Genomic DNA, 72,089 nt, shown 5'->3' with positions numbered 1-72,089 from the left:
CTATTGCCCCAAGGCAATACAACCGGTGAATTTCATCATAGATTGCAACCGGCTATTTCCCCAAGGCAATGCAGATGGTTCAATCCACCTTGATCAGCAGCCGGCTTTCGCCAAAAAGAACCCCAGCCGGCCCACGCTCCCATATGTAAGGTCAAACCTTGTTGACCTTAGCACCCACCTGGCTATTGCCCAAAGGCAGTACAGGCAGTAATCTATATTTTTGTACGTAACCGGCTTTTGCGAAGAAGCATTACAGCCGGATTTGATTTGAAACACATACGTCCGGCACGAAGCCGCACTGCATGACACCAAAGGCATTGACAGGTACCCAAGTGGTAACTTGCAGCCGGGCGAGCGTGTACCCTGAGTTTATCAATCCTGTTGTATAACGGTCAAGGACCGCCTATTCGTTCATCCGGATGATTATGGACGGTTGCCTGCTTAGAGTTGGTAACTATAAGCAAACAACCATCCAGGGGCAGTCAGAGCCAATGCATCTGGTATATATATAAATTTCGGTATATAGCAAATTTCATTCACAGCAAAATTGCAAGAATTGAAGCAAAAAAGAAGTGATGTGAACAAAGGAAACCGACACAGTCGGCATATATATATATAAATTAAAAATTCAAATGTGGGGTCCGGTGGAAAGTGATACATAAATACACAGCTCGCAGGCCGGATAAAAAGTAGGAGTTGGAAAAAAGTAGTTTGGCTATGTTGCTGCTGCTGCTGTTGTTGTTGTTGCTCCGGCTACTGGCCCTGACCGGCTTTAGGGGCATCCTGGGTCTGCTGGGGTTGGGCTTCCTTTGCCTCACCCGACACTTCTTCCTTTGCCTGCTCATCCCCTATGCCGGCCCACTCCTTGAAGGGCGCCGGCTGCTTAAGCCCGAGTACTTGAGCATCAAATACCTTTGTTGCGTATTTGTACCTCAAGTCGAATAAGGCATAGTTAGTGTCCGGGTTAATCATGGACCATGCCATCTTCATGCGTGCTTCGCAGTCACGCTCATTCTCGGTGACCAGCCGGGTCTGCTCAGCCGACAGCTGGTCCAGAGCTTCCTTCTTGGACTTAACCAGCTTGTCCTTGGTCTTGTCCAGCTCTTCCCTCAACTGGGTGACTTCATCCTTTAACCCAGCACTTTCTTTTTCAGCCTCCTTCAAAGCCTGGATGTCGGTCTTGAGCTAGTCAATTTGGAGCTGCCGGTCGGCAACAGTTTGATTGGCTGTATCAGCCGTTGCCGTAAGATCCCGGATGAGGTCCTCTTGTTTCATCTCCCGGGCTTTAGTTTGGATTTCAAGCATTAGGGAGTTGTATTGACAGACATCAATTAATTCGGCTGCCCATTTCTAGGCATCCCTTACCTCCTCTTGCTTCTTTTGCAAGGGGGTTTTCAACCCATCCACCCTTAGCAACGCCTGCAGAGTCAGCCGGAAAAGAAGTTAGTTTCAATCATAAGTAAACCGAAAATTTTGCACAAAAGTATCCCATCCGGTAAATCAACAAAATTTCATGAAACTACCCCAAACGGTATTTTACCTCAGCCAGCAATGAGGTAATCCGGTCAAGGTTGACCTGGTTGATACCCGGCACCGCCTCCCTCTCGGACCGGGTGAGGGTCCTCAGCATTCTCTTGGCGTAATTTTGCATATCCGGCCAACGAGAAGCAGTATCTGCACCATGAGAGATATCGGTTAAGTGTTGAGCATAAACAGCTCCTATATCCAGCCGGCTGCCGGAAGAATCTCCTTACTAAGAAGCATGAGACTTGACTCGAACTGGCCCAAGCGGCCGGGGGGGGGGGGGGGGTCAAAAGTGAAGTCCATACCTTGGTTATCAGGCTGAGGGGTGCCGCCACCCCCAGCCGCATTTGAGCCGGATGCACCAGCAAGCACCCGGCCAGTAGGAGCCGCAGGCTCCTTCAATCTGGCCTCAACCGACCCTGAGCTTAAACCCAGGCTTTGCAGACTTTTGCCTGCGGTTGTGGGCCTTTCAGGAGCCAGTGTCCTACCGACTGGAGTTGGTGCAGGGCCGCTTGAGACCCTCCGCCTCTGTGAAGCCGGCTGAAGGAGTTCCTCCCCCGGCCTCCTTACCATCTGCCTCAAGGAGAGAGGAACGTTCTGGCTCCCCGTCTGCAAAAAAATAGCAAAGCCGCAAGTTAGAATCAAAACTATTTGCAAGAAATACAGACGATTAAATATCAGCCGGTGCTTACCCCACCGCCTCTGGCCGCAAGTTGGGCCCGTTTTTTGCTCGAGCTACTCCTTCCTTATTTTGGCGGCTGACTTAGCCGACGTTTTTTCTGGAGGAGTCATCTCTAGACCTTTCTATACAAAATAGAAAAGGAAAATGTTAAGAACATTCAAACACCATACAGGCGGCATAAATCGCCGGTTAAGTAGTAAACCTTTGTCCCAAAAGGTGCTGAGACCACGGGCGGAAAGGAACGCCTCGTCTCTGAACCAGTCCGGATGAGGGACCCAGAATTTGGGGACAATGATTTGTGTCCCATCATCCAGTAGCTATGTAGTCTTCTTAAACAGTCCCGGCTCCATAATGGCATTCCAAGCCGCAGCCGGCACTCTTGGGAGGGCGCATTTCTTTCCCGGCAGGACCGGCTTCTTATTGTAACGGCGCATCCGGTGGTTAGCAGCCGTAGATGGGGAAGAGACGAAATAAAACTTGCTCTTCCAGCTAGTCCACTTGGAGGGCTTCTCCAAGGTCATCATATATTACGGATGCGTGGTGAGTGTGTACCACGCATTCCAGCCGCCTGGGGCACGGGTCAAGTAGTGCATATGCGCGAACGCCTCCCAGCTAAGCGTCACGTCCTGCATCTCGCATGAGGCGATATATCCCAAAATATTCACCCAAGAGTTGGGTGTGAGCTGCTAGACACCAAGGTCGTAACCCCGTAGAATGGCTTTAATTGTTCTGTGGAGGGGAAACCGGAGGCCGGCTTTGAATGGCGCCTCATAGCAGCCAAAATAATTGTTGGCATGCTCCAGGTCTTCTTCCCAGACGACGGTTGCGGTAGTAGGCGGGTGATAAGCGCACTTTAGGGCGCGCTTTAGAGCATATAATAGGATGATTTTGGACGTATTTAGGACCGTTTTGGTCGTTTATTGCCTTGTTATGCTTATATCCCTTGTATTACGTGCTTCACGGGTTTCGGGTTGTTTTTGATGTGTTTTCAGGTATAATTGACCGAGTTTAGTCGGGTCCCGAGCCATTGGTACATGATCGAGCCAACCTTGGTCGTATACAAGGAACTAAGGGGTTTTTCAAGAGTTTACACAAGATGCACAAGTAGCACGACCGTGCCACACTTGGCACGCCCGTGCTAAGCAGCCCCAGCAATTCTGACCAGGCAACACGACCGTGCAGAGATGAAGCACGGCCGTGCCATTTTCCATGCATCAGCACGGCCGTGCCAAGTCAGGCCAGTGCCCGTGTCAGCCAATTTCCATGCCCGTGCCAGGCATTAGCACGGCCGTGCCAAAATTGAAGATATTGCGGATCAGCTACTGCCATGTTTGCACGGTCGTGCCACTTCTAGCACGGCCGTGCTGATTCAAGAAGGGTCGCGCATTCAACTTTCCGGATTAGAAGACATATAAAAGGCCCAATTATAAGGGTTGTTTCTAGACGAATTTGGAGATAGATTAGAGACGTATTTTTCAGAGAGACTTTGTAGAGAGATAGAGAGCACTTCCGTAGTTGAGATTCCATAGATTTGATCTAGTTAATCGTAGTTTTCCGGATTGATTCGAAGCAAGATTCATTGGGATTCTTTGTATTATTCATTGACATCGGATATCAAAGTTCCAAACTTTGTCATTGATTCGCATCAATACAATTGGTATTATTCATTCTTGTTTATTAATCAAGCTTTATTATTCCTTAATCAAAATTCATGTTTAGATCTATTATGCTTTTGGAATTCATTATTGCTTTGATTATGAATATGTGTGAGTAGTCTCCTAGCTAGGGTTTCGGGATGAAACCCGGCCTAGGTAATCTATGTAATTGAGGGTTGATTTTGATAAACGGATTGTGATTAATTTGATTATATGCGATTGCATGTTAATTCATTATAATAGGAGTAGCTAACTAGAATCTTGAATTTGATTGCATGATATTCTTGATTTGAACAAGAAATTGTGAATTGAGTATTTCATTGTTGAATGTGGTTTGATTATGTATCGAGTAATGTTAAGTGCATGAGAAATCCAAGCTTAGTATTGCCCGTTGTCTTCCTACCACATGATATTGATCAGACATATAGTCTTTGCATATCCCGTTTGTCTCTGTGATTCCTTGTTGCTTAGTTACCAATGGTTAGGCGGATTCCCGTTCTCCCTAGTGTCTTAGTTTATTGATTATTTTCATCTTATTAGTAGTATTTTAGAACACCATCTTCCATTGATTTCGAACTAGCTTAGGTTTTAGGATTGATTAGCAGTTACTCCCGTTCTTCGTGGACCGAACCTTTATTTGCCATTATACTGGTTATAGGGTGTTCGTATAAGTATTGTTTGATTAAGAGTTAGATTGTAGCGACAGATTTAACGCTTGTCAGCGAGACGCCAACCTCCCAGCCGACCCCTACCGGGCGCTTCTCCAAAAATGCCGGGAGTGTTGCGTTTAACGTCACAACATCCCAGGCGCGCATGTGCGCCTCCATTGGATTAGTTATTGAAGGCCAGTTATATACCTCCTCATCATCTTGAGGGGCATCCGGTGTCATGGTAGACTCAGTAGATCCGGCTTCCTGATCGGTTTCCTCACCGCTTGAGCTCCCGGATTCTTCAAGAATCTCATCACCGGGCGTACTTGGGATGCTCGGTTGGTCAAAAGGAACATCTTCAACCAGAGTTCCGGCTGAATCATCTGATTGGTACTCGGGGTCAACAGCCGTTTTCCTTGTCCAAGCCATTCTGTCCTGCACATAAACAGATACGGTCGGATTCGTAGAAGAGTAAGGGTAGTCCACATACCACCAGACGGCATCCCCAGTCCTAGATTCAGCCGTATCCGGTGACCGGTTGATAACTGTCCTGGCCGTGCTGTGTGTGTATTGGGAGAGTCCATGATTCTCTAACAACCTATACAACCGGTAAGCTCAAAAGGTTACGAGGGGGCAAAGGTGATACCTTGAATTTGTGAAGACGTTTGTAGAAGACTTAGCTGAGATTCCAAAATGTGGCTTGAAGATGCCATAGGCGGAACAGTCCGGTTGCGAATGAAAAGCCGAAGAGCAAAGATAAACAGTCAGGCATTTTGGAGGAAAATCACTCAAAGATACCCGAGACAGTATCAAAGAAGCTTGCTCAAAGATACCCCAGACGGCATCACAAAGGCTTGCTCAAAGATACCCCAGGCGGTATCAATGAAGATTGCTCAAAAGACCCCCAGGCGGTATAAAGACCGGCTGTGGTTCTATAAAGGTTAACTTATGAAGGTTGCTTAGAAATGCCCCAGACGGAACATTTCCGGCAGAGGGCCCATTGAATGGTTTTATTGAAGACTTCTCCAAGGATACCCCAAACGGTATCCGTGAAGAATCGCTCAAAGACCCCCTAGACGGCATAAGGATCGGCTGAGGGTCTTACAAATGCAAGTCAAGAGCGAGTTATGAAGAATGTAGCTCGAGCATACCCCGGACGGTATAAGCCCGGCTGAGGGTATAATGGATGCAAGCTTTGAAGATCATTTGAGAAAAGATACCTCAGACGGTCCATAACCGTCTGTGGGTCTAGCTTTGAAGAACAATTGTTTGAAAATGACTCAGACGACATGTAACCGTCTGTGGGCCTTTGGAATGCATTATTGGAAAGTCCATTGTTTGAAGATACCTCAGACGGTCCATTACCGTCTGAGGGTCTGTTTTTGAAGACCATGGTTTGAAGATACCCCAGACGGTCCAAACCGTCTGTGGGTCTACCAAATGCAAGACATGAAAGAAAGGGCTTAAGGTGCCCCAGACGGAGTAAGACCGTCTGTGGTTCTAATCAAGAGAAAATCAAGAGTCAGACGATACCTAAATGAGTTAATTGAATAAGCACTCAACCGGTATCCGGATGCGTTCAAAAGAAGAAGCTGGTTGCACAATTAAGCAGCCGGTATCAGAGCTCTGAAGAATTTTTTGAAAAGTTTGTAAAGTGAAGAGGAGAGAGGGGGTGTGTCTCTATTTATAGACAAACCCAGAAGGCGAATCGCCACCTTCTGCCTCAAGCATTCGAATTCAAACTTCAAAGAAAAAAGGCGGGAAGCAGACCAACCGTCGCCTCCCCACCGTTTGACACCTGTCACAGGTGACACGTGGCTAAGCCACGTCACACCTGTGAGGGGCAAATGTTTAGGGTAAAAATACCCTATGTCACGTGGCCCAGTAGCAAGATGACACGTGGCAGCCCACCGGAGGCCCAACGAGATCCAATCAGATACTGACACGTGGCATTGCACCCCAAATGGGGGAGCAGATCCTCATCTGCTATAAATAGAGGAAATTCCTCATTTATTACTCATTCAAAAAAATACACACACAAAAACCCGAGCAATATTAATTGCGGAATCTCTTTGAATCAGTGAGAAAAACCCATTTACTTTCCGCCCGTTTACCCATCCGGAATCATACTAACTTGATCGTCGGAGGCGGAACTCCACCCAACTGAAGTTTCGTGGTTTTGCAGGTACAGACGGTCGGGCGCGCATACTCAGGATTGTAACTCTCCCTAGGGACTCTAAGAACCCTCGAAACAAATTCCAATCACCAATTCATCATAAATAATTCATACATCACAAATCATTTACCAACAACAATCATACAACAAATTCCAACCACCACCTATCATGATACTACTTGGAATTAATTTATCAAGCCTAGCATGCTTCTACATATTCAAATAATTATCGAGTACGCGAACGTACTTTGAATACGATCTCAAAATCGCCACGACTAAAATAAATTCACTCACTTGGAAACCTCCTACAAACCAAAATTACGAAGAGGCATTAATACCTATTTCACACAAATTTTCAGCAATATATACACTCTTTAAATCACTCACAAACCCTCTAAACAAGCTAAAATTTAATTTAAAACCCTTACTTTTATTCCCAATTAATGGGTAATTAAAAATCCTTTCAAGAAACATAATTATAGCTTATATATAAAAATTCCAGCTTTGTTGAATCATCTAAAATTGCAGTAGTTGTGTTTTAAAACACTTATTTCAATAATTTAAATCACCCATAAACAATTTCCATCAATATACATAAACTTAGAAGCCTAGGGTTTATAATTTGAGGCTTTTTAATTCAAAACCAAATCTGAAAATTTATATACCAAATACTTATTATCAAACATTATAAAAATCATCACAAAACCCAAAAACAATAATTAGATCAAGGGTGGATTTAATTAAAATAAAAAAGGAAGATTTTTTTTTTTTCGAACACCAACAGCCACGACACAAGGCAGGGCGGCTGCTGCGCCCGCCGGTGGTCGTCGCGGCTGCTGGCGTGCTCGCTGGTGGCTGCGGTGATCGGCCGGGTGGTGGTTGCGGTGGTGGGCGGCTAGCCACCTGTGTGTGTGGGTGGTGATGAAACAAAATAAAAATAAATTAAAGGGGAAGGGGAAAAATTAAGGCGAAAAGAAAATAAGAGGAGAGAGAGTGTGTGTGTGTGTGTTTACCTTTGGGTATTCTCCACCTTGGGCAAAGTTTGATTTTGCTCATATGATGGGTATTTATACTCTCTCTTAAAAACCCTCATACTTAAAATTCCTTTACTACCCTTAATGATCCCTTTCCTATTCAAACTAGTATTTTGACTTTCTTTAAAAACTCGTTGACTTAAAAAAAATTACCTTTTTGTAAAATATTTTCAAGATTGTTAAATAATTAAAAATAAACTTTTAATTAAAATAATACTTTTTAAATTAATGAAACACCATAAATAATTCATTTCGAATTATTTAAATACTTTAAGAAATACTTATTTAAGTTAAAGTACGTATAAAAATACGAGGTATTACAACCACGGTCTCTCCTCGACAAACGATCTAAACAAGTGAAAGCCATATCACCAAACACGCTGAAATAACCCCCCAAATCCATCTCAAAGCCACTATCATTCCATATCATTTTAGCAATAACACAATCTCGCAAACAATGCAATTCCAATTTAGCCATCACGCCACACAAAGAACAAGTAAAAGAGATGCTTGACACCCTTTTATTTAATAATCCCTTAGCAGTAGGTAAAGCCCCACAGCATGCTCGCCAGAAAATTTATTTAATACTGCGAAGGATGTTAGCATGCCATACCTTCTTCCATACACTTGATGGGCTAGATGTCGAGGCCACCTAGTCATCAGTCTCACCAACAATAGCACCGTAAGTAGAACGAACTGAGTATTCTCCATTCTTTTCAATCTTTTTTGTAACAGTAAACTACGAGGGAGGGTCCCAACCCTATCACAGGAATGAGGGCTGCGAGGAATCGAACCCCAATCACTTGGGGGGGGGGTGGAGGGACTAACCATCCCTCCATCACCTCAATCCTCCTCCGTTCTTTTCAATATCCCAACACAAAGAATCCTCTGGAAGCGCTCATTTATGAGGGGCACATCCACTAAGCAACTGTGAGGTGAATATATCACAAACTCTCAAGTCTTCCGAGGCATTACCTCTCAGGGAAATAATCTTCCTCGATTGTGTGCTAAGGTGGGAGATGGTCTTAACATTTCTGTTTATGAGTATTATTATTATAATTATATACTCCCTCCATTTTTAAATACTTGCTCCATTTCTTCATGCACGGAGTTTTAGAAGAAATTGAAGAAAGTAACAAAATATGGAGGCAATGGGGTAGATGGAAGAATAAAAAATTGTACAAAGCAAAAGTAATTGAGAGAATTGGAGGAGAGAGAACATGAAATTAATAAAATATTATAAAAGCTTTCCAAATAAGGAAATAGAGCAAGGATTTAAAAACGGCCGGAAATGAAAAGTGGAGCAAGTATTTAAAATTGGAGGAGTATTCATTATTACACAAACTTTTATATGTGGCTGGGACTACTTCATCGGTGTTAAAGAGGTTATTCGGCCAGTGTTAATGTGTTATAGGGTTACTCGGCGATATTATAGAAATTACTTGGTCAGTGTTATAAGAGTTACTTGGTCAGTGTTATAGGAGTTACTTTATTATTATATAAGCGGTTACTGATGTGGTCAGTCGCACACAAGTTTTTTTTTTTAACGATACAAAATGTGGTGTTATTATTTACAACAATTTCATGAAATGCCACCGAGTACTTCAAAAATTCACAAATGCCATCGCGTTTTTCAAAATTCACCAAATGCCACTGAGGTTTAGGACAATATCACCATATGACATTTTCGTTAGTTGACTGTCAGTACCCGTTAGTTGACTGTTAGTTGATCCCACCACTTGCCACGTGTCAACTTCTGATTGGTCTGTTTTAAAAAAAAAAATAATTAAACAAAAATTAAAAAAAAAAACCAAAAATATTTAAAAAAACAATAATAAAAATAACAAAAAAAAACAATAAAAAATTAAAAAATTTTAAAAAAAACAACAAAAAAATTAAAAAAAGAAAAAGAAAGGAACTCAGAGGTGGCCAGCCACCACCTCCTCCCTGCCGTCGAGCCCCCTACCCACCCTAAAACCCTAGCCACCACCACCCCCTGCCGTCGGGGCTAGCACCGGAAGGCGCGCCGGCAGCCGACGACCCCTCCCCTTCCCCTTCCCCTCCCCTATCCCGTCGCGACCACCTAACCCGCGAAACCCCACCCCCCTTCCTCCACCACCCAGAAACCCCACCACCTTTCCTCTCCCTCTCCCTCTCCTTCTCCGAATTTCGACCACCCTACCCAAAACCCCTTTCAACATCCCTTTTTGAAAACTTGGTGCAGGTTCCTCTATGCCTCAAGTGCGTGTATCTATCCTGAATTCCGACCTTCCTCCCTTCCCCCCCACAAGCTGTTGATTAGGGAATTTTACTCCCACCAATCGGAATGCGCCACGTGGGCCAATCAGGTCCTGCCAAGTATCCCCCAGTTGGACCTCTCAAGGCTTGCCACGTGGCACACGCTTATTCGTCCACCCTGGACTTATTATGTCATGACACGTGGCATACTCCATGCCTAATGGAGAAGCCGGTCACCTAGGCCCAACTTCCGAGGGAAGCCCAATCAGCCCAAGGTTAACCTAAACCTAGATTGGCACGTTTCCCGAGGTTATAAATACCTCCCTTAATCCTCATTAAGGGAGATTACGCAGATTACACACATTAAACACTCTCACCTAGAGAGACCCAATCACTTTAATTTCCGCATTAATTAATCCTTAATCAAGTACTAACTTGACCGTCGGAGGCGGATCTCCAATCATCCGGAGCATCCGTTTGTTTTGCAGGTGCAGGCGTCCGGTTCCAGTCTCGGAATTGTAACTCTCCCGCAGGACATCAGAAAACCCCGAAACATTTTGGCGCCGTCTGTGGGGAGAGTACTTCTGAGATGGCACCCACGTTTGTACCGGCTCCTGAAGAGAGACGTCCCCTGGACGATCCTCTAGTTCAGTCGGACCACGATACTGAGAATGAATTTGAAGTTGAATCTCACACAGCTTCAGACGGGACCCTAAGGGCCCGACGTACCCGTCATACCGAAAGAAGGGAACGGGAACATCTTCTAACAGGAAGCGAGCCAGCAGGCGCACCGCCTGTTCGGCAGCAGCCGACTGATGGGTCTGCTCCCATCACAAGGAACGAACTCATGACCTTCATGAGGGACTTCAAGGGAGAAATTCAAGAGTTGATCAACAAGAAGCCGCCTGCTCTGGACAAGGAGCAGTCGGCTAAGAAACCCTCCACTTCACGGAAGAGGAAGTCAGTTCAAGGGCGAGAGGCGACCCCTCATCCTAAATCTAGGAAGTGGGAGCCACCTGCCCTTGATTTCACAAAATACCGTTTTCCTACTCCAGGAAATAGGAAACCTATTCGTCATATTCAGGCGGACGGGTCGAGGAAAACATACACAGACGCTCGGCTACTGCTAGAGTAGAAGAAGAGTGACCGATTGTCAGAGTCGGCCTCTACTTCAAACTTCCAAGACAGTCTGCGAAATACCTCGATGAGGCATACTCAGTCGTATCATGAGGGTCAGTCAGGCGGCACCTCCCGTCAGTCCGGCTTTCATAGCGACCAGGCGGTACCAAACTTACCGTTTGTACCGCAACAACAGTATTTTTTACAGCCACCACCGTTTGGTGGACATGCAGCAAAAAATGCCCAACCTATGGACTGACAGCTACGGTTGCTTAGACTTGGTGAACAGCCGTCGGCCTTCTCCAAGGAAATTACTGAAGCCGCTCAGCCGGCCAAAGTGAAAAATGTATTAGTAGGCGCCTATGACGGCACTACTAACCCAGAAGACCATCTGATGGCATTCACCAACCTGATGTACCTTCAAGGGTTGGATGATCCCACTTGGTGCAAGTGTTTCCCAGCGACTCTCAAAGGAATCGCACAACAATGGTTCGGCAACCTGCCGACTTGTTGTGTAAATAACTTCAAGACGCTTGCTTACTTATTCACCTCCAACTTCGCCATGAACATCCCTGCGAAGAAGACGACCCTTGATTTAGGAACAATTCAGCAGGGCGAGAAGGAGGGGCTTCGTGCTTACATCAGGCGATTTAACCTGATGAGAATACATATTCTAGGGTTACCGGATGAAGTAGCCTATACTGACTTTTTCAGAGGTCTCAAAGACGGGTCGACCTTCAAATTTGATTTGGTCCGAAAGAGGGTGGCGACTCTTCAAGAGGCCTTGATTGAAGCGGAAGCCTATATACATGCGACTGATCTTTGTAGTACGGTAAAACAGTCAGACGGGAAAAGGTCCGACAAAAGAGAAGGACGACAGAAGCAGTCGTCAAACAAAGACGAGAAGAGAAAAGAGGTCTGGGCAACTGATTCCTCTAAACAGCCGTCCCAGAAGAAGAAAAAAGAATTCAAACCATACTCCCCAAAGTATGTGTTTAACAAGGATAGCCAATTTATCGTAAAGGAAATCAAGGGACAGATCTCAATTGAGAAGCCGGTCCCCATGAAGGGTTCTGCAAACAATCGGAACCAAGAAAAATTCTGTGATTATCATGAAGATGTTGGTCATCACACCAATGAATGCATCAGTCTCATGCGGTATCTGGACCGCCTGGCTGAGCAAGGTGACCTTGACACTTATGTCAAGAAATCTACGGGGAACACTTCCTCGAAAAAGCAGTCGACAAAAAAGAATCAACAGGCCGACAACTCTGATACAGATGATGCAGTCGTCTACACCATTGCAAGCGGCTTCTCAGGAGGCGGCCCCACTATTAGGGGCAACAAAGACAATATCAGACGGTTAGATGTAAATTCCGTTCACCAAGAACGACCCTCCAAATATTCATTTCCTGAGATTGTCATCACTAAAGAAGATTTAGGAGGGGTAAGAGGGCCGCATGACGACCCTATCGTTATTGAATGTAAAGTGGCCAACCAGAGAGTTGGCCGAATCCTCATAGATACCGGAAGCTCCTCAGATCTCATCAGTAGCAAATGTCTGTCGAAACTAAAATATCAGACTGATTGCATACATCCGGCATCCCACCCTTTAGTAGGGTTTGGAGGAGGAGTCGTCCACCCAGTGGGACGAGTGGATTTACCCATCTGCCTGGGCGAAAAAGGGGAAGGACGACACATGGTAGTCCGGTTCCTGGTAGTAGAAGAACTCTCGGCCTACAACATGATTCTGGGACGACCAACCCTGAATAATTCCAAGGCTGTTATAATCCCATCTCTTATGTTGCTCAAGTTTGAGAGGGATAATGGAACAGTCGGGTCCCTAAGGGGAGATCAGAGGATGGCCCGAGAGTGCTATCTCTCGGATGTCAAGCCCACTGTTATGGCCACTGGGTCGAGCGGTGGAAAAATAGACCTTTGACAATGTCAAGGAGAGTGCGCCTGTTCAAGAAGCAGGCGACAAGAAGAGAAAGGCATCCCAGACAGGGGCCGCAAGAAAAGACAGAAAATAGCAATCATTGGCAGAGGAGCGGTCGGATGAATTCCGCCCTCAGCCGGCTGGTGAGCATACGGACCTGATCTTAGACGACTCGCGTCCTGACCGAACAGTCAAAGTTGGGACGACTGCTCTGAGAATCCTGGGTGACGACTTTCACAAACTATTGAAAGAATACAAGGACATCTTTGCATTCGAAGTCCACGAAATGCCAGGCATTAGTCCTGACCTGGCGGTACATAAACTGGCTGTGGATCCGAAAATAGACGCTTGTTCCGATTCACAATTGATAGTGAGTCAGTACAATGGCGAATACGAAGCAACCCATCCGGCCATGATCAAGTATTTACAGGCGGTCCGACAAGCAGTCGGCACCCTTGAGGGTTTCCATCTGACCCAAGTGCCGAGATCAGAAAACAACCAGGCGGATGCACTTTCAAAATTAGCATCATCTGCCTCATGTGATACTCCTCGAACTGTTTTTTGGGAAGTAATGGAGAGGAGAAGCATTTAGGAAGACCCTATTGGAATCTTAGACAGAAGCTCAACCTGGATTGATCCAATCAGGGCATATCTGACAAATGGTACCCTGCCGGATGATCATCAACAGGCGGCAGCACTGAAAAAACGAGCAACCAGTTTTGAAATAATAAAGGGAGAACTTCACAAAAGGGGGTACCTTCAACCCTTCTTAAAGTGTGTTACTCCAGAAAAGGGGCGAGAGATACTAGATGATCTTCACTCTGGTTACTGTGCTTCCCATATAGGCGGTAGGACGCTTGCTCAACGGGCAACGCGGCAGGGCTACTTTTGGCCTACTTTAGAAGCAAATGCGATGGAGATGGTGAAAAAATGTGACAAGTGCCAAAGGTTTGGCAAGCTAATTCACCGTCCGGCTACTGACCTCATTGCCATTCATAGCCCACTACCGTTTGCTAAGTGGGGCATGGATAATCTGGGTCCATATACGCCTGCTACAGGCGGAAGGAGGTACATACTTGTTGTCGTCGACTACTTCACTAAATGGGTAGAGGCGGAGGCTGTAAAGGGAATCAAGACGAAGGATGTAATTTCATTCATTTGGAAAAATGTCATCACTCGGTTCGGGGTTCCCATGTCTATGGTTTTTGATAATGGTCCCCAATTTGAGACGTCTGTTCTCAAAAGCTGGTTGGGTGACCAAGGAATTGCACACTACTTTGCATTTGTCGGCCGTCCACAAGCAAACGTCCAGGTAGAAGCCTTTAATAAAATCATCTCAGATGGTCTCAAGAAAAAGATTGAACGAGCAGGCGGCCTATGGGCGGATGAATTACCACATGTTTTCTGGGCCATTAGGACGACTAAAAAAGGGGCGACTGGAGAAACTCCATTCCTCCTAACTTATGGTGCGGAAGCTGTTCTTCCAATAGAACACTACGAGCCGACTCTTCGAGTAATGCTATATGACGAAGAGGCAAACTGGGAAGCCATGCGCCTGGCATTAGACTCACTTCCTGAAAGGAGGGGCAATGCTGTCTTGCGCCATGAAATTTACCGCCTGAGAATGACTAGATCATATAACAAAAAAGTACACAGGCGTCCACTCAAAGTGGGGGACTTTGTACTTAGAAAAATGGAAGCAGTTGGAAGGGCTAATGAGTCTGGCAAACTAACTCCCAACTGGGAAGGACCCTACCGAATCTGTGAAGAGGTCAGGGACGGTACCTACCGTCTGGAAACATCAGACGGCCAACCGTTGCCTCGAACTTGGAATGTAGATAATGTTAAGAAATATTTTTTTTGAATGATATAAATAGTCAAGGGCTACTTAATAAAAGTTTGCATACTTAATATTCAATTTTGTACTAAGAAGGGCACGCCTACTAACAAACAGTCGGCTACTCTCCATACTCAGTTTTCATTCTTACTTAAGAGGGGCATGCCTACTAACAAACAGTCGACTACTCTCCATGTTTAATTTTTATTCTTACTTAAGAGGGGCAGGCCGCCTATACATTTACAGTCGCCTACTCTCCATTGAGTATTTCACTTTATCATCAGAGGGGCATGCCGTCTGTACCTTTACAGTCGGCTACTCTCCATTGAGTATTTTACTCTATCTTCAGAGGGGCATGCCGTCTGTACCTTTACAGTCGGCTACTCTCCATTGAGTATTTTACTCTATCTTCAGAGGGGCATGCCGCCTGTACCTTTACAGTCGGCTACTCTCCATTGAATATTTTACTCTATCACCATAGGGGCATGCCGTCTGGACATACAGTCGGTTCCAAAACAGACAGCCACCCCCCCTATACTTAGCTAAAAAATGATCAGGGTCTGGCCGACCCTGTGCCTAAACAGGCGGCTACCCTCCTCTTACTTAGCACCTACGTCCACCAAAGGACTAACCAAGGCCACAGGCTGAATGATCAGACCAGGCGCCATGCCAACTGATCCAATCTTCAAAACTAATACGACCTGTCCCAACATCATAGCAGGCGTCCGGCGGCATCCCTCCGGATGAAATTCGTCGCAGAGAGCAGCTCCCTTTTGGGTGGAACATTGCTCTATAAACTAATTACACGGCACCTATACGACTGTCCCCAAGGGCAACCACGTAGCCGTTTTTGAGACAAGGATAACTCTATCACTAACCAAACCAGTGGTAGCAATTGACATCTGAGTCAGATGACCGCCTGTATTACTTGGGATAAATGCAGGGGGTACCTCTTGAGTTAATAGCCAACAAACATTGGCGAATCAAAAGGTTCAGCCGGCCTCCGCCGCCTGGTACCTTTACTACTCAAGCAGGAGTGACGGCGACTGAGTAACACCAAAGTTAACTCATAGTCACTCTCTCAAACTTAGTATGGAGCCTAAAAGGTATGAGTCGTCCGCCTATTTTTAGCAAACAGGGGCTCTCAACCACTACTCCTGCTAGGTTAACAACCTATGAGTTAAAAGCCAACAAACATTGGCGAATAAAGGGGAACAACCGGTACCCACCGCTTGATACCTCTACTACTCAGTTACTTGGCGACTAGGTAACAATCATGTTTACTTGGTCACTCCTTAAAAATTTAGTATGAAACTAAAAAGGTGTTCATACAGCACCTGTTCACACTAGATTAAATATGGTGGGGAACAGTCGGCCTAGACGGCCTAAAGTCTCTAGCCTAAAAACATGACAAGTAGGAAACCACTTTCTTACTTGGTTAATTTTACAAATGACAGGACCGCCTGCCTAAAGGGGATCCAGTCTTTAAAATGGTTCGAATACCGATTGGATAAATGGCCGACTGATCGTCTAGCCTGGAAATAGACAACCAGTCGTCCAGGGGCATAGGCGGCGTGACTAACTATCCGTACCTGTCTGCAACTATCGGCCATGTAAAACAGTCGGTATAGTGTACAATTGGATGTCAGAATATTCAATACTTAAACAAATTTGAAGCAAAACAAAAATATTCATTAAAAGGAAGCCGGTCATTAAAGACCGGCAAAATATTCAGAGCCCCGGCCCCCTGGCCGGGTAAATACAAACAAACGGCACGCAGGCCGGGGAAAGAAGACATAAAGCTTATGAAGGGGGCAGATCTTCAATATTAGCAGCTGCCGCCTGGTCAGCACTCTTTTTGCTGGACTCGGCTTCAGCTGCATCCTTCTTCGATGCATTACCCCCAAGCGGCACAAGCGCCACTACCGGCTGCTCCTCCTCCTCCAACACCTCTTCCTCAGCAGCCGCCAGGATCTCTTGATTATATCTATCAGAACACTGGCGGTACGTTTTTTCCCAGGAGGCAAAGTCGACATTGGGGAAGAGGCGGCCCCAAGTCATGCGCTGGATTTGAGCAAAGTCTTCCATCATCTCCCGGACCAGCTCTTTCTTTTCTTGCTCGGCCTTTTCCGAGAGCTCCTAAGTAAGACTCTTCTCCTGGGTCACCAGGCGTTCCTTTACGCTCGCCAAGGATTTCTCCAAGGTTTCGTATGAGGACATCTTTTGGCGAAGAGGTCTCAGCTCGGTCTTTAGGTTGTTGATGGTCGCCTCCAGCTCGCTATTCCTCTTCTGGGCTGCCTCTAACTGAGCCCGGATAGCGGCGGTAGCCTGCGCCTGATAATAAAGAATATCAATTGTCAGAACTTCATTTTGGGCAATTTGAAACATTGCCTTATCACAGTCAGAGGCGGCCATAGCTTTTGCAGCCTTTACCTCTTTGTTCTTCCGGTCAAGCGGCTTGCAAAGGCCGTTCACTCGGAGCAGGGCCTAAGTAAAAAGGGGAACAGGCGTCAGTTTCCAAACAAAAAAGAAAACAGGCGTCCTGGAATTCAAATACTCAAAAATATGCTAAGTATACCTCAGCAAGGACCCCTGCAATCCCATCTAGGTCAAGGGTGCCGACACCCCTGACCGCCTCCCTTTCAGCTGGAGGTACGGCCTTGATCATAGACTTGGCCACTTCGACCAAGTCAGGCTCCTGAGGGCCGGCTGCATCAAGCATAAACAAACGGATTAGACCTAGTAAAGGAGGGAGCAAGTCTAAAATTTACAAGGACAATTTCATACTTCTAGGTGGCCCAGCTGGAGTTTTAGAAGAAGTGGCCGGCTGTTTCTCAGCCGCCGCATGTTTCCTGGCAGAACCAGGAGAGCTCGCAACAGTCGTCCTCCGGGCCTTGGGGTCCGGCTGTTGGGAAGAAGAAGCTCTTGGAGCTCCCGTTTAAAAAAGAAGAAAAGAGTCAGTATATGCATAAACACAACTCCAAAAAGAGGGTGAAAGGTTCGAAGCCCACAAAGGGTGCCCCCTTGTTGGGGGAGTCGGTTGAATACTGTTGCATGATGGAGGCCCGGAACATGGTCGCCGCAGTCTTGGAGGCGGTAATTTTGCTCATGGCGTCCGCTGCAAAAACAAATAGCAAAGTTAATAAAAGTCATAACAAGAAATGCACGGAACAACAGAGTATTCGACAGGCCGGCTACCTCTTGAGCACCGACTGCTGAGGCCACAGGCGGCCAAAAAGTACTCGTCGTAGAGCCATTTGTAGCTCGGGACGCAGTGCAGGGGTACTTTCTCTCGTACCCCTGAAGTAGAGTTCACCTTCGACTCTACTTTGAAGAGTCCTTTATCTAGGATCTCTTTCTTAGCCTTGGGGGGAACAGGCGGCATGCTGCGGCCGCCTGCAAGAAGGGGCGGATTCCTGTTCCACCTGTTGAAGCGCTTGTTCAGCTCTGTGTCTGAACTCTCAATGATAAGGAAGGTGCTCCGCCAGTCCTTCCATTTGTTTGCTTTACCTCTCGTCATGAGGTAGCCCCTGTGGCTCGTCAATTGATACCAGCCGGTACCGCCTGCCTTAGGGGTCTGGCTGAGGTAGTTCATGTGGGCGAAAGCCTCGAAGTTCGGCTCCACCCCGTGCAGTTCGCACCCGGCCACATAGCCGAGTACGTTGACCCAGGAGTTCGGGGCTAACTGTCATAACCCCAACTCATACCCATCCAAGATCCGCTGAACAGCCGGATGTAGTGGGAAGCGCAGCCCAGCCTTGATGGCCGCCTCGTAGCAGCCAAAGCAGGCGCCATCATAACTGGTACCAGTCGGCCAGGCGACTGTGTCTTCTGGATCCGGCACGAACACTAAAAAGCCGGGGCCCATTGTGTGGTTTGCGATAAAGCTCCCCACTTTCTCTTGCATGGCCGTGATCCGGCCCCGAGGTACCGTGCAGTAGTAGGGGGTATTTTTCTCTCGGTGAGAGGCGGATGGCTCCGCCCAATCGTCCCCCTTCTCAACTGCGTGAGAAAGCCTCGCCTCTTGTAGGCGACTGTTTTTCTCTTCTGTGTCAAGAGAAGCATGGCCAGAAGAGCTAGAGTTGGATTCGTCCTCTGACGAGTCCGAAGAGGACGACTCCTCCCCTCTCCCGGAGGGGCCCGCCTCCTCTCCTTTAAAAGGAGCAGGAGAGAATGTAGAATTGTCAACTGTAAAATGGGAAGGGGTCACTTTGACTCCTCCCTCAGAACTGCCGGCTTTCAAGCCGCTTTGTTTCACTTCCACATCTGGCGCCTGGTCAGATGTTTCACTAATCGGCACCCTGTGGGAGGAGCCGTCTGAGTTTGAGATCCTGGCAGTCTTTTTTGTTCTGGCCATCATGCTCTGCATAGACACAGATACAGTCGGACTTTGTATAAAGGGCAAAGATGGGTCCAGAAAAGGGCAGGCGGCACTCCTAGTCCTAGATTCAGCCGTCTCCGGTGACCGGCTGATCACTAACCTAGGTCGTGTCGTGTGCTTCCGTGGTGCCATTTCAAAAAAGAATAAAGTAAAGAGAAAATTAAGAGTAAGAGAACCGACGGTTACCTGAACGAGTGACGATTGATGAAGTTCTGAAAATCCTTTGCAGTCGGCTTGTCAGAGCTGGCGGTAGGCAGAAAGGGTCCAAAATGTCAGAGCAAGTTCAGGGGTCCGAATGTTCTCTCACAAAGTTTTCAAGTGTGAAAATGACCGAAGTCAACACTCCTTTATATAGGCGAAGTGAGAAGGCGAAGGGTCACTTCCAGAATTCAAAATTTTGGCGGGAGAATCTCTCGGCCTCTCGCCGAGTGACACCTGTAGCAGGTCGTCGCCTGTTACAGGGCGACACCTGTCACAGGTAACACGTGACCAGTCACGTGCCACCTGTGAGGGGCAAATGATTAGGGGATTTTGCTCCCACCAATCGGAATGCGCCACGTGGGCCAATCAGGTCCTGCCAAGTGTCTCCCAGTTGGACCTCTCAGGGCTTGCCACGTGGCACACGCTTATTCGTCCACCCTGGACTTATTATGTCATGACACATGGCATACTCCATGCCTAATGGAGAAGCCGGTCACCTAGGCCCAACTTCCGAGGGAAGCCCAATCAGCCCAAGGTTAACCTAAACCTAGATTGGCACGTTTCCCGAGGTTATAAATACCTTCCTTAATCCTCATTAAGGGAGATTACGCAGATTACACACATTAAACACTCTCACCTAGAGAGACCCAATCACTTTAATTTCCGCATTAATTAATCCTTAATCAAGTACTAACTTGACCGTTGGAGGCGGATCTCCAATCATCCGGAGCATCCGTTTGTTTTGCAGGTGCAGGCGTCCGGTTCCAGTCTCGAAATTGTAACTCTCCCGCAGGACATCAGAAAACCCCGAAACAGCTGTCTTATTCAAATTGATCAATTAAGCAGTTAAACCAAACTCCAGAGTCTTTCGTTTCTTTAATTGTCTAACAAGGATTGATCTGATTGTAGTTTTAAGCATATCGGTCAAGAAATAATGGCAAGGTCATAGACATACGAAAACGACCTCCATCTTGAAGCAACTGAGCTTAGGTTATGATTACCAGGGAGTAAAGAGCAAGAAATTAAAATTCAATCTAACTCTAATAATGGTGGATTGGTGGTTAGGGGGTGGCGGTTGCGGGGATGGAGATCTGATTAGGGGTTGTTACGGGGGTGGGGGGAGGGAGCCGAGGAGGCCGATTTCGGCGATGGGGCAGGGGAGAGTGGTGGTTTTGGGGGTGGGTATAGGAAGGAGGTGTTGTCGGTGGTTGTGGGCTGGTGGTTTGAATTTTTTTTTTCCTTTTTTCTATTGGTTTTTTTTTTTTAAATTTTTGTTTAATTATTTTTATTTTTAAAAACAGACCAATCAGAATTTGACACGTGGCAAGTGGTGGGGTCAATTAATGGGCACTGACGGTCAACTAACGAAAATGGCATATGGTGATATTGTACTAAACCTCGGTGACATTTGGTGAATTTTAAAAAATACGATGACATTTGGTGAATTTTTTAAATACTCAGTGACATTTCATGAAATTGCCGTATTATTTATCTATTTAAGACTAAGAAATCACCCTTTTTAAATTGTTTTTTTTTGAGACAGACAGCCTTTTTGATTTGTCAAATAAAGTAGTGTATTAAAAAAAGAAAAAGTTACCCACCAAAAACCTAGATCTGTCCTGTTTTTTTCTCACTCACTCAGTTTCACTTGAAGTGCACTCAACTCAACGTTCTCCATTGAAGCGATTTCTATCTTCCATTGAAGCAGCTTCTGAGGTAAGATGTTGTTTTGCTTTTGTAATTATCGTATATCAAGCTCACAATGTAGGTTTTTATCATTAATTTAATTCTCAGTATACTCAATTTAGGGTTCTAATTCTAAACTCGATTTTTGAACTATTTGAGTCATAATTACTAAACTAGAGTATAATTATGAGGTTAATTTGATGTTTGATTCTAATAATTTGCCTTTATTTTTTAGGATGTAGCTATGAATTTGTACCTTTTCTACTAAATTTATGAGCTTTGTTTGATAGTTGAATCAAATTTTTGTTGCTAATGTGTTGCAGAAGCCTTTGATGAAACTGGGGCATTTTTCCGTGGGCCCGAGGCGATTGCCCGGGCTCAGAGACGGACCGGTTCAGCTCGACGAGGATGTGGAACAGTGGCCGCATTTGCATGAACATGTGCAATGCTACAAAGCTGATTGGATTAAAGATGAAAATAAGTATGGGCATTATGAGAGCATTGGTGCTACTAGTTTTCGAAATCAGATATATGAAGGGCCTGATACTGACATTGAAACAGGTGAATACAATTGGCATCGAATTGAACAAACACATTGTTTAATGCAATAATAAAAACCACATTAATGTTTTTAGTTTTTTTCTTTTAGAGATGCATCTAGCTGAGGCCAGGCAAATTGAAAATGAAGATGCTGCTGATGAAGAATCACCAAGCACATCCGGAAGACCGTTTGGAGAGGTGTCGTATCAATGTATATCGTGTGCTAATTAATGCTTTGTCATTATTTAATGTGAATTTTCTGGTGTTTGTTTAGCATCTTGGTTTGTCGCCGTTGAGTGCATATGAACCAGCATTTGATTGGGAGAATGAGAGGTCTATGGTATTTGGTCAAAGACTTCCAGAAACTCAAGTACAATATGGAAGGTTTGACGAGTTTTACTTTCCTTGATTGTTTTTGTTATTTACTCACTGTTATAGCATCACCTTTCTGTCTAGTGTGATTGTGATTGATCTGTTATGTTGTGCTCTCCAGTGGATTGAAGATCTCTGTCAAAGTTCAGTCCCTTATGTTTCAAGCTGGATTAGTTGGTGAGTGATGACTCATTATATTGGTTTAATGTATTCTTTAGGGTAGAATACAACTTTTTGTTTCTCAGAAACAGCGACTTTATTTTCCAATTTGTTTGACTGCCCAACTTCAATACATGTTTTTAAAACTCAATTGGCATGTATCAAACTTATTAAGCTTGATATGGTTAACATAAGAATCATTAATGTTTTCACTCCTAGTGCTCAACTTTTGTATTTCATATTAGAAAATTGTAAATACTATGTTACTCCCTCCATCCTTAAATAATTGGTATAGTTATTGCAACACGCTCATGTGCTCAACCCATATGATATGGGCTGAAGCAGAACTTAGTTTTGAAGAAATAATAGTTATTGCAACATGCTCATGTGCTCAACCTATATGATATGGGCTGAAGCAGAACTTAGGTTATGAAGAAATAGTAGTTATTGCAACACGCTCATGTGCTTGACCCATATGATATGGACTGAAGCAGAACTTAGGTCATGAGGACATATTACCTCCCCTTTTATGACCAAAGAAATAATACAAAGCCAAAACATCTAACTCTATATTAACCTGTCATATTCTTTAATCAATCAAACAAAACGATACCTGAAAATTATAATATAAAGTTTCCTTACATGTCTTTAAAATGTAATTCAAACTCCACACAAAATTATGAACACTTGAACATACTCATGTTTACCTATGTAAAGAAAGAAATATTTTATTTTTATATTATTTTGGGCTAGACGTTGCTGTCCTCAGACAATCCTTGATTATCATACTCAAGTACTTGTCAAACAAGTCATCTGCCTTCAACCCCACACAAAAGGTAAACAGGAGATGCACTTAGTTGATTTACAGCACTCAAATCTAAAATACATCATAACAAGGTTTGATTTTATTCATATTACGTATTTAAATTTTAAATTCATGTACAGCAAACACATTTTTTGATGTATTTTTTCATAACACACTAGTACTTAATTCCTTTTCATAATAGGATTACTCTTTCAAAGCCTTTATCCAAATTATTTTATGCATAAACACTTAAACTAAAATTGCTACCATGATGAAGTACAATGTTTCCAATTTGTCATTTCATGGTGGTGTAATGTAAGCACAGTAAGTTGCTGCTTTCGCCATTCCCCACTGAGTGATATCTTATTCTTCACTAATATCCTTATTTAGCAATTTGTTATTCTGTTTACTTATTTAGCTTCTTGGAATAGTCGATGTCTTATTATCTTAGTGCTATACTCAACTATGAAATTCCTCTTTTAATTTGAATTTCTTTCCTTATTTTCTGTTTCTTTTGTTCCTTTGGTGAAATCTATTGGCAGGGGTCGAAAGTTTGGTTTTGAAGGAGTCTCTGGCTGAACTACATTCATTGTTCTCATTTATGTTTTATTATGTCTCTAATGTATAGAATGTCCTTAGCTCAAATGTTCGGAGGGATCAATCAAATCCTTAATTCAATCAATGAAAGACGTTAATTGATTCGTGTTTTTTTTTTCTTTTCATTTTATGTATATATTATGTATCTAATCTGTAGAATGCTCTTAGCTCAAAAGTCTCAGAAAAGAATTAATGAAAATGTTCCTGAAGTTCATTACTTCATTGACTCAGTTTTTCAAATGTGGCAAAGTTTAGAATTGCGGGTTTTGGGTGACACTATTTTACATTCAATCCGTTATTGCATTGCTAGATTTTTTTTTTTTTTTTTTTTTTGGGTAGGAACCTTGGCTTTGGTTGTTTGTATGTCACTCTACACTGCAGTGAAGAGTCTTTTATCTGAAAAAGTTATTCTTAACTTAAAAATAAGGCTAACTCTACTTTAGTAGTACTAGACCCACTATACTTTAATCTATGCACAGCTAACTTCTGCTAACATGAAGCCTATTTCTATCAAAATTTAACTAAGACAAGAGTTCAATGGGGCTACTTTTGGCTCTCTTTCCCTACCTTTTTTGTAGTATGGTTAGGCGCAGGGGAAGAAACAAGGAACCAAAAAAACTCACAATCTCACATTTCCATTCAAAAAGAGGGGTTCCCTGAACTTTTCATCGAACAAATATGGGAAAGAATATGTTGAAAACCTCTTAAAGCAAGCTCTTGCTTGAAAAACCATGTAATTTAGTTGACAGACCTGCCTGGTGTGAGCCTCCTGAATTAAACTTCGTCCTACCTAGTCTAGGATAACTAGTTTCTCTCACTTGCTATCAGAGTGCGGCCATTGGCCTTTGTAGCCCTGCTGTTATACATGGAAATGCTACCCATGATTAGCTCAAGAATTACAATTTCTTAACCCCAGGAACATTTCATACATGGCCACTGGTCCCACACTTAACCTAGAAATCTTTGGTTGTGTGTCCATTATTCTTTCATAAAACAATTTCATTGAAATGAAGAAAAAAAGAAACAATTGAGAAATTATCTGGAATTTGAATTGCACTATTAAGGTGACAGTATGGAAATTTATGTAGTGTAGAAGTCAACTAAGAGGAGTAATGAAGAAAATGTATAACTTTCTTGGAACCATCTGTATTTTGTTTTTTCCATGCATCGTTTATCAAAAATATCTAGCAAAGATCGTTTATAATTTTCTTGTGTACTACAAACTATATTATTACTGTTATGTCTTTTTAAATTTTTGATTTGATCTTTGCAGAACCATTCTATGGAACTATTTGCCTATATAACAAAGAGAAAAGAGAGAAGTTGTCAGAGGATTTCATTTTCCAGGTGCTCCCTACAGAAATGGAAAATGTAAGCTGTGGAAGAGCAGTATTGCATTTCAAGCCATGATCAGCATCTTGACACATTGTCATTTTGAATTCTAAAAGTGGAAAGCAAAAGAAATTTTACTGTGCATTCCCTTCCAGAATTAAATTCTTTATCCAAGTCTGCATTTCTTGAGTAAGCTATGAAAATCTTCCGGACACTTACTGCCTTCTTATATTCCACCTGTTTGCAGTCTGGTATTTCAAATGACTCTCGAGCAATATTCTACCTAGATGCTCCCTCAGCATCAGTTTGCTTGTTGATCCAGCTGGAGAAGCCTGCCACTGAAGAAGGAGGCATCACTTCGTCTGTCTACTCCCGAAAAGAACCAGTGCGTATCCCATCTATTATAAGCTTTGAATTTCTAGATTTGACTTAGAATAATTTTTTTAATCTTTGTGATGCTTGTGCCTTGAGCACATTATTATGTTAATCTTTAATCTTTGACTTAAAATAATGCTTTACTTATTTTCAGATACAGCTTAGTGAGAGAGAGAGGCAAAGATTGCAGGTTTGGTCTCGAGTAATGCCTTACAGAGAGTCATTTGCGTGGGCTATGGTACCATTATTTGACAATACCATCGCTGGAACCTCTGGTGGAACTGCTTCTCCCAGTAGCCCTCTGGCACCGAGTGTATCTGGTTCTAGTTTCCACGAGGGTGAATCAGAGTCTACTACAAAAATCACATTAGATGGAAAGTTGGGTTATTTGAGTGGGAGTTCAATCATTGTTGAAATATCAAATTTGAATAAAGTCAAGGAGAGCTATACAGAGGATTCTCTGCAGGTCTGTTGTGTTTATCATCATTTCTCCTTCTTATCATCTGATATGCTTGATAGCTACGGAGTTCTGGGTGATAACTTTGTGCTGCGTAGCCTTGGATAGGCTGAAAAACTTTGATGTGCTTTTCCATTTGTATAGTGCCTCTTGTTGTTGCTTGTAGTTTATATTAGAATACAAACTTTCTGTTACCTTCATTCTGTTTTCTTTGATTTGTGTGGTTTTTTGAAAGTTCATTATTTTCTTCTAGGATCCTAAAAGAAAGATCCATAAGCCTGTTAGAGGTATGTTGAGACTGGAGATTGAGAAGCTACACGCTGGGCATCTCAACTTTGAAAATGGCTCAGAGAGTGGCAGTATGACTAATGAATCCTTTGATATGGGAGAGAGTATTCATGATATATCACAGGAACCAAGTAACAATGTGGAAAGGTTTCAGAGCACCAGATCAAAAAATTGTTTTGCAGATGGAAAAGAATCTGCTCGAAATGGTTTAAAGGCTTATGAGAACCATGATTCCCAATCGGAGGTAGTAAGTTTGCTATAATTATCAATGTGGTATTTGTTTTAATTTCTCTGCTGATGCTGTTGCTGATTGCTGAGATCAATCTGGTTTGCCATTAGATTGCCTTTTTTCTTTTGTATAAAACAGGCTTTGGTGGGAAACTGGGAATTTATCTTGTGGAGCTATTTTCTTATAATAAATCGCATAGAGTATTGGCTTTGCTAATGGAAAATGGCAAAATCCAAAATTTGTAACACTGGTACACCATGTACTCAACAAAAAACTATATTCCCTTGTATAAATACTTCAAAATACCGAGTAAACATTACAAAGTAGAACATGGGGATGTATAAAGCAAATGTAGGAAGATTATAGATTATAGAGACATTTGTATTACTATATAGTATAAGTGGACCATGTGTTGTTATGGAAGGGTTAAAGTAAGAATTTTCCTTTGCCATTGAAGATATAAAGCAAATGTAGGAAGATATAGAATACCCTTAACTGGAAAGTAGGATGATTATAGAATACCCTTAGCTGGAAAGCAGGAAGATTTAGAATACCCTTAACTGGAAAGTAGGAAGATTATAGTATTACTCATTTTGATTGTTTGTAACTAAATAAACCTAACCTCTCCTCTGCCCCTCTCTCTCTCTACTATTTTTGTTGATGTTCCTTTTTGTTCTTACCCTGGTACTTCGTCTGTAAATTCTGAAAAAAGAAACATCATTGATACCTAAAATAGATGTCGGGAGTGTAAAGCTAAGATAATTAGTAATTACTCATTGAATGCAAATTGCAGTTCCATGCCTTTGACTTCCGTGCAACTACAAGGAATGAACCTTTCTTGCAACTTTTCCACTGTCTCTATGTGTATCCATTGACTGTCAGTTTGAGTCGAAAAAGGAATCTGTTCATACGAATAGAGCTTCGAAAAGATGACACAGATATTCGACGACAGCCTCTGGAGGTTAGTAACTATAGTTTGATCATACTGTTAATTGTCTCATGGAAGTTTCTTCCCTAAGTTTACTTGTCATTTATTCTAGGCAACATACCCCAGGGAGCCTGGTGCATCACTAGAGAAGTGGGCTCATACACAAGTTGCAGTTGGTGCAAGGGTTGGTTGCTATCATGATGAAATCAAAGTCTCCTTGCCACCTATGTGGACCCCACTGCATCACCTTTTGTTCACTTTCCTTCATGTTGACCTTCAAACTAAATTGGAAGCTCCGAAACCGGTAAGCTCTTAGTTGCTATGTATATTCTGTATATTATCCTAAAAACAACAAAACTTCTGAGGTTGCGACTGTTTTCTTGATGTCCACGTTTCTCCTACTTTCATCATGCCTGAATGGTACTATCTAATATTCTGTTGTAGGTGGTGATTGGCTATGCTGCACTCCCACTGTCTACATATGCTCAGTAAGAACTTGTTCTTTTCATAATTTGATTATTGTCTTATTGTCATTTTCTTAACTTTGACAGTGTCAGAGCTCCTTTATGCTTCTTAATCTTCATAGTTCTTTTATTTAATCAAGTGTAGTCATTATATTAGTATCATAGACCACTTGTGTAGAAGGATTTATGTTATAAGTGGGAGGGGTTTGGAACATACGTGGCAGAATAAAGTAAACAATATATTAGGCAGAAGTTTTTCTTACTGAGAAGATAAGAAATTAGGAAGAGGGAGGACCACCACCAGTTTGCCAAAAATTAATAAAATATACTTCTTCCGTTTTTAATACTTGCAACACACTATGTTTGGAAAGTTTTTATTTTGTTGAAAGTTGTACTATTACCCTTATTTAAAAAGCTCATGGCTCACTAAATTATACTCTTAACAACCTCTCACCCCCAATTTAAGTGTATCTTAATTACTGTGAAAAAGTGTGTGTTGCAAGTATTAAAAAACAGAGAAAGTATATGTAAATATCTTATTACAATCTGAAAGGAGAAATAAGTCTCTTTGAGTATATAATATCTTAAAAAAAATCCTAGAAATTAATACAAGGAAAATAGAAAATAAAATAATTAACAAGAAGTGTATTGCATAAGCCATACCGAAAGTGTAGACGACACTCGAAGACGTGCATTGACGAAGACTAATGAGCAGGTGCAGCGAGTCACACACACACACACACACACATCTTTGTTTGATTCCTGTTTTTTAACTCAGGTCAAGATCTGAAATTTCACTGCCCATCATGAGAGAGCTTGTTCCACATTATCTTCAAGATGCGGGGAAGGTATAACTCCATCGTGTTCCTTAAATTTTTTCCTATAAGTATCATGCATCGTTAACATTTATGGTTATATTTTTAGAAGTTTCATGTGCAAAATTCGTTGTTTTTAATTAAGAAAATAATTTTGAACAGGCATTGCATTATTATTTTATTTAAAAATTTTAAATTTAAATGGTCCTATCAATGTGATCTTGGTTGTATAAGTCCCCTATGAACCATTTGACTTTGATGAGTGTTGCATTAAATCCGTTTTGGACTTGTTTTGTTATGGAAGGGGTGTGTGTGTGTGTGTGTGTGTGTGTGTGTGTGTGAGCCTAAAGTGAGAAGAAAGAACAAATCTGGTAAGATTTAATGTTATTGGTCTTACTGTAAGCGCACGAAACATATACATATCTGTGAGAACCAATTCTAAATAAACTTCTCTTTTTTATTTTCTTTTAATTTTTTGTATTTTGAAAATCTGTTTCATTCTTTTTTATTTTTTATATTTTAAAAATCTGATACACCCATGTACTTACATTGTTATTTAGGAGAGGCTTGACTATTTGGAGGATGGGAAGAATGTCTTCAGATTGCGATTGAGGTTATGTTCCTCGTTGTATCCTACTAATGAACGCATAAGGGATTTCTTTCTTGAGTATGACAGGCACATCCTTCGGACAAGCCCTCCATGGGGATCAGAGCTTCTTGAGGTAATTAGATCTTATTTCTTTTGAGTTGTGATCTATGCTTAAGAGTTAAGACTTTCTTTGCTCAAATTATCTTAAATTGTGTGTAATTGTTATTATCCGTATGGTTTGGTATTTGGATCATGTGTGATTAGTGCTCAAATTATATCTTTATAATACTCCCTTTGTCCCAAAATAAATTTCTTCAAATTTTCATGCCATTAAATGATATTCAACATCGCTCATAAAGTATAAAATACACATATATCGAGATCATCATTAAATATCATTATCATTAAATATCATTATTTACTTCTTCCTATATAAAATTTCCTTAAATTCCAGAACATCATAGACTTTCTCCATTCTCCTTAAATCCTGTAAAATACTAGAACCATGCACTTAATAATGCGTAGGGAGTATAATATAAGTAAATACAACAAATTTCATAATAATTATTTTTGCCCTCTCACATAGTTCTATGCTTCATTCTGGCCACTATTTGATCAACCCAACTTGTTCATGACCCATATTAATGATGACTGAACATGTTCCAACCTATTAACCTAGCGTGTTTATGATCTGCTCAATTACAACTCGACCCGTTCTAATTTGTTACCCGATCAACCCAACTTGTTTACGTCTTGGCTCGATTTTGACCCAATTTGTTCATACCCGCTGCATGATTGTCTCTGATTGTTTAGGACCCGACACGAATTTGATCCGGCCCATTGCTACCCACTACCTGATTAACTCGACTTGTCTAGGACCAGACTTATTTATGACCCGACTTGTTCTTACCCTCTATCCAGATAACCGACTCGATTATTACTCCATCCTGTTATGACCTGATTTGATTTGAGCTGAAACCCGTTCTAATCCGGGTAAACCTGTTTTCAAATTCAAGCCAACCCCATTTCAACCAAATCGAATATGACCTGAACCGAATTGCAACCTGCCCCGTTTAGGACCCGACCCAAATAGAAACTTTTTAAAAAAAAAAACCCAAACCGAACTGATCCACTCTAGCCATTTGAACCCGTTTTAATGCCACTCAACCTGAAATTGAACCATTGACCCAAATTGACACCCCTATGTGGACTTGGTAAGGGCAAGAAGTTGTGGCATTATGCTTTTATAGAAATCTTTTGGTGTGTTGTAAATACCACAATTTTAATGTTATATCTTGAGCTTCCCTTTTAAATGGTCTGGGACAAAGTAGCTTATCTAACATCTTTATGGTGGCAAGGTCCTTAAGAACTATTCAACTGAGGAGGTTCAATGGAACTGGCATAATATGTAATTTACATTCTTGATCAGTGGACAATTTCTGCTCTTTGAGGCACTTTTCAGCTACTAACATATTGCTGCCTCTTTCCTTGAAAAAAAAATGTTTTTAAGGAGGAATTGTAGTCGGTTATTGCTGATTAAAGTTGAATAAAAAATAGAAGGTAGTGGAAATAGTTTATTGTTTTTAGAGGTTGTGAGAGAAAGTATAGTGGTATTAGAGGGATTTTATTTTGGATTGAAAGTGTAAAACCCAAATGAGACATGGGGCTAATATTTAGGGCCAATATTTTTGGGAGAGATGGGACTTTTAGTTAGGGACGGAAAGACTTTGTAGATGTAAAATTTGAGTGGGGCGAATAACATGTTTATCTCAACTACTAGAGTTCAGGTTTAAATTCTTATTTTTTAAGATGGCCTTAGTTTTTAAATCTTCAGTAGTGAGAAATGTGTCATAATTGTCTTAGATGTTAAATTTGAGTGGGGCGAATAACATGTTTATCTCAACTACTAGAGTTCAGGTTTAAATTCTTGTTTTTTAAGCCTGTTAAGATGGCCTTAGTTTTTAAATCTTCAGTTGTGAGAAATGTGTCATAATTATCTTAGATATGGTGGCATAGTCTCTATTTTTCTAGTGGTGATCTCTTCCATCTTATTTATATACAAAATTTTGTTTCTGTCGCAGTTACTGAAAATTTTCATTTCCCTTTTCCATCTTCAGAAATTGTAGTAGACAATTATGAGCTCTGTTTCTACGCCTTTTTTTTATTTTGCCATGATTTACTCTTTGTTACATCTCTATTTTACTTTGTACCATATATATCATAAACCTAATTCAGTAAGTTGCAAAGCCTCATAGTTATTAAAAAAAAATAAAATAAAAAAAAATCCAATTCTATGTATTAGTGGAAAATTGCATTGTTACCGTTACTTGATCCTTATATTTTTACACCTCTTCTTCTGCGCAGGCCATTAATAGTTTCAAGAATGTTGATTCCACTGCCTTGCTTCAATTTCTTCACCCAATACTAAATATGCTTCTCCATCTAATTGGAAATGGTGGTGAAACCCTTCAGGTGCTCTTATTATATTTTCTGCATCTGTTGAATTGACAAAGTGAATTGTGATTTTTTGAAAACACGTCTTGATTAAACACATGCTTGTTGAAATATCTTTTAAAATTTGTGGGTGTTTAATGGTTTAGATGCTACAAACATGTAATCGTGCATTGTACAGATATTTATTGTCATTTGAGATTCAAGGGACAAATTGCTCAATATTTTATTGCTTCTTTTCCTTTGTTTCATTTCTCTTGCATATAAGCTGCCATATTTTCATCCATCCTTGATATATATGGCTTAAGTAATTAAGAAACACAGATGCTGTGATCGTCACTGTTTCCTTATTCTATTCCCTTGTACTGCTCAGTCAACTATTTCATGAGGACTCCTTGTCTTCCTAATGCTTCATAGATGCTTGAAAATAAAACGGGCATTGATCACATTGCTATATAGACATCATCATATTCTGATATCCAACCCTTCTTTAATCTGCATTGTGTGCATTGACCGTCTGTTAGATATCTTGATCCTCCGATCTATTCACATTAAATAGGAAAATCTTCTGGAACACTTCTACTCTTAGATAAGTAAATGTTCTTTAGGTATTTCTTTTGAGTTTGTGTGTTCAAATTATATGCGACGTGTTTGTAGGTCATTATGTATGTTTTGAGATTAGGCAGGAAACAATTTGGGAGATTGTCTTGGCACTCTTTGAGTTTTGTGGTTGTTGAGAAATTATTAAATGTCTGGTAATACAACCTTGAGTGAGTATAGTCATGGCCCGTTATACACAGTTTACTCAAAAGAAGTCCTACCACATTATACAAAGTTTACTGATTGGCATGGGAATCCATAATGCTACTCATGGGACAAAGTAGTGTGCAGGAATTATGGATTCCCATGCCAATCAGTAAACTGTGTATAACGTGGTAGGACCCAATTTTTCTTTAACACCTTGGAAGATTCTTGTTCCTATTTCTCCATTGCAGAACTATTAAGGTATGCTTCCTTGTTCTGTCTTTGGCATCTTATGGATCCATCATTTATAGTATCTGTTCAACTATGATAATTTCTTCAAACTCCTTACTTGGCGTTTTCATAGATCCATCCTTGATTAAAGTTGCTTTCTCTTTTTACTTTAAAATAATTACGAAGTGGTGGTTATATATATTTCTAAAAGGAGTTTAAGCACATAACTCTAAAGTCTCAAGTAATCTATCATAAAATATTCTCTTATCTAATGAACTTTGGGGTGGGCGTAGGGGAACAAATTTTCTTATATAAACAAAGGGCTAATAACAGAAACACCTATTGCGTGCAGAAGATAGTTTGTATAGGACGATTGACATGATTTTGGGTTGTGCATCGTTTGGTCAATGATCATAAAATCACCTACCAGATATTAAATTAAGTAATACCATGCAAAACCTTTGCCCAGATAAATTATGGGTAGTCAAAGGCTGGATTTTGAATGGATTTGTATGAGTGCAGTAGCCAGTAGGGGTTTTAGTGATATATATGATGTTGCCAGCAACCTAATGTCAATAGAGAATTCATTGAATGCTATAGAAGAATCTGATATCACTGAATACCTCTTCTTTTTTAAAATCAAAGTTTATCAGAAATGCCAAAACTGTTGAATAGGGTGTATTACTTACAAAAAATGTTTTTGCTGTTTTTTTTTTTTTCATTCAAGGATTTGTTTCAAAGTGCTATGATTTCATACAGTTTGCTCTTTTTTCTTTCTTTTTTCCTTTTCTTTTTCTTTTTATTTTTTTATTTTAGTTTTGTTTACCTTTGCATGCAGGTTGCTGCATTTAGAGCTATGGTTAATATCTTGACTCGGTATGATCCTCTGTCTTGACTCGGTAGTTCTAGAAGTGTTATTCATGTCATGCAATTTGCTCTATCCGTTTCTATTTGGGCTATCAAAACTTTTGCAAGTGACGTAGTGTGCTAATGGTAGACCTGGAAAACTGACCAAGCCGATTTCCCGACCCAAAATACCTGATTTGTGACCAAACCCGACCCGACCTGACCCAAAGTGGAGTTGACCTGCTTTTGACCAATACCTGAAGTGATCTGACTCAAAAGTTACGCAATACCTGAATTAAACTGCTCGATTTTAACCTGTATTAATTGACCTGAAGGTCCTGAACAGACTCTATTACACGAAATGACCTTAAATGGTTTCAACCAGAAATAATTGACCAGAACAGACTTTAATAAAAAATAACCTGAACTAAACTGACTCGGTTCCTTTTCATTAATCTTGAATTCATTGATTAAGATTAAGCTCTAAACAACCCAGTTTATTAATACTAGATTGAAGGACCTGAATGTTCAAAGGTTAACTCGATCTGAAATGATTTGATTCAAACTTGACCTTAATACTCGACCTGATCCGAATGACCCGATCTGAACTAGACCAGAATTCTTTTGACCCGATCTTAGATTGAGATTTTAGCTAATCCGAAATGACACGACCCAACCATCTAATGACCCGATTATACCCGAAACTCAAATTGACCCAACCCAACCCGAATCAATCCAAACCCGACCCAAAGGCATAGTGGACCCGAAATGACCAAAACGGCATGATTTCTTTGTCTAGCTAATGTAAGTGGAGCTTATCTATGAAAAGTGGGTCCATGCCCTACAAAGCTATTGATTTAAATTTTATCATTGTACGTAAGAGCATGTATAAGAGATGAACGAGCAAAAAGGATAATGTAGAGAAAACATTCACTTAAAACTATATGTTCCTCATGGATTATCTCATAGGAAGCACAGAGAAGTCATAGGCATATTACTTTTTAATATATGAAAAGGATAATAAATACATGCTGTTTCAAAGGTAGGAAGATTGAGTATTATCCAGTTAGACAGGTAGTATGGAGAAATATGTGCCTTAAGTAAAACTATGAGCAGACAAAAAATTCAATTGGGATTAATAATTTTTTTTATTATGTCTACTGATATTGAGTCTTTCCGTCAGATCCTTGGACTAGTGGTGTTAATGCAAAGAGATTGCTTGTAGACAATTTTGCAATGTACTTGACATTCCTTCGTTTGCAATTTGATTGACATTCCTTCTTTCCAGTGACACTTATTTCTGCTGATTGGCATTTGCTGCTTTGCAGTTTACATGACATTCCTTCTTTGCATTGATACTTTTTTCTTGTAGAGGATCTTTGGTCATGTTCCTTGTATGTGCATTTCCCATGAGATTATGTGGAAAATAAATGCAAGAAATTACTAGAAAAGAAAAAATAATACACTAGTTGCTGTCATAACTAACAAGATATAGGGTATATATTCAATTTGCATTTAGCCATTCACATTGATGTATCCTTGTGTGTGTGTGTGTGTTTTTTTTTAGTAATTTATAATTATTATTATATTTAGAGGCTTATGCTATTATGAGCTTCAGATCATTTTAAATCATTATTTGTTTTGACGGATACGGATTTGACTCCTCATCATTTTAGTGAGTAGAAAGACTTCTATTGTTCACAGGGTCCAGCAAGAATCGGTAGATGATGCAGAAAGAAATCGATTTCTTATTAGCTATGTTGATTATGCTTTTGATGACTTTGGTGGCCGCAGTTACCAGTTTATTCTGGTCTTTCCACTGTGTGGGGAAGTTTAGCACGTAGTAAGGTACTATGTCCTTTTAACATTTTTCATGCATGAAATTGGGGGGACAATGTTGAATGCAATTTTATTTTATTTTTTAAATATTTACATAAACTAGCACATGCAATATCCTTCCCAAAAAAAAAAAAAAAAAAAAAAAAACTAGTACATGCTATGAATTAGTAATGTAATTTTGCCAGCTACAGAGGAATGTTAGATGTAATCGTAAATAAAGCTGGCAAATTGGCAGTGCATTTATTAGGTCATAGCTGCTTATTCAAATAAAGAATAGTTGGAGTTCTTTTAATCAATCTATTTATATCTCTCTAAGATGAAGTGCAGATAGTTGTTGAGTGTAAATAATTGGCTTATATCTTACCATGAGAGATTGCCTGTCAGAAATATGTGTTGCAAATGTTGCCTTTAGTATGTTGACTTTGGTATCTAGTTAGATTTAGATGAAGATGCTCTCCATGCATTATGTATGCAAGGATTGTGAATCATTGCATTTATGTTAATTATTTGGTTTTGTAGTGGTTTTTTATTTGGGAAACAAGGGTATGTGTAAAATTCCATTTCTAAGAAAAATGTTCCATGAAAAAAGATTGTATTAATAATTAAAAAAATGTTCTAACAAACCACTTTATATTTATATTTTCTATTTTTCTTGCAATTGAACACAATAGGTCATTACAATTCATGTTAACTAACCGTGAAGATTTATTGTTTTTATGTCTATAGGCAAAAGGTTATCGTGTGGGACCAGTATATGATGATGTCTTGGCAATGTCTTGGTTTTTTCTTGAGCTTATTGTGAAGTCGATGGCTTTGGAACAAATACGACTTTTGTATCATAGCCTTCCATCAGGTATTTTTCAATAGCATTTCATGTGATTCTTTTCATTTTGTCTTGATAGCAATTTTCATGGACATTTTGTAGGTAAGCTTGTTACTAAATTTTGTATGTTGAGCTGGTTTATGTAAAAACCGAAAAGATCAAGGTCACATGACAAAGGTATTTTTGATGATCAATCAAGTAGGATTGAGGACCTAGGTACTTAAAGGAAAAAATATTACTTCTCCGTTTCTATTTAGTTGGCATGTTTCATTTTGGCGCACATATTAAGGAGAAGTGGAAAAAAAAAGTTAAAGACAAAAATACCCTTATACCTATTCCACCCACCCACGGACACACCCTTACCAGTTACACTATTTCTCTCTCATCATCACCATTCACAATCATTCTCTCTTCTTCTCTTCCAACAGTCTTATGCACCTCCATTCTTGACCACTTCTAATTTTTTTTCTTTACATTGCGTTTAGCAACTAAAACAAAAAGGCACAAATTGCTGAAAAATGTCATATACAAGTAGATATCTACAATTGAAGGTTTTATCGGTTTATCCTTTATGGCGTCATGGTCGGCGAGGCGAGGTTGTAGTGGCTGGGCAAGTGGTGTAGAGGTGGTGGTTGGGCAGAGTTATGGGATGCAAGCAAGGAGAAGCTATGGGGTCTTTTAATGGGGTTTTCTTTGGTAAATTGGGTATGTTACAACTTACAAGGAATAGAGGAGAGAGAAGAAGTAGTGGTGGTTGCTGTGATGGTGATGGTCTAAAGATGATGAATTTGATGATGGAGGTGGTGGAGTAGTGGGGAAGATAAAGGAGGTGTGAGAAATTAAATCAGATTCTTAGCTAAAGGGCGGAGAGGAAAGATGAGTTGAGGAAATTGGGGAGGGTAAAATTGACATTTTGATTTATTAAACTTACCTAAAATAGAAACGTTTCAACTAAATAAAAACTTCCTAAAAAGGAATACGTGTTAAGCTGTGAACTAAAAAAATCGGAGGTATTATTTGGTTAGGTCATTTAAATGTCTAGAAGTCCAACTGCTATATATATAAAACTACACTAGTTATATAAGTGTTAATCTAATCAGTAAGATTGGCTAAAGGTTGAGATTATTTGTTGTTAATGGCTTCATTGTATTTATTATAATATTATCAAAGGTCAATCATGACTTAAGTCTTAAAGGGTACAATATGATATTATTGCTTTAATTTTTTATTTTTTGTAGAGTATTATTAGTAATGTTTTTCTTTAACAAAAGTTAACTATCCTTTGATTTTAGAACATTTAAATTAAGATTTATAACATATGTAATACTATTAAGAACATTATAATTATGTTATTAGAACGTGGTCTAAATAACAATAAGAATGTAAAAATTCAAACTAAATAAGTCGAATATTAGAAAATTTCGTTAAGCTTGTGAAGAAATGTATTGAATTAAAAGAACTCTATTGAGTTTGATTGAGCATGGATCTTTGATGGTCTAATAATGGAGAATAGAATCTTTTGATATTAGATGGGTGTTTTAAGAAAAAGAGAATGAAAATTTAATCCATAGATATTGAATTCAACTTAAATAAGCCAGATTGTAGAAATATTAAATAATTATTTTCGTTGTCTTTTCTAGCCTTTATGTTTTATAACAATAAAATCAAGTTTTGGAACATATGTAATATTTCCTTCGTTTCTTTGTAGTTGCAACACTTCTCTACATGCTTTTTGAGGAAGGGATTAGAGAAGATAAATGGACGAATTAATCTATATAACTTTATTCTTATCGGTGTTAAAATTTTATAGATTAAATCATCCGTTTACCTTCTCTAATCCGTTCCTCAAAATACGTGCCGAGAAGGTGTGTTACAACTATATTCAACAGAGTACGTAGTTTTTTTAACATCATACTTTTCATTTACATTCACAAAATTAGAAAGACTAAGACATGAAACTCTTCCCAGAAAGTCAAAATTTAGAAAGTTGATGTCGAATTTCATTAATTTGTCAATAATTATGTCGAACTTAAAGAACTTCATTAAATAAATTTAAGCTTAAAGTTTGAATGAATTGAATTTTGTTTGAGGAGAGAGTGACTATTTTTTAGTAAAGATCGTCTAGAAGAGAAACAAAGTCAAATACCCATTTAATCCAAGGTTGAATAATAGAAAATTATTTAAAGAAATTTGTTTGATTTGTAAAGAAATTTGTTTAATTTAATCTTATTGTTTCAATGGAGTTTATTTTAGGAGAAAGAGTGGATTTTTAGAGTAGAGAAAATGGGTCTTTAATAAAGGAGAAAAAAATCAAAATTGAAGATGTAATTATGAAGAGCTAATAAATGAAGATTGTTTTTCAATTCATGACATTTTTTGTGATAATGATAATAAGAGCGTAAAGCCTTTTCAATTCTCCGATTGGATATTTAAGAGAGAGAAAGGAGATTATTTGGGAAGTTGACTAAGTGTGGTGGGAAAATATCCATAATAATACGATCTATGGTCCATAATTCTTCTTACATAAGGAAGTGTTTTTACATATATGAGGTGTTTCATAAGAGTCATCCCCTAATCACATATTCATATTTCTTTATAAGAAGATTAATCTACAAAAATAAACAAACTCACATAATATGCCTATATTTTCCATTGAATGTGCAAAATTTGATATTAAGCCGTAATATTTTCCTTTTTTTTTTTTAATAAATGGAAAATATACACATTATGTTAGGAAAATATGTATACTCATGACATTGATATTATAGATGGAAGGAAATGGGAAAATACTTGGGTGTAACTCAAAATAGCCATCACTTTATTTGAATGGCCTTTATGATTAAACATGTTCCTTATATTTCCTTGCAAGTCCAAGGAAACTCTAACTATGTAGGGTACTTAATTGTTGTGTGAAGCAATGAAGCTAAGTTTAGGATATCAACGTTGCCCCTTTAAATGATCTAAGGTGAGGGGGGAACAAAATAAAGTACTCCCTCCGAGTTTTCATTTTTTTTATCTTTCCACTTTTTGCTTTGATATGTTCTTTTCTTTTCTTCTTCTTTTTTTTTTTTTTTTTTTTTTTTTTTTTTTTTTTTTTTATCAACTTATTATTGCTTTATTCCTTTTATAGTAAAAAAATACTCACTTATGTACCTCCTTATTCCACCACATGGTCCATAAGTTATTATATAATAATATCAATGTTTCTTAAAAAATTCACTTTTCTACCCGAAAACTCAAATGAAGGGCCCACTTTCCAATTTTCATGTTCCAAATTGCTACAGTATACGGTAAGGAAAAAAAAAAAAAAAGAACGAAGGAAGTATGGATAATATATGGTATCTTGTAAGATTGTATTAAAATCGCAAATGACTAGGGGCTATTCGTAGTTTAATTTGGATTGGGGCCAAATTTAACTCTGATTTGACTGAAAATCCGGTGTTGAAAGTCAAGTCCAAGTTGATTTCAAATTTCCCAAAATCATAACTAATCCACTTGTAATTAGATTTTTGCAATTTGGACCAAATTCAAAATCGGAACTATAATTTGGAATGTCAAGTTGGCTCGTATTGCTCGACTTTATATATTAGTTACTAGTTTTGTGATCGGATATGTGGGGTTGATTAAATTATAGGATAATTTTTTAATTTTAGCCCTAATGTCAAATCTTAACACATATCATTGATATAGATTATATTTTGTAAGAGGCACATAATCCTTGTAGGATATTTTGACATAGATTCATTGATTTTATGTAGGAATAATTTATATACTTTTAAAATATACGTTGTATTTGAAAAACACAAAGTAATATTTGGTATTTTATTAAAATACCTATGTTATTTCAATCTATTAAACATGAATTAATAATCACTTAATAATTATTCGTGTAAAATAAGAAGTATACCACCATCGTTCTTAATAGTTTAGACTATTTTTGGATCCACAAACTATGAAGTAATAACAATCTTATTAGATTTTGAACTTTTTTTATCGATTACATTATATTATATGTGGATCTTGTTTTAAATTACTTTTTAAAACAATTTTATTACTACCTCTGTTTCATATTATTTGCAACGATTTGACATAAAGTAGAGAGGAAAAATGTCTAATCGTTGCAAATAATATGAAACGGAGGTAGTATATAGAAATAACGTAATTATAATATATTTATTGAAAATTATAGGAGGAAGCTCCTCTTTATCGCATTATGATAAAAATATAAAGAAATCTATAAATATTTGGCATTATCGTAATTATATTAACAACTATGGGGGCCATTTTTAATACTTTCTCTGTTTCTTTCTAGTTGCATCACTTTCTTTTTTTATTTAATATACTCTCTATATCTCTCTCCTATCACATGGGTCCATTTTTTTTTTAAATTCTCCTTATCTCTTTTCTATTACATGGGTCCATTTTTTTTAATTCTCTCTATCTCTCACATCTCCAAAAATTGCCTAGGAGTCCGCAATTTGCCAAGTGATGCAACTAAAAAATGGAGGAAGTACAAAGTTGTTGATTTATTTACAATTTTGCCACTTGATAAATTAGACTTTGTTTAACAAAATGATAAACTTGTATTTTATCAAATTATAGTTTATTTAATACATATGAAATATTAGAAGTTTATCAAAAACTAAATTTTAAAATACTTTTTTATCCGGAAAAATAATCTAATTTTTGCTTATTTGGCATCATAGACATCATACTAATGCATAATTGTCGTTGACGTGGCATGAACGACACTTGACGAAAAGTTAGAATGGAAGTTTTGTTGTCTCGTGGCTGGCTACAGGATCTGAGTTTATTTATATGTTGGTATTATGATATGATGTGCTCGAATTTATAATTCAAAAACCTAGGTATTAGTTTAAATTATTCTGTCTTTATTCGAATTAAAATTTTCTCTTTCAAATGCTTCTCTACGGATGGCGGCTTTGGAACCTAACCTTGTGCCTTGCCAAAGGCGTTCTGAGTCACGTCATTTGGGTCTCCTTCATGCCAAGGTGATGAACTCGGTCTCTGACTTGCCCAGCACGCACATTTGGTCTGTGTTTAACTAAGTATGCCTTGTGTGAGGTTTGTCTTGAAAAATCAGATCTCTGTTGCAAAATATGTGTTCTCTCTCTATAGTAATAAATTGTGATAAGATCTCTTATCAAAAGATACGCACAATGAAAATAAATTAATTGTAGGACCTTCATCGTTGTGGAATGCTTGTTACAAACATTTTGAAAGTTACCTAGGTCACTTTCATCACTCACTTCGCATGGTTCAATAATTTATTATCTTTGAACCAAGTGAGCCATAAATGAAGGAGAGGTAAGTTAAGGTGTTTTTCAGAAATATCTTGAATTCATTATTTATCTTTAAATCATATTGAATGGAATCAAATATTTTTTCAAACCAAAATAATTGGAACATTTGGGGTGGTGTAGACAAAATATTTTGAGAGTGATGTGATGACGGGAGAGAAAAATAGAGGCACTCATGTTAGTCATAATATGATCAATTACCAAGCTAATAATTTTGTTTGATTGTACAGGTGAAGATGTCCCGCCAATGCAATTGAAAGAAGGAGTTTTTAGGTGCATTATACAGCTCTATGATTGTCTTATCACTGAAGTACATGAGCGTTGCAAGAAAGGGTTAAGCTTAGCAAAGCGTTTAAATAGTAGCTTGGCCTTCTTTTGTTATGACTTGTTGTCTATTGTTGAGCCTCGGCAAGTTTTCGAGTTGGTATGCTTCTTTCCTCAATATTTACTTAGCCTTGTGCCCATGCTCCATGTTCTTGAATAAAATGTGCACAATAGTATTTTGAAAAACAAAAGAAGTTGTCATCGGGAAAGGGAAAAATTATTAGTATGAATAAGGGCAGTAGTTTCTCTCAATGTGAAGGGTTATAAAAACGATTACAATACCAAATCACCTAGGGAAATTTCCACTTTGGAGCCGCGATGTTGAAGTAATTCTACTTTAGTGCCCTATGTTTTCAGTAATTTCATTTTGGTGCCCTGAATTTTAAACTCTTTTTTTTTTTTTTTTTTTTTTTTTTGTCAATTTTCAATCTCATTATTAAAAATATTTCTAGTGATTATGTTTATAATTATTTTATTATAACAGGGATGACTCTTTATTTAAGCAATTATCCCATGTCTAATTTTTTTCATTTATAAATAAAATGTTTCTAAATTTTAATAAGGGAAGAGTTAAGTTATCCACTCGATGTAATAGCCATGAGCAAAATAAAAAGTGACTTTGTTTTGAGGAACTAGTAATATTATTTCCCTATTAAAATTTGAATAAAATAATTATATGAATAGAATGTGATTTATTTACTTATAAAGGGAAAAAAGGCCATGTGAATTATGTTCAATAGAGAATAGTTGAAGAATAAAATAAATGTGAAGTACATTAAAAAAAAAAAAAATTTCTAAATGGAGAGGCTAGAGGAACTTTTTTCTTTATTTTTTATACAATATGATTGACAAGGTTAACCAGTATAAGTCGAAGGCACCAATGTCAAAAAACAAAAGGGTTTATTTTTTTTTTTATTTATTTTATTACTTAGGTAGTAAGATTATTTTCATTGTAATGAAATAAGATTATAGACGTTAACTCCCTTCGTTTTCTTTTGTTTGTTCCATTTGAAATCTTATAATGCAAATGAAATCTTATAATTTAATTACTTTTTTGATTTTCAGAACATAGTCATGTGGGGTCTTGTTAGATTCGTTTTAATTTTATGTTTCCAAACATATAACTTTAATAATTTTTTGTAGTACAAAACTTGAGATATTTTAGTTACAATATTGAAGCTGTGCAAAAAGTAAATAGGACAATACAAAAATGAGCATAACTATATATTTCAGGGTACCAAAATGAAAAAGGTATAAAACTAAGACATCAATATGGAATTATCAAACTACTGGGCACTACAGTGAAACAAAGTTAAAAAACTCAGGGCTCCAAAGTGGAATTATTGAAACTATAGGGTACCAAAGTGGAATTATGTCAAACCTTAGGTCACCTAAGTGGAAACTTTCCAATCACCAATCATGCTGCGTATCTTTTAAAGGTAATCTCGCTAGAGTCATGGGGCATAAAATATAAGGAGGCAACAACTTCATCACCTCGTAGACAAAACCATCATTACATTAGTAAACCTTATTTAATAGTTGAATTCAGGTAGCTCATGTAATCCTATATTGAATTTACAAGAAGATTAAGAGACACACCTTGTTAAATTTATTGGGGCCTTAAATCACCAAAATTGTTCGTTAATTGTTACATATAAATAGTGCTTAGAGCTAGCGCCTCTATCTGAAGAACTCCTAGCTCTAGAAACCTTTTTACGCATAACTTTTTACTTAAAGTGAAGTCTCTATTGTCTACTTTGTTCAATCTAACTTAATCTAGTAAAATTTAATTATGTTACTTTTGGTTTATCGTCTTGATGGTTATACCATGATACCTCTTAAAAACATTATTCCTTCTACCTAGTATCTGCTAACTAATTAAAGTTTCTAACTTCTAGTATATAAATATTTATAATAGTTAAAAATCAAGTATAACAGCTGATAGGAGAATTTAAATAATCCAACTTGAGCATTAACACTTTTCCTATACTTTTAAAGAAGGTCCTAACTTGGATGGAAGTCAGGCGTCATTGTAGATTTCCCTTCACAAAACTTTTAAATTCTATTATCCATATGATTTAATTTGGAGAGAACGAGATGTTTATAAATTATGTTGTGTATATATTTATTGATTATCTAATCTGTCTCTAAGTAGTGAAAATCCTAAGAAGAGTAGAGGGTATAGAACTATAGATTATTGAAGACACCATCTATTTATCTTTAGGAAGTGACACGCATACATGTTTTATCTTTATAGATACTTTCTTATCTCATTTAGTTCTGATGACAAACTGTTTGATGTTAATTTTGGAGAATTTGAATTTCTATTGTAAATCTTGCAACATAGATTACTCAATTTTCCTTTTTTCATTTCAGGTATCTTTGTATTTGGACAAGTTTTCTGGGTTATGTCAACCTGTTCTTCATGACTGTAAGCTTACCTATTTACAGATCATATGTGATCATGATCTTTTTGTCGAAATGCCAGGAAGAGACCCTTCTGATAGGTAATCCTGATCATCTTTCCTGCTCAGCTCAGCTTTCTTGTTGTAACTTGTTATTTCAGTCGTCAAATCTCATATTTCGGATCGAAGTCTAATGTATTGATCGTTGATAGTCAATTAATTTTTTCTTCATTTAATTATTTTTGTTATACTTTTCAATTTTTTTAATTCCTTGTACCGACAAGATATTATGTAGATGTTTTAGAAACTTGTTGCACACGGGTGTACAGTCCAATAGTCAATGATACATTTAATATTGCTCTCTATTTGGCGGTACGATAATTTTATTTTCAGATTCCCGTCCCGTATATTGTCCTGTAGTCTTTATAAGAAACCTTGAAGATAAAAAGGAAAACAAAATAATTAAATTAAATGAAATAATAAAAAAAAAAAAAAGAAAGATGGTACAGCAGGGATTGACCGTTGAGTTAAAAGAGAGTTATCACTCATGCAACAATAAATTGTATCTTCTTTTTCGTTGATATATATGATTGACAACACGTCTTGCAAGGCATAAGATCTAAGATCTTTACATCCAAAGAGTTGGAAGGATATGTTAGTTATAATTCTGTGACTCTTAGGGAAGGGAATGTCTTTGTTTTGATTTGGGGTCAAAGAACATCTAATTTGTTTCGAAATCTGATTCCATTTGGCATAGAGTTAGAAGCACAAACAAATATCGATGGAATGGAAAGGATGCATGAGTAAGAACTCATGCTGCCTGCGCTAGTCCTTGAAAGCTGTTATGCAGAGACTGATTTGAATATAGAAACAATATTTAATTTTGGTCTTGGTTTCCAAAAGTTTGAGTTTTAATCCAGTGTAGACCTTTGTTTGTGTAATCCAGCACTATATTCTGGTTAGTTTGGTTCCAAATTGACAGTTTTATACTACCTTTGTTTATGCTGCTAGCTCTCAGTTTGGTATGCTGACTACTTTCCCCTCTCTAGGGTGTTTCCTGTTACATCTCTTTCAAACGTGACCTGTGGTTGTGATCATTCTTACTTTCAGTTTTATTTGGGTTTAGTGTTTAATGTTAATATTTTGCTTTATTATCCTGGAAACATCTCTTGAAAATAAGAGCGCGGAATGGTTTACAGGTGTCTTGTGCCTCAGTATTTAATTTTGTTTGTTGCATTAAACTGCTGTGAGCAACTGATTGACTCTTATGTCTTTATTTAGTGTTAACCTTGTGCTTCATAGTAGAGTGTTGTTGTTAATCTGGTTTTGTTAACTTGATTTAAAATGCAGGAACTATCTTGCGTCTGTGCTGATACAAGAGCTTTTCCTCACCTTAGATCATGATGACTTGTCACTAAAGGCTAAAGTAAGCTGACCAATAAACTTCTGTTGTCGTTGCTTCTTCTTTGTTTACTTTGCGTGGAACTGCTTGCTCACATATATTTTCTCCTGGTTGGACTTGTTATTCGTATACTTTAAACATCTAATTAATAATTTAATATGTAGGGAGCTAGAATCTTAGTGGTTCTCATGTGCAAACATGAATTTGATTCTCGTTACCAGAAGCCTGAAGATAAATTATACATCGCACAGCTTTATTTCCCGCTGATAAGCCAGGTACATAACTTGTGCTCTTTTGATGCGATCTTGAACTGTATTCACTACTTTTCAGTATGTAGCATTGGGAAAAATTTCCTTTTCCCTCTCAATTTTTCAGCATTGACTTGGATGTTCTCAAAAAAGTATGAAATGTCTTGATTTCTGCTATAGACTAGGTAATTCGATCTGCTTGAATGTAACAGTAAGATAAAGAATAGAGGAAGGCTCAGATATTTTTTATTGATATTTGTAAATAACGGCTACAAGACTATGGTCTAGCTAAAGCTTGACACTTGAAGAATTCTACAACTACTGCTACTCTACTACTACTTTCTCCAATAACAACCTAAACATTACTATTGCATTGCTTCCTCTTATATACTAAGCTTCCCCTTCTCAATAGCCCCTAACAATTAAAGAACTTGTCATGTACCACACTTCTTAGTGGACCATTAAAACTTTTTGTCTTCTTGTTGCTACCAATTGCTGCTGCTACTGCTCTTGTCTGGTAGTCTTGTGCTTGTGTCTTCTCTCATAGACCCGAAGTGGTTGTTGAATTGGTTGTTGCTGGAGTGGGTCGACCCAATTCATAGCAATTTATTTAATCTTAAGGTGTGTTTCCTTCGCTGATTAGAACTTATTAGCCCTTAATTGAACTTATTGGCCTGGTACTTGACTTATCTACAATTCTTAGATTTTTATTATTGTTGCGCATTGACCTTCAGTAGCCTAGCCTTGAATTTATTTCTTTTGTTAATATGTGCGAATAAGTTGAGGAGAAAATGACCATAGTCAAGAAATTTTGTGACGGCTAAATCAGATTCTCTAAAAGCCTCAGAGCAAACTGGTGAAGGATAATCTTTGTTGGTATTGATGTTTGTAAATAATACATCAGTCTATTACCCTTCTAATAACATATGATAAATTTGGCACACTAGATATTCTGCAATGCTAACTATCAGATTAATTTGCAGATACTTGATGAAATGCCTGTTTTTTACAACCTCGGTGCTGCTGAAAAGCGTGAAATCTTGATTGTTGTTTTGCAAATTGTACGCAATTTGGATGATGCATCATTGATTAAAGCCTGGCAGCAAAGTATTGCAAGAACCAGATTATTTTTCAAAGTTATAGAGGAAAGCTTAATCCTTTTTGAGGTTATTTTTGACTCCTTTATGACATGCATTGTATATCAATTGTGTGTTGCAGTGTTTTACTGATTTTGGCAAATTAATTTTTATTTTACTGGAAGTGGCTATTCTTATCCTCCAACATGAGGTCAAATGGTATTTTTGCAGCATAAAAAACCAGCTGATGGTATGATAATTGGTAACAGTTCTCGTAGTATCGTGGGGGATGGAAATGCATCCCCTAAGTATTCAGACAGGTTGTCTCCAGCCATCAACAACTATCTGTCTGAGGCATCACGGCAAGAGGTAAAGTTCAATACATTTTGGATGTTGTAATTCTGTAGAATTTTACTTTTTCTTCGTGTTTTCAGTGTGCATATAATATGCACTTGGGTCCAGCATATATTTTTAGTTTGATATTCCAATGTTTCTTGTTTTTCTTGAACAACTTTATGATCTTTCTCCTTTCTTTTGGGTGTTGGCTAAATCAATGCAGCCTCATAGAACGCCAGAGAATTATTTGTGGCAGAAAGTAAACTCTCAGTTAAGTTCTCCAAGCCAACCCTATTCCTTGAGAGAAGCTCTAGCTCAAGCACAGTCTTCCAGGATAGGAACTTCTGCCCAAGCACTAAGGGAATCATTGCATCCTTTATTGAGACAGAAGCTGGTGGGTACTCTTGCATTGGTACAACTTTTCCATGACAATATTGTTTCATATTTAATAGATCTTACCAGATGACACAATCCCTTTACCTGGGATCTGTCCTGCATTTTGGTCTCTCTTGTCTTGTCTAGGAATGGTTTTGTAAGGGTAATAATGTTGTTTCTCTTCAGGAACTTTGGGAGGAGAATTTGTGTGCTGCTGTTAGTCTTCAAGTCCTAGAAATTATTGAGAAGTTTTCTAAAACAGCTGCAACACATGGAATTGCAACTGATTATGGGAAACTTGATTGCATTACATCCATATTCACGAGTTTCTTCTCTAGGAATCAGCCACTTGAATTCTGGAAAGCTCTTCTGCTGGTGTTTAACAGTATATTAAGTTCCCATGGATCGACATTAATGTCACGTGAGAATGATCGTTTTCTTAAACAAATTGCTTTTCATCTTCTTCGTCTTGCTGTCTATAGAAATGAAAACATCAGAAAAAGGGCAGTTGTTGGGCTTCAGATTCTTGTAAGGGTATGTTTCTGATTGCTGATGACCATTACATGTATCAAGTGCTGCTTCTTTTTCTGTTCCTTTTATTCTAAGGTTTTTCACTCTTCAAAAACAAGTAATATATTCCTTTTTGCAGAGCTCTTTCTGTCACTTCATGCAAACTACAAGGCTTAGAGTCATGCTGACCATAACATTGTCAGAGCTGATGTCAGATGTACAAACTACTCTGATGAAGCCTGATGGAAGTCTTGAAGAGAGTGGTGAAGAGCAGCGGCTTCGTAAATCTTTGGAGGAAATGGCAGATGAAGTGAAAAGCTCCAGTTTGCTGAGGGATTGTGGTCTTCCTGAGTCTGCACTGATAGCTATTCCAGAAAGGTCTACGGAGAATAGGTGGTCTTGGTCAGAAGTTAAACATCTCTCTGACAATCTAATTCTGGCTCTTGATGCGAGCTTGGAACACGCACTTCTGGTAAGATTTACTCTGACAACTGCTTATATCTGTGATGCTTGGACTCAACCCACCATCCCTTCTGTACCGGTGTCAACACGACACATCGTGCTGGTATTCTTTCATGGCAACGGGATGCTTGTCTTCTTCAATAATTCATTTGACTTCCTCTTTATTTCTCTCACTCATTTAACTTTTTTCAAAATTCTGAACAATAAATGTATTTGGTCACGTCAGTCTATTTTATTTTTTTATGAGAAATGTCAGTTTTGATTACTGAATTATTACTTGTGTGGGTACCATGGGCATTGGAACTAATTTATTTATTTATTTATTTATTTTTTGACCTAACTTCCCGTGATATACAAGCAGTGAAATAAATTTAAGAAACTGAGTTTATGAGCAACTACTCATTAATACTTGTATTTTATAAAATTTGTTCTAATTTTTATTTTATATTTTTATTATTACAGATAATTTGTTAAGTCTTTTTTTATTTTTTTTATGAATTTTCCAAATCTGGATCCATACCCAAGTCTGACACTTGTACCAGTCTGGATCAATACGCAAGTCTCACTCTTGACCTGAGTCCAAGCGTCCTAGGCATATAATGTGGAAAACAAACTGACACCCGAAATTGTTGTACTTTCTGCCTTTGGCTTGGCAGGGCCCTGTGATGAACATTGACAGATATGCTGCTGCAGAAAGCTTTTACAAACTTGCTGTAGCCTTTGCTCCTGTTCCAGATCTTCACATAATGTGGCTACTGCATCTATGTGATGCGCATCAGGAAATGCAATCCTGGGCGGAAGCAGCAGAGTGTGCAGTTGCTGTTGCAGGTGTTGTTATGCAGGTATACATCTTACTTTGATTTAAAAAGCCTCTGTCAAAATTAATAATTACATTCTTCATTTACAATGATGTTTTTAGTGTTTAACCTTCTTCCTATTACATATCCCTTTGATAAATACATTTTTCATTAACAATGATGTTTTTAGTGTCTAACCTTCTTCCTATACGTATCCCTGAATGATATGGCAACTTGAGCATTCTTGTATGCATATTTATCTTTTAGTATGACGGAATCGTGCATGTTGTGATATATTATGTATGTAATTTATTTAGCACATATGTATCAACACCATATCTTATAAAGTCATTGCACAATCCAATCCAGTCCATGCATATTTCAGGTTTTAGCAAGTTTAATGTACGTTACACAGTACATTTGTGGCTTTCCACTGGGCTCGGGGACATTGCACATGTGAACTTCTTGCATATGTAGCCTGTCAAACACTTGTAATTGATATTATTGATATTATATTTCTAATTTATTTGCACCATTTCTTTTTGGCACAATAGATTAGGAGAATAAGTTGGGGCATATGAAGGGTATTGCAAGCAAAGAAGATTACATGACTTAGGGGCATATAGGTGTAATAGGTCATTTTATGTAAAAGCCATAATTAATAAGGAAATGGTGCAACTGTTATGATATTTCCATTTTTAGGGAAATGCTAGAAACGAAGGAAGTACATTTAGATCATTTTGCAACAAACAGGTTGGGATTCATATGTGAAAGAAATGTAGTCCAAGAACCAAATTTTTGGCCTATTAGAATGTTATGAAAACATTGATTGGATTAACGTTTCTTATACAAGTGATAATGCCACATCTTTTGCAGGCTCTAGTAAGTAGAAATGACGGCGTATGGAGCAAAGAGCATGTTGCTGCTCTCCGCAAAATATGTCCTATGGTCAACAATGAGATAAGTTCTGAGACAGCTGCTGCGGAGGTGGAGGGATATGGTGCTTCAAAGCTTACTGTTGATTCAGCTGTGAAATATTTGCAGCTTGCTAACAAACTTTTTTCTCAAGCTGAGCTCTATCACTTTTGTGCTAGCATTCTAGAATTGGTAATACCAGTGTACAAAAGCAGAAGGGCATATGGGCAGCTAGCCAAATGTCACACAATGCTAACCAGTATTTATGAATCTATCCTTGAACAAGAAGCAAGCCCAATTCCCTTTGCTGATGCTACATATTATAGGGTAGGCTTTTATGGTGAGAAATTTGGAAAGCTGGATCAAAAAGAATATGTATACAGGGAGCCCCGTGATGTACGGCTTGGAGACATCATGGAAAAGCTTAGCCATACATATGAATCCAGGATGGATGGTAATCACAGACTTCATATTATTCAAGATTCTAGGCAAGTGAAGGCGGAGGAGTTGCAGCCTGGTGTCTGTTACTTGCAGATTACTGCTGTTGATCCTGTCATGGAAGATGAAGACTTGGGTAGTAGGAGAGAGAGGATATTTTCCCTATCCACTGGAAGTGTACGTGCTCGTGTGTTTGATCGATTTTTATTTGATACCCCCTTTACTAAAAACGGGAAGACTCAAGCTGGATTAGAGGATCAGTGGAAACGGCGTACAGTTCTTCAAACAGAAGGCTCGTTTCCTGCTCTTGTTAACAGGCTTTTGGTGATAAAATCTGAATCTATGGAGTTCTCTCCTGTGGAAAATGCGATTGGAATGATTGAAACTCGGACAGCTGCACTTCGAAATGAACTTGAAGAACCTCGAAGCTCTGAAGGGGACCAGTTACCACGTTTACAGAGCCTGCAGAGAATATTGCAAGGCAGTGTGGCAGTTCAAGTGAGTATTATGAAATCTTTGCCTATTTTAGCCTGTCATATGATGCTCTAATCTTTCTGTCTGTGACCTAGTTGCAACATGTATGTGATAGTAAGTGTTCTGGTTTGTTAATGCCTCAATAGTTTAGATCTTACAGTGAAGTAGTTGCCTCAAGCTTATTGAAAAGTTTGTATGCAGATGTTCTTCATGATGCATCATATTCCTCTTTTCTCACATGTAGTCCTTAGTCTTTGAAGGTCTAACGTAGTCTTGTTTCAATGGAGAGAATGAAGGTTGAGGCCATGTATGGGGATTCTTCCAATTCTCTCCGTGTGTTAGTTCTATCATTTTTCTTATGTGGCTTATAATTGACTGAAGAAACACCTTTTCCACATTAGCAGGTATTTTACTGCTAATCTTTATAGAGCATTTATAATAACCTTATATAGACTGGGAAAATCTCAACAAATAGATGAACGAATTGAGACAATCCCCAAAAATTATGTAACTTGGACTATGATATTTTGTTATTATCTGAAGTAACCGTTACAAATTCTTTACTCAGGCCAAAATTATGTACAAGTTCATAAAAACACGTTGCCTGCTGTATTACTCAAGACTCTTCATTTCACCTCGAGATCATGTGAGATCTTCGATACTTTGACTTGGGTGTGGGCACGTCGTTATGGGCTAAACTCATGGACTTTCTTGAAAAAAAAAAAAAAAAAAAAAAAAAAAAAACACATCTGACAGTTGGGTGTATACCTGTATCCAACACAAATAGCATGTTTGAGTAACATAGAAATATAATGTTCACATGAGTTTCTGAGTCTGAGCGACACCTTTTGGTTTTAAATGTGTAATGTGTGGTAATTTGATGAATCCTGATATTGGAAATTGCTCCTTGCAGGTAAATAGTGGAGTGTTGAGTGTGTGTACTGCTTTTCTATCAGGTGAGCCTGCAACTAGGCTTCGTTCGCAGGAACTGCAGCAACTCATTGCTGCACTTCTTGAATTTATGGCTGTTTGTAAGAGGGCAATTAGAGTACACTTCAGGTTGATTGGAGAGGAAGACCAGGAGTTCCACACTCAGCTCGTAAATGGATTTCAATCACTTACGGCCGAGTTATCTCACTACATTCCCGCCATTCTTTCAGAGCTCTAACAGTCTTGTTCATTGTTTGATGTGTGCATAAGATAATCTATTTTTTTTTCATGCCATCTGTAGATGTTACCCTTTTTCCAATGTATTTAATGTCATCATCTGTAAAATCATTCTCTTCTGATATTAGACATCACAAATACAGTGTATGTATTCCCAAGTTTCAAAATCATTAAGAAGCTTAACGCTTCTCTGTTTTCATTCACGAATTTTGTTGCTTGCATATATTACTCCCTATGTTCTTTCATATTCTAAATAGTGATTACGCAATTTAAGAAAATATTGATGATGAGTTAACATAAATTGAATAAGGTAAGAGAGAACGTAAAAACATGGGTGAGTGAAGAAAAAGAGTGAAAATGTGTAATTATTATAGTGTTAAAGGGTAACATAGTAAAATAAATAGACTTGACATAAAATAAAGCAAAATAACCAAAGCAAATTAACTCTTTTTAAACTCCGTGTGAATACAAGTGATGCATTTAAAAAAAATAAAAAATTAGAAAGAGTAGTTTTAAGGGTACTAATCCGGTACATGAAAACTATTCATTTGAAAATTGCTTTAAAATGGTGTTGCTTCTAATGTAAACCTTTTGAGGATTTTGTGGGGAGGGCGATGAGGATACTCAACATTTGTTCAGATTGTGTGAATTTGCAAGAATACTTGGAGTTGTGGAAGTCTAGGCATCCCGCATCCATTCATAATTCAACGAGGACCTTTCATTGAAGGACCGAGACATCTTCTATATCCATTCATAATAACCAGGTGTTGAGAATTGAGTTAGTGACAGTATACTCCATTCAAGCTATAATTGATCCTGGAATGATGCAGCACCAATTGCTAACATCAGCAATTTGTGATCCTCTTCAAATACTTCACCCACTCGACAATTTTTCCAATTTGCAAATAATTTGAAACGGAGGTAGTAGTTTGAAACAGATGACCATGTACTTAGACATAACAGTCATTTTTATAAATATAAAATTACATGATTGCAATTTTACTTTGAGTCACTAACTACATATATGTCATATTATGCGAAGTATATATTAATTTGAGGTAGGGAACAAATACTATTTCATGAATTTGTAGAGATCATTATGGTATAGTTTGATCCATCCACTCATAATCTCAACTTCTCTTTTTCGTTGGTTAACCAACCATTCTGGATCATCTTTCTTTGCAGAAAATATGTCCAAGCAATGAGATCCTGTTATATAACAACATAATATTCCACAAGTGAAAAACATAACAAATATTTAATTAATTAATTAAAGAGTGAACAAAATTAGTTAATTAAAGAGTGAAAATTTATAATTACTAATATAATTATTAACCTTGTTTTGTATAAATGGCAACGATGCTATCGGACAAGTTGTGCAGCACCCTATAGATCAACGTACGTAAAAGGTAAGAAAAACAAAACCGTATAAAAATAAGATTGCGAGTTATCGTTCGATACTACAAGTGAAATCTATAACTATATACTAAATACTAAAAGAGAATAAAAAAAATGACATGTGTTGAAATCTAGTTAATTCCATTTTTTTTTTTTTTTTGCCAAATGAAATTAGGAAATATTTAATTTCTTCAACAATTAATTAAAAATTTATTCTTTTTATAAAAAGGTATAATGTAGTCCATAGTATTCATTGAAATTTCCTAAATAATAAACTTTAGGTTATACCCGAATGATAGACAAATTTTATATTAATAATTATGAATATTTTTTTTTTAATAATAATATATACTTAAATTTCTATATGTAGATGCAAAAAAATATTGATTTTGGGAGGAAAAATATATAATTACAGTAAAATTAAAATATTGATTTTGGGAGCAAAAGATATAATTTATTTGGAATGATATATAACTTGAATGTAATGGTAAAGTAGGAAGAAAATTATTATATTACATACAAATTATTGTAAGCCTTTATAAAATTTGGTAAAATCGTGCATAATACGAGATTTAAACTAGTACATTATACATGCAAGCTACAAGGGATTGTAGGCCTATAAAGACAACTACCGAGAGATTTTATAGTTTGTAAACGATGTAGTTTGATTATATAACGTGGTATTAGCCAACAAACAATAATACGGATTACTTTATAGTTTATAGTATAGCTTACCACTCGAGTTACTTTAATGCATTGAAACAAAATGAATTTTATTCTCTCTTCGTTTTTGTTCTTACTTTACTTTAAGAAAACATGTTTGGTAGGATGAACAAAAACGAACGGAACAAATAATTAACTGTAGATGTAGTAAGGAACTTGATCAGGAAGAAAATTACCCAGCACTACTGTAAGGATCTTTGAGTCCATTAGAGAAAATAATGTTACTGCCAAATCTTTCCAAGACTAGTTTCATATCCTGGTAATTTTTAAAAAAAAATATTGAAAATTAATAAATAATAAATATAAATTTTATTTTATTTTGTTTTTATTTATTTATTTATTTTTATTTTTTTTTGCAAAAGACTATCAAAAGAAAAAGCTAAAACAATTAATGACGGTGAGCACATCCAACCAACCATGAGCAAGATTAACCCATGATATAAATTAATTAAAAAAAATTGCTAAATTAATTTAGATATATTGAAATTTGACATACATGTCCACCATAGTTAGTTGTAATCCAATGAGGGCGAGGAACAACATTGTATTTCTTCTTCCATTTTTGGATGAATTCTTGTATACTGAATTTTTGAGGAGGAAACATAGACAATTTGCTAGTACCTCGAACAACTGGCATCACCATCTCGCTACATGTCTGCAACACAATACAGACATTAAATTGTAAATAACGATGTTGTAATTATTTTCAAGAATAATTGTAATATAATTACAAAATTAAATTGTAATAACATCCCATCAAAAAAAAAAAATGTAATAACATGAAATATACAATTTTAACTAGATGAGATATAAAATGGATCATTAAATTTTAATTTTAACTAAGGTTTAACGAGGGCAAAAACAAATGAAAATATAACATTAATTACATTGATTTGCGCGTGATTTTTTCATAAATTTCTAAATTAATACTCTATCAAATAAGAAAAGGTATTGAATGCTTATTTATAGTCTAAGGGCTACATATAACATTACCCTTTATATTTTTTATGATAGAGTATAAAACATATTCTTAGGCCTCAACCATCAGCTTAAACTTTTGGTTAAGTTGGTCCTTTAACATTATCGAAGCAAACGTGACAAAAAGGTCAAGAGTTCGAATCTCTAATTGGTCTAAGCTGCACCCTTGTGCAGCTAGAAACCAGCCCACAAACCCAATTTCAAACGCGCCCCATTAAAAAAAGGCCCAAACCAAAACGAGCCCACCCAAAAAACTAAACATATCTTTAAAATGCAGCTCACCCAATTGTCATTTATACAAAACCGTCACTTCCAACAGCTATTTTTTGAAAAATAGCATTTAAAAAAAAAATCATCACTCTCATACTAACATTTCTGAAATTTATTACTCCTCTCTTTGATTTTCTCTCTCTTACAATCAAACACAATTCACTCTCTCTCCTCCAAAACAACCATGGATATTTGAGATGAGATGAAAATCAAACGGATTCTCCCAAAAAAGGTAATTTTATGTAAATTTCACTTAATTTTGTTTGAATTTATATGAATATCACTTAATTTTGTTTGAATATTGTTCGATACTCTGTTGTTCAAAATTTTTATTGGAATTGTTAAAAAATTTAGTGAAATCAAACAGATACCTTATGTTCATAAAATGTTTTGAAATGTTCATAATATTTTTATTTGTTGTTCATGATAAATATTCTTAGTGTTTATAAAATGTTCTCATTTTGTCTTTTTTGTCAGTTTATGCTTGTGTTCATATTTTGAATGCTTATATTCACTTTCTGAAATGCATATGTTCATATTTTTTATGCATATGTTCACTTTCGTTCTTAAATGCTTATATTCAGATTTTGAATCCTTTTGTAAACTTTCTGAAATGCTTATGTAAACTTTCTGAGATACATATGTTCACTTTCTGAAATCCATATATTCATATTTTTTATGTATATGTTTACCTTCTAAAATGCTTAATTATGTTCATACACATTCAAAAAATGAATCAATACATATGTTCATATTTTGAATGCGTATGTTCATTTTCTAAAATGCATATATTCATATTTTTAGTGCACATGTTCATATTTTTAATACTTATAATGCGTATGTTTCATGAGCATTTTATTTTTATATCTTCAATTTTCTTATGTTCATAATTAAAGGCCGTAAATTCAATTCATATGAATTGCATGTTCACAAAACTAATCAAATTGATCAAAATTCATTACAAAATCACCACAAAAAAAAAAAATCGAAATTCATACATAGATCAAATTGATAGAAATTAAACAAAATACAGTTATAGAGGAGAGAGAATATGAAGAACGAAAGAGGAAAAAACAAAGGAGAATAAAATTTTGATGAAAATTATGATCGAAATTTTGATGAAAATTTTGATTAAAATTGTTATAGGAAAGAAAAGTGAAGAGAAAAGTACTACAATCAATTTGTGTTCATCACCTATTACAAATTGGCAAATTACCCAAAAATTATATATGCAATATCAATCACAAATTCAGAAAATATAACCAACTAAACCAAATTACAAATCAATAACATAAATTAACTTATATCAACAATCTCTTCAAGATTCCAATTAAATCCATCACGAATCAATGAAAATACAAAAAATGGAGAAGAGAGAAAATCTTAAAAGAAGAAGATAATGCCAAACACAGTGGAGAGAGAAAATTTCAATCAAAATTAAGAATTAAGTAAAGAATTTGGAAAAAAGAGAAAAAGTTATGTAAAAATTAAGAAATAAGGAAAGAAATAAAATAGGAAGAAGATTGGAGGAAGGAGATGAAGTAATATATACTAGTACTCCAGTAGTACATAGTATATATGTGTGTTTGGTGTATAAAAGGGGGTATTTGATGAGTGGTGCAGCCAGGGTGCATCTAAGAATATGTCTCGAATCTCATCCACCCCCCACTAGCCCAAAGGGCTCTCATGTGAGGGGGCGTAATAGAGTATAAAACATATTCCAAAATATGCAATTTGACTAAACAATTTCTAAGTTGATTAAATTATAAAGAAAAAAAAAATTAATAACAACAATATTAATCAATTACGTACCTGCCAATCATAACCAAGATTAGTTTCAACTGAATAATCATCAAAGTAATTGGTATTAAAACAATTGTGATGAGTTCCATTAAAATAGGCATGAACTCCTGCATAAATACGGCTAAGTATGTCATTTCCCTTCTTTCCTTGATCAATTGCTTTGCAAATTATGGATGGATTATTGTCCGTGTCACTATATTGTGCTACATCATCGTACATGTTCTCCAAGAAGTCCTTCAACGTCCTTGTTTCCTGTAATTGGCTGCATGCACCTCCAAAAGATCAAATCTTTGAATGTCGATCTCAGATCGAGCTTCCGTTTCATATTATCTAATCACTTAACTAAAATTTTAATCAGTAATTATAAGACACACGAGTTATTTGTAAATTTTAAAATATCAATCGAAGCAATTTAAGGAACATTATTCTTTTTTATGACGTTCTCAATTCAGTTGTTTTGAGAGATGACTTAACAAACCCTCGAGTTCTATGTAAGTTTTTAATACCAATTTACATACAATAATAACCAACAACTAAGAATACTCATATTTAAGAGCTAGTTTATTTGTAATAATAATTATAATAATAATACAAACACATACTCCATACTAGGTAAGTATTTTTTTTATTAATTTATACCTCGCACTCTGTATATATATAAAGTGTATTAACATTTTGAAATCGAGGAAATACTACGTACTTACCTACAAGTTTTGAATTTGTTACTAAGGTAGGAGAGACCCTTTGGCGTTGATCCAATTTTGTCGATTTCAGCCCACGAAGATTTGATGGTGTTATAGCAATTCTCACTCGCTTCCTGAATGATTAGTAAGTAAAACTATATGATACAATCCTTAAATTTAATTTTGGAAAGAAATGTGAATGTTATTAATAATTATTCTTAGGTCCTGTTCACTTCACCTTATTTTTGTTGAATTGAAATTATTTTTACTAAATTAAAATTATTTTTGCTAAAATGAAATTTCTTTTATTGAACTTAAATTATTTTTATTGAACTAAAACTATTTTAAGTAATTCATTCTGTTATATATTTTCTTTAATGTTACTGATTTTAACTGATTATCTGTTATATTTCTTCTTTAAAGTTACTGGTTTTTACTGAACTGAAATTATTTTTACCGAATATAATTTTTTTTTAAGGTGAAATGAACAGGGCCATACTCATTAATTTACCTTGAAATCATTGGTTACGACGTAATAGTAACCGTGATTTTGCTCAATCATGTTATCGAAATATAGCACCGGAGCTGAGGCTGCTAGAGCACCAAGAGCAATATGGGGATACTTGAGTCGAAACCATGAAGCAAGCACTGAAAATGAAAGGATAAAGATTATAGTTATGAGGGAAATTGTTTCTACGTTATTCGTAGTTCAGACCAATAATAAACTACTATAGTAGATACATGATATTTACTCCGTAATTATCTAATGCAATTTATGATTAGGGCGTATTTCTAATAATTACCTGGCTATTATATCAATAAAACGATTGAACTTCAATGACAACTCACAGTATTATTTTTAAATTTTTGTTGATTATTGGTTAAACCGAATTTAACACTAAGTAAACCACTAGCTAGTGGCTAGTTTCAAAAAGTGTCGTGTAAAACGGTTCTTTTAGGTGACATAGAAATATAAAATCAATGACCAAGGCATCAATAAATGTCTAATCTCAAATTCTCAATGCAAGTCTTAACCTCGTACGTGTCCTCGATGATGTAGGTAGATATGCTGAATACTTGTATCCACATGATATATAGTTTAGGTTGCACTGATACGGACACGGATATAGGTACGATATGGACACGGAAAAACGACAATTCTAAAATAGGAGACACGGGTATAACAAATAACAAGACAAATAATATATCAAAAAAACAAGATTTTGACAACCTATTCAACAAAACACTAAATAATTAACCTTAAAACAAGTCATTTACCGTAGCTAAATAATATCTCCAAATTCACATAGAATAATGTGCTATGAAATGTGTTTTGAAGACGCTCGTATTATAACTCTTACCTTTTTCTCTCATTTACCTTAACTTTCTAATTAAAAAAGTTAAAAAGATGAGGTGACATATCAAAATGCAAACCGGATCGTATCATACTAGGATACGATTCGTCTCAAAGTGTCTAAATATATTAAAAAACCGCATGCAATTTTTATGTGTGTCCGTCGTGTATCGAACGAGTGTCAGTGTCCGACACGATATCAGACACGGACACAGCTGTTGGACGAGGTGTCTGTGCATCCTAGTATATAGTTATATACTATATTGTTGTACATATAAACATTGGTCTATTTTTTTGTTTTCTTACAAAAATAAACATTAGATATGGATTTTATTCATAAGACAAGACAACAATATAGTCTATTCATTTGAAAGGGAGAAGTGTTATAAGAAAAGTTGAACGCAGTTATTATTTAAAAGTTAATTAAGAAAGTTGGACTCACTTCCACCGTAAGAACCTTCGAAAACAATAACCGGGGAATAAGTTGCATTTAGTCTTTTCTTCAAAAACAAAATAATTTCAGCAGAATCAGCAAGAGCCTGGGCAGAATTGAAATACCCACGAACGGTTGTATTTTTAATGATTTCTTCCATTGACATTCCAAATGGCTTCGACCATCCATAATATCGATGCTTCAAATCACCAAAAAAAATAAAAATAATTATTCATTAGTTAAATATATAACAATACACATAGTATTAGAAAAACTTTATACTTAAGGATTTGTATGATAAGGTCTCACAATGATGTCTTACTCGAGAAAAAATATGTAGGTTTAGACATTGTTTTATTCACCTTAAAAATATATATACAGTAAAACTAATCTAATTTCATCAAAAATAATTTAAGTTTAATAAAATAAAAATATTTTCAATTCAGCAAATAAGGTAAAGAGAACAGGGTCTTAGTTGAATTTTCATTAAGCTTAGTTTAATAATGATACACTCCTCGCTCTTTTCCTCTAATAAGGGTTAGTTCTCTTTGCCTTATTTTCGTCGAATTGAATTTTTGTTTTTTTACCGAGCTTTATTGATTTTTACCGACCTTAGTAAATTATTTTTACTATACTTAAATTATTTTTATTGAAATGAAATTATACTAACTGAATTGATATTATTTATACTGATTCTCTAGTGTATTTGTTCTGAAAAGTTATTGATTTTTAGGATTAAAAATTATTTGTACTGATGAACTAAACTTATTTTGCTAAATTGAGCTTGCTTTTACTATTTTAATTGAATATTATTATTTTAAGATGGAGAGAACAAAGCCTTACAAATATTTTCTTCAACAACATTTAGTATGGCTATATGCCTATAACCCTATATATATTGGTTTTTTTCTAATTAAATACTCCCTCTGTCCCTATTTTTTTGCTCAATGGAGCAAAAAATTGCGTCAAATTTCAAAGAATTTGACCTTAAATTCCTATTGATCAACAAGAGATAATATATTCATGTGGGGTCTTTTTGGATTCATCTTATTATACTTCGTATAATTTTATTAATATCAAGTTTTATAATTTTACACGTATAGAAATAAAGTTATATACATTGCAAGACGCATCTTGGAAACCGTGTAAAGTTTAATGGAGCAAATAAACAAAAAATAATAATAAAAAAAGGGACAGCGGGAGTATTATGTAATATTAATCATTTGGACCCCTTCTCCCCAAACAAACACTCATGTACTTAATTAACATACTTACCTCAATAATTACCACAAGAGCCTTAAATTTTGCAGCATAATCTGGAAGAATTAACCAATTAATTTCATCATTAAACATTGGCTCTTCATCTCCAAAATGCACAAATATAGGATAATTATCCTTTGCTCCTCCCCAGTGTTTGGAATACATCATATACTTTTGTTTAAATGTCACATAACTTTCTTGTTGATAATTGAAGTGATCTAGTGTTTGAGGATAATACAAGACTTTCAAATCTTTGTGTATGGTAGTTTTAGTTGTACTAAAGGTGCTATACATATCTTGTTTGTGCCGGATTTTTCGCCGGACTCCACCAAGCCATGGCCTCGCCGGAGTTGATACAATAGTAGAAAAGAAGAAAAAGAGAAACCATATTGAAAATTTGAACAACTTTTTTAGAGAAATCATTTCTATGTGTTTTATCAAGGTTATACACAAAATGCTTCCTATAATGTGGTATATATATTTGTGAATGTGAACAAAGTATTATTCATGTGGAAATAATGGTTCAACTTTGAGCATCTTACTTTAATTTCAAGAATAAAAAAAATTGACTAATTTCTACCCTTTAATCATACGTTACTAAGTGGATGGACAACTATAAAAATTGATGAAATTTATGCAACAAACTCATGCAGTTTCATTGCTTTTTAATATGGTTATTTGAGTAGTAAGTGGTTTAGTCTTTATAAGGTGATGTACACGTAAAAAGAAGCCATAAAAATGGTCCACTACCATGTTTTCCCATTGAACATGCACTATAATCTTTTCTTTTGCATCTTTTTTTGTGAATTTTGATTGGAAAATGACATTATGCTTTTTACTAAAGTATAATTATTGAAAAAGTTGAAGACTTTTATTGTAATAATGTTCTTTCAAACTAATAACTATTCTGTCTATTCATGGGTTATAAAATGGTGGAACACGAACGTCACATGTTGGCGATATCAGTGACTAGAACTTGGAAGGATGGTCAAATATACAGTGACATAATTACACAAGGCATTAACATATTTATCAAGTCGCTAAGGCTCCCATTAAGTAAGATAGTGTTCTTTTGGTCAAAATTTCATCTGGCTATCTTATAGTACTAACTTATTAGCCCTAAACTTTCGTTATTAAGATTTGAACTTGTCTTATCTGAATGTATAGATATTATTATTATGATTATGATTATGAAAAAGATATTATTATTATGATTATATCTTAAAGGTTATAACTTAAAGTTTAGTGCTTATTAGTCATAAACTTATTTAATGTTCATTAATAAGGTCATGTAATCTCTTTTGATAATGCAAGATATTTAGACATATGATATCCTATCGGTTATTTATAGAATAGTGTACTTTTTGTAGTTTTCTTTGTAAATAGACTAAATGAAGCCTGTGCGATGCACGATTTTTTTTTTTATTTTTTCAAATAAAATATTTTACTAAATTTATATTTATCTAATAAACTTTGTGGTATTCGCTTGCTTACTACTCCATCCGTCCCTTAATTAGATGTCTAGCTTCCTTTTTAAGGGTTTCAAAATTAGATGTCTATTTCCTTTTTTATTAAGTGATTTTTTTACCAAATTATCCTTATTCTCCAAATTTATTATGATTTTGATTTGATTTGATTTTGATTTGACTACGATAATGAATTAGAGATTATGATTATCAATTTGATTAGGATATGATGTTTATCATGGTATGATTATGATTATGATTATGAATGGATTATGATTTGATTTTTACAATGATATGATTATGATTTCAGATGAATTAGATATTATTATTATGATTATGAATGGATTATGATTTGATTATTACAATGATTTGATTTTGATTTGACTATGATAATTAATCAGAGGTTATGATTATCAATTTGATTAGGATATGATGTTTGCCATGGTATAATTATGATTATGATTATGCTATGATTATAAATGAGATATTATGATGTAATTTCAGTTGAATATAATATGATATGAATGTGATTTCAGATGATATGATTATGATATGAAATCAGATGACTATGATTTAAATATGATTATGATTATGATTAAGAATGGATTATGATTTGATTATTACATTGATTTGATTTTGATTTGACTTTGATAATGAATCAGAGATTATGATTATCAATTCGATTAGGATATGATGTTTATCACGGTATGATTATGATAATGATTATGATTATGAATGGATTATGATTTGATTTTCACAATGATATGATTATGATTTCAGATGAATTAGATATTATTATTATGATTATGAATGGATTATGATTTGATTATTACAATGATTTGATTTTGATTTGACTATGATAATGAATCAGAGGTTATGACTATCAATTTGATTAGGATATGATGTTTGCCATGGTATGATTACGATTATGATTATGCTATGATTATAAATGAGATATTATGATGTAATTTCAGTTGAATATAATATGATATGAATGTGATTTCAGATGATATGATTAAAATATGAAATCAGATGACTATGATTTGAATATGATTATGAATGGATTATGATTTGATTATTACAATAATTTGATTTTGATTTGACTATGATAATGAATCAGAGATTATGATTATCAATTCGATTAGGATATGATGTTTATCATGGTATGATTATGAATAGATTATGATTTGCTTTTTACAATGATATGATTATGATTTCAGATGAATTAGATATTATTATTATGATTATGATTATGAATGGATTATGATTTGATTATTACAATGATTTGATTTTGATTTGACTATGATAATGAATCAGAGGTTATGATTATCAATTTGATTAGGATATGATGTTTGCCATGGTATGATTGTGATTATGATTATGCTATGCTTTTGAATGAGATATTATGATGTAATTTTAGTTGAATATAATATGATATGAATGTGATTTCAAATGATGTGATTATGATATGAAATCAGATGACTATGATTTGAATATGATTATGATTATGAATGGATTATGATTTGATTATTACAATGATATGATTATGATTTCAGATGAATTAGATATTATCATTATATTATGATTATGAATGGATTATGATTTGATTGTTACAATGATTTGATTATGATTTGACTATGATAATGAATCAGAGGTTATAATTATCAATTTGATTATGATATGATGTTTGCCATGGTATGATTATTGATTAGGGGATTTTTCCCTACCAATCACCATCTGACAAGTGGACCAATCAGGTTATGCCATGTGTCCACCACATGGGCCAATAGGAGTCTGCCACGTGTCAAGCATTGATCTGTCCACCATGGACCAGTCACGACACGACACGTATCCTCCCCATGGCACATGGGAAAACCGGCCACCTAGGCCCAAACCTTGGAAGAAGGCCAATCAGCCCTAGGTTAACATAGACCTAGGATTTGGCACGCATCCCAAGGCATATAAATATGATCATTAATCCTCATTAGGGGGGAATTACGTTCATTAATTACTCTCACCTAGAGAAAACACTCTACCTTTTTTCCGCATTAATTACTCCTTAAACAAGTACTAACTTGACCGTCGGAGGCGGAGCTCCAACCACTCGGAGTCTCCGTTTGTTTTGCAGGTATAGGCGTACGGTTCCAGTCTCGGAGTTGTAACTCTCCCGTAGGACATCAGAAAACCCCGAAACATTTTGGCACCGTTTGTGGGGAGAGTACTTTCGAGATGGCAACAAAGTCTGTACCGAATCCAGAAGAGAGGCGTCTAGAGGACGACCCTCAAGTATACTCAGACCATGATACTGAGAATGAGGTTGAGGTTGAAACACACACGGCCTCACCCGTCACACCGAAAGGAAAGAACGGGTAGATCACCAAGCTGGACCCAGTAATCCAGCCGGTACACCGCCTGATCAGCAACAGGCGGCTGAAGGGTCTGCTCCCATTACAAGAAACGAGCTCATGACCTTCATGAGGGGGTTCAAGGGGGAGATCCAAGAGTTGATTAATAAGAAGACGCCTGCTTTCTCTAAGGAGCAGTCGGCCAGAAAACCTTCTCATTCAGGAAGAAGGAAGCCTGTTCAAGGTCGGGAGGAGACCCCCCACCCTAACTCTAGGAAGTGGGAGCCGCCTATGATTGACTTGACAAAGTACCGTTTTCCCTCACCAGGGAAGAGGAAGCCCTTTCGTCATGTACAAGCGGATGGGTCAAAGTAACTCTACTCAGATGCTCGGCTACTGCTAGAGCAGAAGAGGAATGACCGACTGTCAGAGTCGGCCTCCACTTCAGACTTCCAAGATAGTCTGCACAATACCTCTATGAGGTATACTCAGTCAAATCATGAGAGTCAGACAGGCGGTACCTCCCGTCAGTCTGGATTTCATAAAGAGCAGGCGGTACCAAACATGCCATACGTACCGCAACAACAATACTTCTTGCAGCCTCCTCTGTTTGGAGGACAGGCGGCAAAAGGCGTCCAACCTTTGGACTGGCAACTACGGTTGCTAAGACTTGGAGAACAACTGTCTGCCTTCTCCAAGGAAATTACAGAGGCCGCCCAGCCGGCCAAAGTTAAGAATGTGTTAGTAGGCGCCTATGACGACACTACTAACCCTGAAGACCATTTGATGGCGTTCACCAACCTAATGTACCTTCAAGGGTTGGATGATCCCACTTGGTGCAAGTGTTTTCCAGCGACTCTCAAGGGAATCGCACAACAATGGTTCGGCAACCTGCCGACTGGTTGCGTGAACAATTTCAGGACGCTTGCTTACTTGTTCATCTCCAACTTTGCTATGAACATTCCTGCAAAGAAGACGACCCTTGATTTAGGAACAATTCAGCAGGGAGAAAAGGAGGGGCTTCGTTCATACATCAGGCGGTTCAACCTGATGAGGATACAGATTCAAGGGCTGCCGGATGAGGTAACTTACACTGATTTTTTCAGAGGTCTCAAGGATGGCTCGACCTTCAAGTTTGACCTGGTTCAAAGAGGGTTGCAACTCTCCAAGAAGCTTTGATTGAAGCAGAAGCCTATATACAGGCGACTGACCTCTCAATACTGGGAAGCAGTCGGACGGACGGAGGTCCGACAAAAAAGAAGCCGACCAAAACATTCGGCTAATAAAGGTGAGAAAAAGAGAAAAGAAGTCTGGGCTGCCGACTACTCTAAACAGCCGGCCCAGAAAAAGAAGAAAGAGTTCAAACCATATTCCCCGAAATATGCGTTCAGCAAAGATAGTCAGGCTATCTTAAAGGAAATTAAGAACCAGATCTCAATCGAGAAGCCGGCCCCCATGAAGGGTTCTGCAAGCAATCGGAACCAAGACAAATTCTGTCATTATCATGAAGACGTTGGTCATGAAACCAACAAATGTATCAGCCTCATGCGCTACCTGGACCGCCTTGCTGAACAAGGCGACCTTGACTCCTATGTCAAGAAGTCCAACGGGAACACTTCCTCAAAGAACAAGCAGTCGGCCAAAAAGAATCATCAACAAGCCGACAGTTCTGATACAGATGATGCAGTCGTTTACACTATTGCAGGCGGCTTCTCAGGAGGCGGCCCCACTATCAGGGGCAATAAAGACAATATCAGGCGGCTGGATGTTAATTCCGTTCATCAAGAACGGACCGCCAAGAGTTCATTCCCAGAAATTGTCATCACAGAAGAAGATCTGGGAGGGGTTAAGGGGCCGCATGATGACCCCATTGTTATTGAGTGCAAGGTGGCCAACCAAAGAGTTGGCCGGATCCTCATAGATACCGGAAGCTCCTTTGACCTTATCAGCAGCAAGTGCCTGGCAAAGCTCAAGTGCAAGACTGATTGCATACATCCGGTATCCCACCCTCTAGTGGGGTTTGGAGGAGGAGTCGTACACCCAGTAGGGCGAGTGGATTTACCCATTCGCCTGGGTGAGAAAGGGGAGGTCCGTCACATGGTAGTTCGGTTCTTAGTGGTGGAGGAACTCTCAGCCTACAACATGATCCTGGGACAACCTACCCTGAACAATTCAAAAGCTGTCATTATCCCCTCTCTTATGCTGCTCAAATTTGAGAAGGATGATGGAACAGTCGGCTCCCTAAGGGGAGATCAGAAGATGGCTCGAGAGTGCTACCTCTCGGATATCAAACCCACTGTGGTGGCTGTTGGCCCAAATGGTGAAAAAACGGACCTTAAAATTATCAAGGAGGATGCGCCTGTTCAAAAAGCAGGCGGCAAGAAAAGAAAGGCTGCCCAATTGGGGGCCGAAAGAAAAGAAAGAAGATAGCAATCACTAGCAGAGGAGCGGTCGGATGAATTCCGCCCTCAGCCGGCTGGTGAGCATACGGATCTGGTGCTAGACGACTCGTGTCCTGACCGAACAGTTAAGGTTGGGACGACTGCTCTTAAAATTCTAGGTGAAGATTTTCACCAACTTCTGAAGGAATTCAGGGACATCTTTGCTTTCGAAGTTCATGAGATGCCAGGCATCAGCCTTGACCTAGCGGTACATAAGCTGGCTGTGGATCCGAAAAAGAAGCCGGTCAGGCAAAAGAAACGGAACTATGGCGAAGAAAGAAGTCAGGCGGCAACCACCGAAGTTAAAAAGCTGCTTGATGCAGGGTTCATTCGGCAATGTTACTTCCCAGACTGGGTTGCAAATGTTGTACTTGTCAAGAAGCCGAATGGTACCTGGCGAATGTGTGTGGACTACACTGACTTAAACAAGGCGTGTCCCAAGGACAGTTATCCTCTGCCCAAAATTGACAGTCTGGTCGACTCAACAGCCGACCATGCTTTAATGAGCTTTATGGACGCCTACTTTGGCTTCCATCAGATTCCTTTGTGGAAGAAAGATCAGGAGAAGACGGCCTTCGTCACTGATCAAGGGCTATATTGCTACACGATCATGCCGTTTGGTTTGAAAAATGCCCCGCACCTTCCTAAGAATGATAAATACGGTCTTCTTTGACCAAATTGGGAGGAATGTCGAGGCATACATCGATGATATGATTGTTAAGTCCAAGCTTCAGAAAGACCATCTGGCGGACCTCCGAGAAACATTCACCACACTCAGGCGGCACCATGTCATGCTCAATACCAAGAAATGTGTTTTTGGGGTTGAGTCTGGGAAGTTTCTCGGATTCCTCATCAATTAGAGAGGCATAGAGGCGAACCCTGAGAAAGTGCAGGCAGTCATTGACATGCAGTCGCCTCGCACCGTCCGAGAGGTTCAGAAGTTAATAGGTTGTCTGGCGGCTTTGGGAAGATTTCTCAGCCGGTCAGGCGACAAGTGCCTTTACTTTTTCCAAGCAATAAAGAAAAAATCAAGGTTTGAATGGGGGCCGGATGCTGAGGCGGCCTTCTTAAAACTGAAAATTCACTTGCATTCCTTGCCAAGGCTGGTCAGTCCCTTGCCCAAAGAAGTGCTTTACATGTATCTGGCAGTATCTGACCATGTTCTAAGTGCCGTCCTCCTTGCTGAAAGAGACGGCTGCCACCTCCCGGTCTACTTTGTCAGCCAAGTGTTGAAAAATGCCGAGTTGAGGTATCCCTTAGTGGAGAAGTTCGGTCTTGCTCTCTTTATGGCCGTTAAAAAAATGAAGCCCTATTTCTTGGCGCATGTAGTCATTGTGTATACAGATCAACCGATCAAGCGGCCACTGACAACCATGGAGTCGTCAGGTCGGATGATCAAATGGGCAATTGAAATTCAGAGTCTCGAAATCACATTCGAGCCCAGGAAAGCAGTAAAGGGGCAAGCCTTTGCTGACTTTATTGTAGAAATGACTCGGCCCTCTGATTCTCAAATTCCAGACCAAGTCTGGAAGGTCTATGTGGAAGGGAGCTCTACCTCAAATGGTTGCGGAGCAGGCGTCATATGTCAGTCGCTAGAAGGCGACAAGTATGAGTATGCTCTACGTTTTAACTTTCAAGCCTCAAACAACGAGGCAGAATATGAAGCTTTACTAGCCGGAATCCGCATGTGCAAGGCGGCTGGGGCAAGAAAGATAGACGCCTGTTCTGATTCACAATTGATAGTGAGTTAGTACAATGGCGAATACGAAGCAACTTATCCGGCCATGATCAAGTATTTACATGCGGTACGACAAGCAGTCGGATCCCTTGAAGATTTTCATCTGACTCAAGTACCAAGATCTGAAAACAACCAGGCGGATGCTCTTTCAAAGTTAGCATCCTCGGCCTCCTGTGATACTCCAAGAACCGTCTTCTGGGAGGTTATGGAGAGAAGAAGTATCGAAGAAGACCCTATTGGAATTTTAGATCGAAGTTCAACCTGGATGGATCCAATCAGGGCATACTTAACAGACGGCACCTTGCCGGATGATCATCACCAGGCAGCCACACTGAAAAAACGAGCTTCCAGTTTTAAAATGATAAAGGGAGAACTTCACAAGAAAGGGTACCTCCAACCCTTCTTGAAGCGTGTTACTCCAGAAAAAGGAAGAGAGGTTTTAGAAGATCTTCACTCTGGTTATTGCGCTTCCCATGTAGGCGGCAGGGTTACTTTTGGCCTACTTTAGAAGCAGATGCAATGGAGATGGTGAAAAAATGTGACAAGTGTCAAAGGTTTGGCAAGTTAATTCACCGTCCGGCTACTGATCTCACTGCTATCCATAGTCCACTACCGTTTGCTAAGTGGGGCATGGATATCCTGGGTCCCTATACGCCTACTACAGGCGGCAGGAGGTACATACTTGTTGCAGTCGACTACTTTACTAAATGGGTAGAGGTAGAGGCTGTCAAGGGAATCAAGACGCAGGATGTGATTTCATTCATCTGGAAAAATGTCATCACTCGGTTTGGGGTGCCCATGTCTATGGTTTTTGATAATGGTCCCCAATTTGAGACGCCTGTTCTTAAAAACTGGCTGGGAGACCAAGGCATCTCTCACTGCTTTGCATCAGTCGGCCGTCCTCAAGCAAACAACCAAGTAGAAGTTTTCAATAAAATCATCTCACACGGTCTTAAGAAGAAGATTGAATGAGCAGGCGGCCTATGGGCAGATGAGCTACCATATGTTCTCTGGGCCATTAGGACGACTGAAAAAGGGTCGACTGGAGAGACTCCATTCCTTCTAACCTATGGTGCAGAAGCTGTTTTTCCAATTGAACACTATGAGCCGACTCTTCGAGTAATGCTGTATGACGAAGAAGCAAACTAGGAGTCCATGCACCTGGCTTTAGACTCATTTCCAGAAAGAAGGGGCAATGCAGCCCTGTGCCATGAAATTTACCCCCCGAAAATGACAAGATCATATAACAAAAGAGTACATAGGTGTCCACTCAAAGTGGGTGACTTTGTGCTAAGAAAAATGGAAGCAGTCGGTAGGGCTAATGAGTCAGGCAAACTAACTCCCAACTAGGAAGGACCCTACCGAATTTATGAGGAGGTTCGAGACGGTACCTACCGCCTGGAAACACCAGACGGCCAACTCTTGCCTCGAACCTGGAATGTAGATAATCTCAAAAAGTATTATTTTTGAATAATGTAAATAGCCGAGAGCTACTAATAAAAGTTTGCTATTTCACTTCAGTTATTTTGTACTAAGAGGGGCATGCCTACTGGTAAAACAGTCGGCTACTCTCCATACTTTCTAAATACGAATTCAATAAAGAGGGGCATGCTGCCTGTTCTATACAACCGGCTACTCTCCCATACATAGTTCACCAAGAACTACCTACGGTCTAAGGCCGAAAGGATCAGACCAGGCGCCCAGCTAACTGATCCAACTTTTAAAAACTAATCCGACCTGTCCCAAAATTATAGCAGGCGTCCGGCGGCATCCATCCGGATGAAATTCGTCGCAGAGAGCAGCTCCCTTTTGGATGGAACATTGTTCTATAAACTAATTACACGGAACCTATACGACTGTCCACTAAGACAACCATGTAGCCATTTTTTGAGACAAGGATAACTCTATCACTGATCCAACGAGTGTTAGCAGTTAACATCCGCGTCGGATAACCGACTGTATTACTTGGGATAAGTACAGCCGATACCTTTTGAGTTAATAGCCAACAAACATTGGCGAATAAAGGGGTCCAGCCGGCCTCCGCCGTCTGGTACCTCTACTACTCAAACAAAAGTGACGGCGACTAAGTAACATCAATGTAAACTTATAGTCACTCCCTAAAACTTGGTTCGAAATCTAAAATGTTTTTGAATAGACCGCCTGTTTCTTGAACAGGAGAATTCAAACCCCTATTCTTACTAAGTTATCGCATCTTGAGTAAATAACCAACAAAATTTGGTGAATCAAGGGGACTAGCCGGCCTATGCCGCTTGGTGCCTCTACTACTCAAGCATAAACATGACGGGTGAGTAACCTCCAAGATTACCCATAATCGCTCTCATACTTAGCCAGGATTCAAAAGGTATGACGAGACCGCCTGCCTATTGGTTCGACTGCTTTTTGGCAAGCAAGAACTCAAGAGCTTATTCTACTTCCCTTTTTTAAGTTACGTAAACCTAATGTATTCTCCAAAATATGTTGGGGTCCGACTGAATAAATGGCCGACTGATCGCCTAACCTAGAACTAAGACAACCAGTCGTCTAGGGGCATAGGCAGCCCTTACATTGTACCTGTTCGCAACTATCGGCCATAAAAAACAGTCGGTATGACATGCAAGCAGATATCAAAGCAAGCGGATACCCTTGACACTTAGCAAAAATTCGAAAATAAAGCAAAGACGAGCAAAATTGGGAGAGCAAAAGCGACCAAACAGATGGTCGCCAAAATCATATAAACAGCCGGCCATAAAGACCGGCAAAAATATTCAAGACTCCGGCCCCCCGGCCGGGTAAAGAGATACAAAAACAAACGGCACGCAGGCCGAAGAAAAGTTGAGTACAAAAAGCTTTAGAGTTGTTGTAGGGTTTCGGTATTGCCAGCCGCCTGATCAACAAGAGGCGCCTGGTTTTGAGAGGCCTCCTTCTTGCTTGTTTCGGCATC

At 37.9% G+C, this 72,089-nt stretch overlaps 2 protein-coding genes across 4 annotated transcripts; one reads left to right on the top strand and one right to left on the bottom strand.

Annotated features, from left to right (window-relative positions):
• The first annotated feature begins 20,996 nt into the window (after positions 1 to 20,996).
• LOC110696499 (guanine nucleotide exchange factor SPIKE 1-like) lies at positions 20,997 to 52,463 on the top strand. Its single transcript, XM_021873793.1, is given in 31 exon segments — positions 20,997 to 21,152; positions 21,446 to 21,683; positions 21,772 to 21,860; positions 21,937 to 22,046; positions 22,156 to 22,211; positions 24,869 to 24,966; positions 25,175 to 25,312; positions 25,457 to 25,768; positions 26,013 to 26,291; positions 27,070 to 27,237; positions 27,317 to 27,508; positions 27,649 to 27,692; positions 28,447 to 28,516; positions 29,044 to 29,205; positions 31,437 to 31,544; positions 33,337 to 33,374; positions 35,049 to 35,131; positions 35,134 to 35,192; positions 35,910 to 36,036; positions 41,558 to 41,751; positions 44,028 to 44,158; positions 45,407 to 45,482; positions 45,623 to 45,733; positions 46,690 to 46,872; positions 47,014 to 47,151; positions 47,342 to 47,512; positions 47,680 to 48,027; positions 48,143 to 48,475; positions 49,122 to 49,307; positions 50,139 to 51,113; positions 52,003 to 52,463. Coding segments are annotated over 30 exon segments (5,463 nt in total). The 5' UTR covers positions 20,997 to 21,152; positions 21,446 to 21,454; the 3' UTR covers positions 52,258 to 52,463.
• A 740-nt stretch (positions 52,464 to 53,203) lies between these two features.
• On the bottom strand, positions 53,204 to 61,806 carry LOC110696500 (lysosomal Pro-X carboxypeptidase-like). Of its 3 annotated transcripts, XM_021873794.1 has the most exons (9): positions 61,174 to 61,806; positions 59,908 to 60,097; positions 58,623 to 58,759; positions 58,133 to 58,245; positions 57,438 to 57,690; positions 54,874 to 55,032; positions 54,554 to 54,633; positions 53,593 to 53,642; positions 53,204 to 53,465 (listed from the first exon to the last, which is right to left on the bottom strand). In XM_021873794.1, exons 1-9 carry the CDS (start codon positions 61,579 to 61,581, stop codon positions 53,329 to 53,331), a joined length of 1,527 nt encoding a protein of 508 aa, XP_021729486.1. In that variant the 5' UTR covers positions 61,582 to 61,806; the 3' UTR covers positions 53,204 to 53,328. The 3 variants fall into 3 exon arrangements, with proteins under 3 accessions (XP_021729486.1, XP_021729487.1, XP_021729488.1); XM_021873795.1 differs by lacking the exon at positions 53,593 to 53,642 and having other exon boundaries at positions 53,329 to 53,465; XM_021873796.1 differs by lacking the exon at positions 54,554 to 54,633 and having other exon boundaries at positions 53,335 to 53,465.
• Between the last annotated feature and the right edge of the window lie 10,283 nt (positions 61,807 to 72,089).

This window comes from Chenopodium quinoa, unplaced genomic scaffold (assembly GCF_001683475.1).
Source record: "Chenopodium quinoa cultivar QQ74 unplaced genomic scaffold, ASM168347v1, whole genome shotgun sequence".
Classification (NCBI taxonomy): Eukaryota; Viridiplantae; Streptophyta; class Magnoliopsida; order Caryophyllales; family Amaranthaceae; genus Chenopodium; species Chenopodium quinoa.
This window is presented reverse-complemented; position numbering and strand designations above follow the sequence as displayed.

Bases quoted from the DNA above. Each gene is read 5' to 3' on its own strand.
- LOC110696500 (XM_021873794.1), bottom strand. From the start codon at position 61,581: ATGATTTCTCTAAAAAAGTTGTTCAAATTTTCAATATGGTTTCTCTTT. The intron at 60,098-61,173 runs GTAAGTATGTTA...GGTGATTTGAAG, and splicing joins CTCTTGTGGTAATTATTGAG to CATCGATATTATGGATGGTC. The intron at 53,643-54,553 runs GTAATTTTCTTC...GTTGATCTATAG, and splicing joins GATCCTTACAGTAGTGCTGG to GGTGCTGCACAACTTGTCCG.